This window comes from Cajanus cajan, chromosome 8, assembly GCF_000230855.2.
Source record: "Cajanus cajan strain Asha chromosome 8, NIPB_CcT2T_4, whole genome shotgun sequence".
In the NCBI taxonomy this organism is placed as follows: Eukaryota; Viridiplantae; Streptophyta; class Magnoliopsida; order Fabales; family Fabaceae; genus Cajanus; species Cajanus cajan.
This window is the reverse complement of record NC_138524.1, coordinates 10,001,938-10,074,026: the sequence shown is the minus strand read 5'-3', so window position 1 is coordinate 10,074,026 and position 72,089 is coordinate 10,001,938. Positions and strand designations below refer to the sequence as shown.

Genomic DNA, 72,089 nt, shown 5'->3' with positions numbered 1-72,089 from the left:
GAAATAGGAGGAAGGTGGACCCTGAAATTTCATTCTTTCTTTGGCACAAAAATGCATGTCCCATCCTCTAGAATCCTAGGGAGGGACCTGATTAAAAGTGAAAGCAAGAATTGTACTTGCTTCTATACTTACATTTAGTTAAATGCAGCAGCATATATAGGACCACTCACCTTGCCCTTGACTTGTACCTTGGTTAATGAAGCAGATTCTTGTGCCAGCTTTTTTATTTTTCTCTATGGTTATAATTCTTATCCGTCTACAACTTTCACTTATTATGCATGCTCGTGAAGATAGAATATCATGTATTTAGACCTAAATGATGCACTATCAAAATGCTGTGGCAGAAAATGATTGATTGTTGGCCATGCAGTTCATGTTTATCATGTGATACATGTTAAATGTATTTACCCTGCATTTGACTCGGCATATTATACAATTCCCAAACTTGATTTTAGATGACTTTGATTTTACAAAATTGATTTTGGTTAGCTTTAACAGCTTTTAAATTAAGTTTATATATATAGTAAAACTTATAAACACACGAAAGTTATGTTTTTCACTTTTATTATACTAAAGTACTTTATGAGTAAAAGCAATTTACTTTGAAACAACCAAACACCAGTTTTATTTTTTCCTAGTTTGGTTGCCTCAAACTCGTGATTAAGACTTTTGAACGTCTATCAAACACATAGGCTAAAGTATTTAGGAAACATATATATAGTTCTCACTTTCTTAGCCTTGTAAATCTTATCATGAATGCATGAAATGCGTGTATCTATATATTCAATGTTATAAATTAGTGCCATTCCACTCAAACTATTGTATATATTCTATGTTGATCTCTGATTAATTTCTATAGGATGCATGGTAGATTTGGCCATATAGGAACTCTAACTGCATAGCATATACCAGGCTAATCCACTACGAAAAACATTAAAGAATGTGTTAGAATCTGATTCAGTTTTAATTAAAACCAGCCATTCCTCAGGCAATGCATGTGTAACTGCATGCAAATCTGCAATAATTAAATGGAAATACCAAATATGTAATTGTACAATAAGAATAAGTAGCGAAGTAGAAGTGAGATTAAATTAGAAATTAAACATTTCATAGATTAAAGCTAATGTGGAATATATTTTATATATACGTCATCAAAGACCGATCGGAGTCATGCACTAAACCACTTGTGATGAGACACACAAATAGAAGTAGAGGATTATTATTTATATATAATCCGTATCTGATATGGTGATACCCATTGATCATGCAAAATTAGACAAACATTTTCATGGACAAGCATAAAAATAAATAGACCAAAGATTCCTTGAACAGTATCTTCACATCACTTCTCCTTGTTCTTGTTCTCGATTCTGATTTTGGAGAATATTTAATGCAGGCAGGAGAATCTGTGAGCGACTTTGTATAAAGTAAAAGGTGAGTTCCTAAGTGGTTTGAAGCATGTGGATTGGAATAATATTGGCATGAGGACTGATACCGAATCTTCTCCCTTAGATGGACTTAATATTACCACTTGGCAAATTCTCCAAATCATGCATATATATCATCACAAACTTATCATTGCATTTACAGCTAAAAGAGAATTCATTTTCTGACCTTAGTTTATTGCTCGTATTAAAATAAACCTTGGATCCAATTCTTGCTGCATGATTATCATCAAGTTTTCAAATTAAAACTTGGAGTTTTAATATGTGGATTTTCTTTTTTAGAACTCTGCAATATATTTTTAATATATAGAGGTTAATTTGAGAATAATATTGTTCCGGCCAAAGGGTGGACTATGATTTTTTCCTAGATCGTGCCTTAGAGCCAGAGCATTCAAAAGTGTAATCTGTCTTCTCAACTCTAGGTTTTTTTTTATAGTTTCTTGTTTACGGGCTTTATGGGCCCCGAGAATGTAGGAATTTCCTTAACCGTTTTGATCTGGTTAATATTTGGTGAGGGACAGTGGGACCTTGCCCTTGCTATCGGGTAGTCCCTGTATGCGAGAGTTGTGTCGGCCCCCGACCGACCATACCCGTACTGAGGGTACAGTCGGGTATTAACCGAGTTGGTTCTTGTAAGCGGAAGGAATCGGAAATATACCGACCAGGTTAAGTAGAGAAACCAAGTCGAATAATAACCGAACCACTCTTAGAGGGGTGATCGGCGAGAGCTACAGTCGGCCTGACATATCGGCGAGAGCTACAGTCGGCCTGACATATCGGTGAGAGCTACAGTCGGCCTGACATATCGGCGAGAGCTACAGTCGGCCTGACATATCGGCCAGAGCTACAGTCGGCCTGACATATCGACGAGAGCTACAGTCGACCTGACATATCGGTGAGAGCTACAGTCAGCATGACATATCGGTGAGAGCTACAGTCGGCCTGACATATCGGCGAGAGCTACAGTCGGCCTGACATACATAGTAAGCAGGTCGGAATCCGACCTGGACCGTACAAATATAAAACTCGATTTATATTCTGTCATTAAAAAAATTTCTAGTTTGGGAATTGGCAATAGTTATCCAAATATGTAAGTATTTTGAATTTGATCGATGGTGTCATCCATCTAATATAATTAAGTGATATATAAAACTCGATTTATATTCTATCATTAAAATTTGAGAATAATATAAAACTCGATTTATATTCTGTCATTAAAAAAATTTCTAGTTTGGGAATTGGCAATAGTTATCCAAATATGTAAGTATTTTGAATTTGATCGATGGTGTCATCCATCTAATATAATTAAGTGATATATAAAACTCGATTTATATTCTGTCATTAAAAAAATTTCTAGTTTGGGAATTGGCAATAGTTATCCAAATATGTAAGTATTTTGAATTTGATCGATGGTGTCATCCATCTAATATAATTAAGTGATATATAAAACTCGATTTATATTCTATCATTAAAATTTGAGAATAATATAAAACTCGATTTATATTCTGTCATTAAAAAAATTTCTAGTTTGGGAATTGGCAATAGTTATCCAAATATGTAAGTATTTTGAATTTGATCGATGGTGTCATCCATCTAATATAATTAAGTGATATATAAAACTCGATTTATATTCTGTCATTAAAAAAATTTCTAGTTTGGGAATTGGCAATAGTTATCCAAATATGTAAGTATTTTGAATTTGATCGATGGTGTCATCCATCTAATATAATTAAGTGATATATAAAACTCGATTTATATTCTATCATTAAAATTTGAGAATAATATAAAACTCGATTTATATTCTGTCATTAAAAAAATTTCTAGTTTGGGAATTGGCAATAGTTATCCAAATATGTAAGTATTTTGAATTTGATCGATGGTGTCATCCATCTAATATAATTAAGTGATATATAAAACTCGATTTATATTCTGTCATTAAAAAAATTTCTAGTTTGGGAATTGGCAATAGTTATCCAAATATGTGAGTATTTTGAATTTGATCGATGGTATCATCCATCTAATATAATTAAGTGATATATATATATATATATATATATATATATATATATATATATATATGTGTGTGTGTGTGTGTGTGTGTGTGTGTTAATATAATTAAGTGATATATGTGTGTATGTGTGTATGTGTGTGTGTGTGTGTGATCAGATAACATGCTATATATGTCTACACCAAAATAAATTAATTATTGAGATAAAATGATCAGATGCATATTATATTTTATTAGTAGAGAAAAAAACACTATGAAAATAATAAAATAAATAGTATTTTCATAAAAAAAGTAGGTAGTTATTATTATTTAAAGTAAATATTTTTGTATATATGTTTTTCTATTTTATTCTTAAATATAAATTAGCAACAAAAAAAAATATAACAGTATAATTATCTTTAAAAAAAGTGACACTAAAAAGGGGTATATACTCTTTATATATTGTTATAAATTAAGTAATTAATAATATAAAACATTTTAAAAAAGTTATGAGAATCATAATTCAAAAATATTTTTTTTTTAATTTATTGGTATACACTCAAATTTAGTTATATTTATGTTAAATAATTAAAAACATATATGAGCTAGATTTAATATAATTACAACTTACTTCTCAATCAATTTTTTTAAGTATAAAAATTACAATAACAATAACATAATTCAAATTTAAAATTATGTGCATATTATTTCCTTCTACGAGATGATCCCTAGTTCATGGTTTATTAAATTCTAATATTGTTTGCAATATTACAACAATGTCACTAATGAAAACACCCTATTTTCCGTATTTTATTTGTTTTCGATAAAAAAAATGAAAAAAAAAATCTAAAATCAAACCAATATATTATATTTATATATATATATATATATATACCGGTACATAAAATCAAACATTTAAAAACAGTTTTTATAAAATTTATTACCAATTAAACAATTTTTTTTTCCAATTTTTTAATTTAGGAAAACTGAAAACTATTTTCAAAAAGAGTAATTAAAACAGATTAAAAAGAAAAACACTTATATGTCTGCATGTAAAATCAAGAGGACTGTTAATATATGTATATAATGTATAGATAAATATATTTAAGTATAAGTATAACTCATAGAAGAAACTAGAAAGAAAAAATGCAATAATTTTTTTTATAAACTAAAACTAATATATATATATATATATATATATATATAATTATAGTTTATGCATATGTTTAAAAATAAATTTTTGGAAAAACTAATATGATAGAGCGCCTTACAAAAAGTTTATCCAAAATGTTGATTGTATTTTGCTAAAATAATGTTATGACTTTCAAATTTTGCTACCAAGAGTGAGAATGGACAAGAATTTTATTTGCAAGTAGGAATGGCGAAAGGTTAAAAAAAAAATGACGTGAAAAAACAACGCATACTTTGCTAATGTTTATATACCGTATGGTGGTCGATCCGGCCAAACCCCCTAGTACTCGACGCGACCGACTTGACAGACTTAGCCGAGACCGCCGACCATCCTTTACTTGATCCGAACATGTCGGCGGGCTCGGCTAAGTTACGGATTTATGTCAGGATAATTATAGAAAGGTTAATTTACGTAATGCACCGGATTAGTCCCCTAATTTCCTGGGGTCCAGTCCCTAATCGCAGCCTAATAAAAATCACTATAAATAGGACTCTTGCGAGGTACGTAATTCGAACTTTTAACTACCGCATTAATTTATTACGCCGAGCACTTACTTGAGCGTTGGAGTGTCTTTGCAGGCATCTCCCTCACTTCGGACTACTCGGAGAGGAACGAGAAGACCTAGACCCCGGACCCGACCCGCATCAGCAAGGACAAGTAAAGTGTGTATCCTAATACAGGAACAATTTACACACTACAATAATTACAGAGGAATTTTACAATAGTTTTTACATGCAAGAGATAGATATAAAGAGAAAATAAGTGTAGAAAATGAATAATCTGGTAAATGAGAAATGAAGTAGATTAAAAAAAAATGAGTGTGAAAAATTATTGTGGAAATTATATATATATATATATATATATATATATAAGGAAGTATCTGTTTATTCTAGGAGTAAGTTTACCTAGACTTATTACATTCAACAACTCATGTTCTACATCAAATTTCAACGATCCAACCGTTAAATTTAAAATTCTTAATACATAGATCAAATTTACAAATTTTTAAAAAATTTGAAAATTATTTGATACTTCGTTTCATTAGTTTAAATTGACGGATAATCATAAAAACATTTTATACATTGATTTGAATTAATGAAACAAAATATCAAATGGTTTTCAAATTTTTTAAAAATTTGTATACTTGATCTATGCATTAAAAACTTTAAATTCAATGATTGAATCGTTAAAATTTGATGTAAAATATGAATTATTCATCTGAATAAGTCTAGATAGACCGTAAACGAATTCATCCTCTATATATATATTGTTGTATCATTTATATTCACAATAATTCACGACATCGAAAAGTTTAAAGCGCAGCCATTGATTGATGTGATGAGAAAAATGGGAAGTGATAAAAAAGAATAAGGGGCGAATGATAATGAAAATATTTCTGAGATATGGGTATCAAATTTGTCTATGTAATATCAGAACCCATTACCCATATTGCTGCATCTTAACTCTTAAGGCTAATATAATAATATACATAGCATGCTTTTACCTTTTAAGTTAAGATTTATAATTAGCAGCAATATTACAGTTTTGATGGTTGTCACAGTCTAACGAAAATCAGACGTATCTATCTCTATCTCTCTCTTTTTTTTTTCTTTTTTTTTTTTACTTAATTTGACCTAAATTCAATATAGAAGGGATTATTTGATTTAATTTCCCAAAATTTAACTAAAATTATACTTATTTTTATCAATATTTTTTTATAATTGATTTATTTCCAGTTTTTATGAACAATAAAATATTAAAATGAGACAAATTTGAAGCACTGAGGTTTTGTACGTAAAACAAGTTGCATGGAGCCCAAAATATCCATATCCCAAGTCTGACATGAGGACATGCATTCTTATTCCTCATTGTACTTACATTTCCTTTTTTAAAATATTTTTACAGATGATATATTAACATAGATAGAACGATAGAATCAACTTTTTAGTGCAGTAAGAAACTTTTAAATGAGAAGCAAGACAAGACATATGCGAATCAACCACAATAGACTAGTGGTCAATCCTAATATAAGAGAGAAAGAAAATAAAAAAATAAAAAAAGCATTTATATATTAAGATGATTATTGGTTAGTGATTTTGTTTGATTTGGTTGAAATGCAAAGCAGGAAATGACCACGGAATGCTATTCCTCACGGGGAAAAGAAAAAAAGAAAAAAAGTGGGGAAAAAAACAAAAGAAGAAAGTTTCAAAGATTCTTCATTGCCATGAGAATCTTAACTCAAACTAATGCCCATAAAAAATTAAATGATATTCTCAAGCAAAGAATTTGGTCGGAAAGCCACCAAAAATGGATTCCCATTCCCCACCTTTACTTAATCTAATAAGATGCTATTCATCATCTCCTTAATGGCATTGCTATCATTTTCACGAATGTGTTGCTATGTTTGGATCTTGTTCATGTTTTAATTAGATACAACCTCCCTTCAACTTTTATCTCATACATATCATTCTTAATTCCTCTTCAAGTACATGTTTGACATTAGCATTGCTTTCATAATTCAATGGTGTTTGGCTGTCCCTTCATTAATTTGGATAACTCCATTACCTTTTCCACTTTATTTTCTAGCTCGATTCATGAGTATGATACATTAGTTTATAGATTATATATGTTGGAGTGATATTTTTTAATTTTATTATTTGTGTAAAGTATTTATTAATGTTTTTGATAATTTATTATATTGAACTTAGGAGGATGTAATTTTCAATTTTCCTTTTGATGTATAAGATTCAAGGTCGACTTGTTGAAATAGTTTAGAACCAATTGATCTAGTGGAATCAAATATATGTTGGATTGATTGGATAATTAATTTAAGGAACAAATATTGAAAATGATATAGCGCATTGAGAAATGAGAAGAATATAATTCCATATTAAAAAAATGAATTATACTCCCAGCAAGTGGCACGGGAGCAGTTCAACGCAAAACTTTTATTTATTTATTTATTTATTTATTTACATGAGGAAATCATAAGAAAGAGAAGAAAAAAAATAAAAAAATTGCAGAACCACAGGTTGCCACTGCCCTTTCAATATTAAAAAAATAAAATAAAATTCATAACTAATAAGTATTCATAACATAAATAATTTTTAAATCTTAAATCCTAAACTCAAGTATCAAATTATTTGGATTTTTTATTTAAAAATTGAAATGATAATATGATAAAAAGAAGTGATCCTTTTTTAATTATTAATTTGTTATTAGACAAAAAATCAAGTGGGCATTTATTAGACAATTTAATATAGTATTATGTACAGACTAAATTGAATAAATAATTAAATATAATGGAATGAATTTATCTTTTTCTCTTTGTTTTTTTTTTTTTGTTTTAAAAAACTAAAACGTCTTGTTTATTAATTTTGTGATTTTTTTATTTATGTATGCTTATAATTAAGGAGTAATTATGTTTTTTTCCTAACATATTTATTAAGGTAATATTTGACAGGTGAATAAAATAGAATGAAATATATATCATTTTTAAAACCTTATATTAAATTTCGTTCTCTTTAAAATATAAAATAAAACTTAAATATTATGTTTTGTTTGTCATGCAAGGATAATATAATTGATTAAGTTTTTTATTTTCATTTTTATTAGTTAAGACTTGAGATTTTATTTTATATCATTTCATGCAAATTTATATTATGATACAAGGTTGATAATTCAAATTTTTACTGAAAATTTCGAAGAAATTGGTGATTGATTTTAGTCTTATTGAGATCATACTTTGTCTCAATTTAAATTTTTATGTACCAAAAAAATGTCTTGTCTTGTTCTAATGTCTATAAATGTTATTAAAATGTTGACATTCATTAATTAAGTAATTTTTTACTTTTAAAAATTATAATTTTTTTACATATCTCACTTTTTTTTCCCAAACAAATTATCTATAAAATATATTTCTATATCAAATGTTTCTTTCAACAATCTTCCATTTTTTTTAATTATATTTGATTCTTCTAAATACTATGAGGATTTAATTTAGTTTTTTATCTTAATAAAAAATTATGTCCAAGTCAAATTTAAAGATAAAAGTATTTTTTCATTTTTAGACGATTAAATAAAACTATACTCATAAGTGTATTATTCTAAATTAGAATAAGTTGATAAAAGTTCATTCTTTATTCCCATGTCTTAAAAGAGGACAATATGAAGATTAAAAAAGGAGAGAGAATTACACAAGTGGTGGAGCATTTAATTTAATTTGATGGAAAACAAATAACCTTATTAAGGCCTAACATGCCATCAATTTTTTTTAAAGAGAGAGGTGTCTTCAAGAACACAGGGTTCAAGAGGTGCATAGTTGTCATTAGCTTGTACTTTCCTGTGTTAAGTCTCGCAATGAACACATCCTCATGTTCAGTTGGTCAACATTGAGTTTAGAATCTTAAGGATGATATCGAATCATCATGCTACGTATGTACATGTTGTTTAAAAAGAAGAAATGAAAAAAGAAACTATATTTAACTGAGTTAATGAAAAAATCATAACAGTGATAGGAATTGAAAAGTAAATGAAAATTACATTTGAATAGAAAACAAATCGAAAAACTAGGGAACCGTTTAGTAAGAAGGGGGAAAAAAAAAAAAAAAAAGCTCATTTAAAAGAATTAAAAATAAGGGCCAGGATTGGACTAAATTAAAAATACGAATTTTGAAATAAAAATAACTTAATCAAACCTCACTTTTTCATATTATATTTATAAATTTAATAATTATTAAGCCTAATTTTATTTAGATTATTCTTTTTTTGGAAAATAACCATAGTTTTCCCTAACCTTAATTTCATGACACTTTCTTTTCAAATACTCCAATATTATAAGTTTAAAGTAAATTTTGGTCTTTATAATTGTTACTAATTTAAGTTTTTTATATACATGTCTTTTATTTTTTAGATTATAAATAATATTTAAGTACTAATTTCTACAAGAAATTTTAAAATTACAACGATTAAAGTTCGTGGGTAATCCAAAAAATCCGTAAGTAACACTTCATTTTTAACAAATTACATACAGACAATAATCTGTCGATAAATTGCTCGTTTGAAACATTTATCAATGAATTTTTTCCGCAGGTAATACCCACAGACAAAATTCGTGGGTATTGATGATAATATTTTTAAAAATTTATTTTAAAATTATATTAAATAACACATTTATTTAGTACAACATTCTTCATATATGATCTTTTAATAACTCCACTCCACGATATTTCACACAACACCCGTATTTAGTAAAACAAGTGCGTATCTGTATATCTAGGTAGTTATTGGGAAAAATTCAAGTCCCACATCGACTAGAGATTAGGCAATTGAATAGTATATAAGTGGAAAACAACCCTCACCTTACAAGCCAGTTTTATAGGGTTGAGTTAGACTTAATCCACTATTCTAACATGATTTCAGAGCCATTTAAATCTACTTTAAAAATGGGCCACCCACCATTGATGCATGTCTCATAGGCATGAGGGAGTATATTGGAAAAAACCCAAGTTCCACATCGACTAGAGATTAGACAATTGAATAGTATATAAATGGAAAGCAACCCTCATCTTACAAGCCGATTTTGTAGGATTGAGTTAGGCTTAATCCACTATTCTAACAGTTCACGCATGTCCTTATAATTTTCTATATAAAATTAAAGTTTTGGTTCATGAGGAATCAGTTTCTTAAGTTATTCAGATCAGTCATTCACGAAATTAAAATTTAAACTATTTATATTTTTATAAATTGTAGGAACCAAAATTTTAAGAAATCGAAAGTTCAAATTGGTACTCTACTTTAAATTCATCATATAAACTCAACTATTTTGATCTTCTCTACTATAAAACTCCATTTGAAAAGGCCAAATACTTTTCTTTTGTGCTCATCTAATCTTTATCAAACTTCTTGTTTGTGCATTGAAGGGAATAATTTTGTAAAAGATCTTGAAGCACATGTTCTACTTATGCTAAAGGTCCAAAAAGTTTTGGTAAGCAGCCTTTTAAAATGATAGTAACAGAGAATTGAAAGTGTAAAAAATAATCTTGCGGGGCATCGAGAAAATTCTGAACTGGTTGGATTAGAATTTCAATGTTGCAGACTTCAATTAGGAGAACATCAGTTCGATATACGAAGATGTCTTGTTATCATATCCATGATAATAAGACCACTGTTCACAAGTTTTGCTTGCTTTATAATATTTTTAATTGTTTTCTTTTCTTGGATTTTTTTTTTCTGTCCATGGAGTATCCATCGTCGATAGTGATGACTAATCTCCGTCAATAACAATGATTAATCTCCTCGCTACGTTGGAGACATCTCAAAAAATAGGATAGATGGCCCCGAGATTTAACGCGACTACATACACAAGGCAGGATTCAAACTCCTGACCTTGCTTAAGCGTGGATCAACCCCTACGGCTGAACCATACGCTTGGAATTTTAGATCTTAAATATCTACGTCTACATTTCTTACTAAATCAAATACTAATAAATTATTGGTGTAAGAATTAAATTTAGTCTCCTTTAAGTAATTTCTCAAACTTGAGTTTGTAGATAAAAGAAATGTAATAATTTAAAATGAGATATAACTAAAAGTAATTAATCATGTTTCTTATTTAAAATTAATTATCAATAAAATCAATAAATATTTCATATCAATAATATAATTTTAAAAAAAGCTTATTTCGTTAACAATCAAATATTATAAAACATACTACCTATTAACATGAATAAACTAAAATGGATAAATAATATTCTCTATATATAATAATTGTTGTGTTGTATTTCTATAGCTTTAGTTAAAAATTAATATAGCTAAATTCTTAAACATAAAAATTATCAATTTCTAAAAATTAGTCAAATAACCTATTTTACGAACTAACAATTAAATTTTGGGTGAATCAAAATAACAACCCTCTCTTTAATATGTTGTATAAGAAAATTTATCATTTAAACTAAAATTAGTAACTCTAAAACTTATGTCAATGATTTTAATAATAATAAAAGTAATAATAATAATAATAACAATAATAATAATAATAATAAAAATGATAATAATAATAATAATAATAATGATAATGATAATAATAATAATTATTATTATAATATCAATTATATTTATAATTTTAAATAAATATTTTATTTTATGCTATTTATTTTAATCTAAAACGTTTGTTATATGACAAATTTTTATTCTCACATAACAAATCATTCTCATTAAAATTTGTTTTTAAGATAAATATGTGATTTTAAATAAGCATTTTATTTCGTTTATATAATTTCTCATCAAAATGGGAAAATATAAGTGATAATTTTTGTTGAAAGTTGATTTTATTAGTTAAAATTCGGCAATTAAGATTAAAACAAATATGCACTTGTTTTGACAAGGATTACGAAAATTGAAAAAGAATTTTGGATAGGGTACCCCTAAGGCCTAATCCTATTTTAATATTGCAAAACTATAAACAATGATTAAGTGATTAACAAAGCCGGTTTCAATCTGAGAAAGCTACTATTAGTTTCTACAACGAAACCGAACCGTTGAGAAACATGGCTGACACAAACCTCAGCGACGGTTCCATTAAAAACATTCGATGCCATCACTGCGCAGGACCCCTTTCAAAGGACATGGTTTTTTCCGATTCCCAACTTCAACACTTTCCCTCGATTCATTTATTTTTTATTTTCAATTTCTTACATTTGTTCTTTCTGATTTTGTGCAGGAAACCAGTAACTGGACTGTTCCCCCCCTTGTCAGGGACAGTTTTTCTATGGTCAGTTCTTCCCACCCCACTTCCTTTTTATTCTCAAAATTCAAACTTTTTTCGTATTTTGATATTTACTGTAAAGTGTTGGATCTAATATTGTGATGGGCAGTGGAATTTGTTTTTTATCTTTTGTAAGGGTTTTTGAGCTCTTGATCGTTAATCGAGGGATATTAATTTTATGCAGATCGGTTCTGCCGTTGGTGGCACTACAAGTGCATTTTATGGATTCAACCATGGTTTGTGTTTTCTTTTTTTTTTAATTTGGTTTATGCATTTATATTTGAATATATTTTAGCTCAACGTGGTAGCTTGTTATTCTGCTCTACAGGGTAATTGATGTCTGGAAAATGTAAAAATAGGCATGTATGAAGCTCACAACTTTTTTGTGATCATTTTTTTAATGCTCCACTCTCATGAGTCAACTAATATTAGTCAGTACGATGTTAATTTAGCTCTCTTTTTATTTTATGTTAAAAGCATAAAATACTGTCATTAAAACAAATTATATGTTGCAATTCGTTCAAACTTAAGTTGGGGGATCTAGGGCATTTAGTAATAAGATGAACGAGACTCTCTAAGTTTTATTGATTTGGTCATTGTAATTGCGGAGATAGTTCATGTTCTAAACTGAAGGAATGAAGTTTTAATGCTTAGTATTAACAACCAAGACTATTTATTCAACGGGTTTCTTTTTTTTTTTTCTTTTCTTTTTTTCATTTACAATGCAGTTATGCCAGTTGTTCGGAGATGCATAAAAGGACCGATGTGGTTACATTTCCTCGTTGGTGTAAGTTTCTTGCACCTTTTGAACCATTTCTTTTTATTCAGTTTTTTTTTTGCTTCTGCTGTTCTCCTGCTTGATTATTTTGTTTACTGCTGACATTTATATTTAAATTCTTACATCAAGTGTCATAAACCTCTTATAGTTTTCAATTGTAACATTTAACCATTTGTGATCTAGGAGATTTACTTCTTTAAATTAAATCTCATGGAGAATTTTTTTTTACTAAGAGTCTGAACTTCTTTCTTTTCTTTTCTCCAAATGAATGGTCAAAAATTGATGCAATCTTTCTTTGTTGGCAAATTAAGCGTAAAAATGAGTTTGCAACCCCGGAAGAAAACCATTTGTCCCAAATAATTCTTATCAGATAGTGAAATTATTTTTGCTTGTCTACTAGCTATGACATCCTTTGACTGTTAGAGGGAAACTACTGCAGTACTACCATTCCTATGATGTTAAGAGAACAGCCCCCATGACCTAGAGACCTTTGCTTCTTCCATTTATGAATAAAGTTAGTCACTTCTTCAACCCATGCATTGAAGTAACCTGACTTATATCTCGTTCTATAATCTGTTAGAGAATCATGATGCTATGATAGAACTTTAATACAAGTACTTCTTGTGCGTATCAGTTTGTTCCTTCATGATTACTCTGCAGATGCTTCCATGATTATTATAGTCTTAGATACTTTGATTTCCACTTGGCAAAAGGGGACATATCTTACTATATAAATGCTTCCATGATTGAGGCAGGGGATTGGCCTTTGTTACATTCCTGAAGCAGTTTTTCTATCAGCTACATATTACCACTTGCTTTGAAATTTTTTCCTTGAGGAAATTTTAGTTGCATCTTCTTAAACACTAAAATGCTGTTTACATCATCTTTAACCACCATATTTGTTTCATCTTGGATCAGTCCTGTTTTGATGTATAAATCATTGGTTGATCTCCCAGTAAAATATTCTTTGTTTCCACTATTGGTTTAATTGTGTAATACATGGAAGTTCCAGTCATATATTTTTTGGTCTAGTTTGGACTTTAGCATGTGTATGTAGTCTCTTCTATGCTTTTCTTTTTCTAATTTTTTTATATGACCTTGTTCATGTTGGCTTGTGTGGGACATACTTTGCATATTGGGTTATCTGAAATTAAGTTCATAGGTATTCAAACATTATAGAACTTTTTCTCATATTATGCCAGAAGAAACACTCCTAGTGCAGAACTTTCTGCCTTATTACTTAAATGAAAACTTGTTAATTGTTTACATCATACTGACCGAAATTTCTCTGGTTTCAGACACCACCTGTGATAGTATTTTCTTCAGCCTGTGCAGGAGTGGCAGGTGAATTTCTAACTGTATTATTACTTATTTTGCTTAGCCTATATACTACTATATGTCTAATTTATAGGGTTTTTAGTTTAAGCTTGAGCTATGCTAACTGACTAACTTCGTAGTGTAGTGTAACAAGTTCCACAAACTCACATTTCTAAAATTTCTCACGTTTACAAGATTGTTTCATGTTCAAAAGTGAAAACTTCATGGTCTAAAATTTCTGACGTTTTCTGTGCTAGATAAGTGGTAACATTTCCATTGTTTCTATCCTTGTGATGTATAATTACTGTGTATCTGAGTTGATAACAATGTGATTGTAATAACTGCAGGTGGGGCTGTTCCAGCTCTTGCACAACTTGTTTCCTCATCTTACAATGCAGCACTATCAACTCCTCCTTCTGAGGATGATAAGATTCAGAAGTCAAGAACTTCCTCCGCTCTCTAAAATTTACTCATACTTAATATAATGTTTTACTTGCACTATAATCCTGCATTCATACTATATATTTGCTGAGAGTTTTGTTTTTCTCATGTAAATGATGCTTTTCAGCTTTAGTCATCCACTTTGTAAATTCAGCTCCCTCAACTGGTTCTATAGTGATTACCTCAACTTTGATTTTATCGTTTCGTTTATTATGTTATGATTTGTTAATCAATGGGATTTGTTTTTCTAGTTAGGTTCCCTGCGCCATCTCATGAATTTTACATTTGTTATTTTTATTGGTTTAATAGAAGTTACTACTAAAATCTAGACAGTACTTAGATATATTAGTATTTTTTCGTTAAATGATTTTTTTATATTACACTTAAATATATTAGTTACGTAAATGTTTTTCAATTAAAATAACATTTCATCTAATGCATTTTTAATTAGAAGCATGTATGAAGTGGTCTTCAAATTGGGTTTTTAGAGCACTCCTTAGAATAAACAAACTTCCTCAAGCTTCTGGAATACAACACTAAGACTACTTCCTAATAGTTAATTCTAAATATAGGTCTAACTAATTCACTCAGTTCTTATTGTTCTCTTCATTTTATGTTTTAGTTCTTTTCGTACTCTATTTTAAGTTTTAGTTCTTACATGGTTTTTTGTAGGATGTATCACCATCTGCTTTTTGGCAGCGCTTTATACTATGAATATTTTTTTATTTATTAATGGGGATCAAAACTTTTATGCATTTTGTCAGAAACAAAACATAATTTTCTTGTATAGGGACTAAAACTTAAAATGAAGACACTAATAAGAACCAAATGAATAATGTAACTAACTTTATTTTGATAACTAAAGCATCATACTTAATTTTAGTATGTACATTACAAATTACTTTTAGTGGTTTTAACCATTTACAGTTTGATAAGTTGTACAGTTCATAAGCCTATTAGTTTGTTAGTCACGGACGTGTTAATCGATAAAAACTATGGCCTTTATAGTGATAAACTAATTATTTCATAAGCCTATAGACTCATTAATGATATATACAATTAGGAATTAGGGTGTTCACGACTTGATTTTTGTTTCAAAAGTCTTTCAAACGAAATAATAAAATTAAGTTTTATTTAATTTGAATGAATTATAAAATGTGATTCAAACTAAATTAATTGTTTGCAATATGATTTGGTTTAATTTTTATGATTTTTAAAATTAACTAAAATATATAATATGTCATTTATTTAAGATTGGATGTAAAAAATAATAGTAGTACTAAAATTATACAAACCAATTCTTATCTTTTATTATTTTAGTAAAAAAAAATTATTAATACAATTTTAATTATCATATTAAATATTTTTTCATGTATATAGTTTGTCACTTAAAAAAATTACTTTTGGGTGTTAAAAATAATTCATAATTTTTCATTCAAAAATTCAATTTAGTAACTTACAATTTTATAAAATACCTCTAAATTATTGTAACATATCTCTTGAAAAGAAAAAAGTAAAAATTCTTTTAGTAGCTTACAATTTTATGAAATATCATTTATATTATATGTTAATTTTGTATACACGTACTATGCATTTGAAGAAAAAAAACATTTGCAAATAATTGTTGTTTGGTTTGATTTGAAGTAATTTTACATTTTAATTCGAAAATCAAACCGTTAATTTACAATTTACAATTTTCTATCGATTCTCGGTCTTTTAGATTGACTTGTAATTTTTTGTTTGAATTAGTTTGATTTTGAATACCTAGACACAACACTCTATTGAAAGCTTTAATATGAAACATACATTTAATGGAAAATTAAGGACTCTCGATCATTAACGAAAAAGAAAATCAACCGTTAATATCAATGTCAATTCCTGGTTGACAAAGTTCAGTACAATAGTAACACCCGAAAAGAAAGTTACTCACAAGAACCCGGGGACTTGGGACCTGTTTGTGTTGTATTAGAAATCAATTCTTCACATTTTACACACATTTTAATGTAAAATTGGTAGTTGGAATTAATTTTGACACACTTTAGTTATACTTGATGATTTAAAATCAATTCCTCTTTCAAGATGTGCAGTGATGCAGTTGAGAAAAGTAAAATAAAGGATACATTGTCTGCACAAATGTGCTTGTAAGATACCCTTCCAACATACTGTGTAAACTTCACTTTCTGAAGGGTAGTCCATCAATTCTTTGTGCTTTGAGATACCCTTGAATCATACCTTACATTACAACCAATACTGCTTTGTGCTTTGAGATAGATGACTCACTCTCTTTTAACATCATCATAAATATGGCGAACGAATAGAAATGAAACTCGGAAACTAATGGCACCAAATATTAGGAAGAAAGCGTAGCATAGGCATGCATTATAGCCAATAAAGAAGGATAGCTGCAAGAATCCACTCATATTTGATCTCACGTAGAAGTAGATACAATATCCAAACATGAAAATGGCTGTTGAGCCACCACACAGCACTGATCTGCACCCACCAGAAAAACACATTAGTGTGACAATTGACAAAGCCTCATACTAAAGGGTGCCTAATGTTTATAGATTTTTTTTCCTCCCAAATTTCTAATGAAAACATCATAAAATGAGAATATTATAATTTGTTTTACTCTTTGTTAACATAAATTTAATACCGTGAAATTATGAACCAAACCATTTGAGTTTTTTTCAATGAAAGAAAATAGGTGTTATTAAAAGAGTTAAGAAAGTACAAAAGGGGTGAGAAGTACCCTTAAGACTTCAAAGGAAAAACAAAATAAAAACACCAGTAAAGAAGGAAAATGGAATGCAACAAGCCAGCCAACCTCATTCCTTGTCTTTTAAAGTCATTGAAACAATTAAGTATTTGAATTGATCATAACATAACCATATCCTGATGGTCTTTTCCCCAGTAGAGATAGCTGTCTAAGTCTAATATGACCATTGACCACTTCATCTAATCATTTCAACTCCTGTACAAGCTTTGATATTGAAAAAAAAAATGCTATATATAATATGTCTCTATCTTTCATTTTGTAAGATGGATAATAGTTGTGATATCAGAGTGAATCTTAAACAATGAGGATCAATTAAATGCATTATTTATATTTTCCGAGAGGTACTACAAATTAATTACGTCCATACTCAATCATCACCACATTAATTTCACTTAGGATGTCATTGTCATGGATATCAAGGATCAAATATTACTCCAGCCACACAAACAAAAGAGGAAGGAGGGTAGGGGAGAAAAAAAAAAGCATTAGATACGTGCAGGCTGCAAGCATTGATGTCAGATAAGTAACACAACATACCTCCACCACCACTCATGGTCTTCAACGGATAGTTGAATGTATGTCAAACCAATACTAACAAGTGCAATGATCACAATGACTGGTATGAATGTGGCAAACAAAATGCTAGGAAGAGTGTATATTTTGTAGCCCCACATACTAGCATACACCTGGTGTAGTTGCAGTACAATTGCACTGAATGGCACAAGTCCCCCAAGAAACATTAGAAACGGCGTTCTCCTGTACCAAGCAAGCAGTTGAGTATCTCTCGAATGTCTCTTTGTACCAGAGGGGATTTGAAATTTAGATCTAAAACGATATCCAATCACACCACCAAATGCAAGCAATGGGATGGCAAGAAATGTGAATAAAACAAGAACGACAACAATGGAGCCAAATGGGAATCCAGTTGTAGCCCTGTAAGATATTGCAACAATGTTGAGGATAGAAGCTGCAACAAACACTGGTCCAGTGTAAAGAATCCCTGCTAGACTAACAGTCTTTTCCTGGAAGCATAGCCAAATCACATAATTGTTATAGCCTTATAGGTAGTTATAAATAACACTAAAAGTGAAACATTATTTTTTTCTTTCTAGTGAAATTACATATAGAATTACCCATCCATTCTCGGCAAACTGGCCATAGAAGGATGCTGCAGTGTACCCAGCAAAAACAGATGAGAGAGCATATAGCAAGACAAGCCAATTTAACAGTCCTCCTCTGTTGTAGGGATAGAGGGTGCCAATAAGTGCTAGAAACAGCAAGACACAAAGCCTAAAGGAAAAGGGAACATTATTTTATATCAAAAGAGGAATAAAGTTAAAAGTCAACTGATTTTAATTATTATCTTTTCTAACATTACACAAACAAACAGTAATAATGATCAATGACATGGCTGTATGACAAGCTAGATATCTAAGTCACACTAACTGCTATTTCAGGAAGCCAAGAACTAATTTTGACATGCATTCTATTGTGTATATGGGGAGAGATGTAGAGTGAAATAAAACAGATACAGCCTTTGGCAAGACAATTACGGCTCAAGGTAGAAAAACGAATTTTGATTGAATCATGATGCACAACTATTAATAAGAAACCAAGTGAGTTGCTAATATGCATTTAGTTAGTACATAGGTTGCAAGAATAAGGATAGAAAACTAGCTATGAAAGATTGCAAAACCTAGCCTCAGCTTAGTTTAAAGATTTTTATACAGAGAATCAAAAGGAAGTGAGATCCACATCATATACCTAACCATACATCAGACCAAATCAGGAAAAGCAGAAAGCAAGTGGAAGGAAAATGTTTTTGGCCTTTGCTATCACTTGATAGTCTAGGTTCAGATTGCCAAAGGATTTGATTAAAAACCTAGGTTGGTTGATGCATAGATGAAACTATACATCACACGCCTTCATATATGATAGTCATGATATTGCCATATAAAGACTAGAGGCTGAAATCTGAATACATGGCTTTTGGGGAGAGGATTGGGAATATGTATTTTGACCACAAAAGCAGCTTACAAGATTAGCAATTGGGTACCAGTTCCCACAACAGCAAAAAGTAAGGCCGAGTTTGAAGGAGGTCTGAATACATCGCCATGGAGGGACTTCCAACCAACCTCCTTATCTTCCTCATTTGCATTAGAATACCTAAACGTAAACGAAAAACCATTAGGCTAACAAATGATGACATCCTGATTATACTCTGCTCTTATAGAATTAAGAATAAGGAAGAAAGTTACTTTTTCAAATCACTTCCCAGATGCCGCATATAAAGCAGGGCAAGCAAACCAATCAAAAGAAGAATGATGGCAATTGAGTTAACAAATGAAAACCAATGAATTTGCTGATGAACCGGCATCAACGAAGCTCTAGAGTATCTATCCATCCTGTTCTCAAAACGTACTTTAGTGGCATTCCAGATAACAGAATAGGTGAACTTAACATCAACACCAACATCACTAGTAATGTCTACAGCACGATTCGGATCGCCAAATGCATTTACTTGTATGATTTGATTCCCATTGTAAAGAATATCAAATTGAACATGAGTAAAAAGGTAATAGTTCGGTCCTCCTCCACCAGGAGTCCATCCATCCTCTTCAAGTTTCCCAATGAACCCCCAGAATGGAAGATCATCCAGGTAAAACTGGAAGTAAAAATCGCGGCTTATAGCTTGCCTCAAGATTGCAACTTGGTCAATTGTAAGCTTCTTAGGGCACAATGTCTCATCAATCTTCTCCTCCCTGAACTTGAACTCATACTTTGCATTGCTCAAACGGTCACCATTAAGAACCTCCCCAAGGGACTCTTTCTTTCTGACAATTGGGTCTGTGAAAAACACAACCTTTTTACAAAATTACAATCCAAGTGGTTCCAAATTCCAATGCAATGATATTCATTTGATCCCATTTTTCAACACCATGAGATTAAACCTTAAACCTAAGACCAAGGGCAACTAACCTGGGGTGCAGAATGGCAAATCATAGAACTCGTATGTCTCACTGCCACAGGCAAATTGTGTAAACAAAAATTCAATTAACATAAACATGGGGAAAAACAATGAGGAAAGGGATAGAACCTGGGGTTGTTGAAGGGTCCTACTTTGTTGACAAAGAATGGGACAACATCTCCAACATCGTAGAGGTGATCGGAGGATGAAGCTGAAGAAGATTGTAGAGTGGCACAGAGAAGAAGAAGAAGAAAAAAAAGGAAAATGAGGTGGCGGGGTTTAGCCATAGATGCAGGTGGTGAAGCTGAAGACTGAAGCCAGATTCAGCGCTTTTCAAACTCACCGAGTCAAATGCTTACAGACACAACACAACACATGACACAAGTTGTGAAAACAAACAGGTACTACATAAGATCAAACAAAATTAATCAAAATAAATGAAAATGGTTCTGCTCACTATAATTTAATTCCCATATACTGTCGAAAAGAATATATATTCAATAGTACTTTTAACAAGTATATAACCTTAAATATATTTTCGGTGCTTCAAATATTAATTAAAAAAAATTAAATTGAAAAATTAATATTCAATTTTATAATTAAAAAACTTATTTTAGGCTAAATATATGTAATATAGAAATAAATTTGAGTTTTTATAATAAAAATAAATTTATCTGATCCGTTCAGCCTTGCAACAAAAGAGATATTCTTCGTTGGTTTTTTTTTTTCCGCTTTCAAAACATTGTTATTGTTTGATTAATTTTCAATACAAACATTTTACCTGTTTAAATTAAAATAATAATTTTATGATATAAATGGCTTAAAATTTAATATTTTTACCGGTTGAGAAAAATGTTGAAATATTTTTTTAGATATTCATTTAAAAAATACATAACTATTGTAATTGTAAATATAATTTTAGCTTAATATTTGAAAATTAAAATAATTTGTTTACAATATGATTTATGCATTTAAAAAATATTTTATCTTTTGCCTCAATATTTTTAATTTTTAATCCTATTATTTTTCTTAAATGAGAATTGTACTCATTTTGTAGTATAAAATAAATAAAATATAATAAATGATTTGGTCAAATAAATGATTTAATATAAAAAAAATATTAGGTGAGAACAAAGATAATCTCGTCTCTTGTTCACTTCTTAGTAAACTTACAATTATAGTTCAAAGTAATGTTTTTAATTTAAAAAAAAAATCAATGAGTAGCAAGGTGAAAAGTTTAAAAGCTATTCATAATAACAACAAAAACTTTAATTATAATTTGCGCCTATATATAATTATAATTTAAGATTATCGATGTATATGTATCAAAGTTTCTTATTTTAGATAACTTAAATCTAGTTAATCTAATTTATAACTATATTGAGTATTTATCTCAATATTTTACTTCAAATTAAACATGTGATTAATATTCGATCAACTATCTTGACCTTAATTATTAATGTTATTATCTCTACAATTATTATCAATATTATTTTTAGCACAATTCTTATTATTATTGTTCTCATTAATTAAGATAACAATAATTCATTATAATTACTAATATTAAAAATGACTTTGTAATAAATTTAACATTATTTTATTTGTATTGTTTATTATTTACCAAACAACTTTAGTACAAAAAGTTGTCAAGTACTTTAAGCATTTATTTTATATTATTCTCCTTTTCTTATATTATTCTCTTTGTTTTGTACATTAATGCATATCAAATGCACCCAAAGTTACTGTCCTATCAATAAAATTTTGTTTAATCAAAACTTATTTAAATAAAAACATTTTTCTCATAATTAAACTTGTTTAATGTTAGCAAATATAAAAGAGGTAAGAAAAAGAGAAAAACAACAAAATAGTTTATATTAATTTGTCTCACAAATTGAGACTATGTTTAATTCTTAATGACAATTAAGATTTCTACGAACACAATTTATATGAATCCTGGTAAATGGAGCAAAAGTGTCAAAGTAATCTAATATTTAGTTTATAAGTAAACCATTTAGCCACCAATCTAGCTTTATACTTGTCTATAGATCCACTAGGGTTATATTTTTTTCTCTTAAAGATCTACTTACACCCAACAGGTGTTGATCCTTTTAGGTAAATCCACTAATGTCCAAGTATTGTTCTTTTTGATATAATTAATTTCAATCTTAATAGCTTGTTTTCAAAGATTTGCATCTAAAGAACTAATAACCTAAAAGTAACTCAAAGGACCACCATTAACAAGATAAGTATAAAAATCATTTCCAAAAGATTTTTCTTTCCTTTATCTCTTACTCCTCCTAATACCTTCACACATCTCTTCACTACATGTTTCACTAGGTTGTTCATAACTATCATCAAGATCTTCTTTGGTACTAGCATTGATTCTAACCTTTAAAAGAAATATGTCCTCAAAGAATTTAACACTCTTAGTTTCTAAGATAGTATTGCACTTGATAACATTACTTTTGAGGACAAGAAACCTATAGGCAACACTATGTTATGCACAACCAATAAGCATGCAATCAGAAGTCTTAGGTCTTATTTTCTTTTATTAGGATCAGGTAACAACACTTTTGCTAAGCATCCCCGCACTCTCGAGTACTTCAAGTTTGGAAGATACCCTTTCCACAACTCATAATGTGTCTTACCAATTTTCCTATGTGGCATTCTATTTTATAAGAAACAAGTAATTAAGACTTATATTTTTTCCTTTTAGCTATTCCATTAGACTCTGACGAATAAGGTGGAGTTACTTCATGAATAATACATTCTTTTTCACATAAATCATTAAACAAAGTGTACTCACCTCCCTTATCTGATTTTATCTCATTTAATCTTTTTATTAAGTTAATTTTCTAGTTCAATTTATAAGATAAAAAAAATATTAAAAACTTCATCTGTATGTTTAAGAAGATAAACTTTAGTATATCTTAAGTAATCATCTATAAAGGTTATAAAGTAATTTTTACCACCTTTAGACATAGTTTGTTTTAAATTAACAAGATCAAAATGAATTAAATCAAGCAATTTATAATCACGTTGAATAAGAAGCCAAGGCGTCTTAGTTAACTTTGATTCAACACATATATCACACTTTTGAAATATTTTTATCATACAAATTAATTAAGCCCAAACTTTGTAATTTAATAATATAAAAAGATTTTGTATGTCCTAATATAGCATGCCGCATGCCATACAAATCAATCATATACATAGAAATAGATTCATTTGTAGCTCTTGAAAGGTTCAAGACAAATAGTCCATGATCACAATATCCCTTTCCCATAAACACATTATTCTTAGTCATAACAATTTTGTCAAACTCAAAAAAGACTTTAACCCTAACACTACTTAACAATGCTACAAAAATTAGATTAACTCTAATAGTGGGCACATGCAACACATCACTTAAAGCAAGTGTATTTCTAGATGTGAGCTTCAAAAGAACCTTTCTATTGTCTAGAACTGGAGTAGTACTAGAGTCAATAAGGTACACATGTTCTTCTCCATTATCCATAGAAGTGTAGGAGGTAAACACATTTTTGTTTGCATAGATATGTTTGGTAGCTCCATAATCAATTACTCACTTGCTCATATTGGTCACAACACTTGCTTGAGAAACGATCGTAGCAATAATATCATCTAATTCACCTAGGTTGGCCTTAGGCTAAATAGGATTTTTGCTTCTCCCATTCTATATTTGCACTGAGATGCATGATGTCCTCACTTTCCACAAATATCACAATGTCTTTTTTTTTCCTTAAAGGAGGGGATAGATGTAGAATTTCATAAGGAATTATTATGATATTTCTTTCTTCTATTATGATCATATTTGTTATCGTACATTTTTTTTAGCTAGTTTATCTTCCACCACATTTGCTTTTACAAATAATGCCTTCAATCTTGTAGCAACACACTTCTTCCTGTTGGTATTTTCTATGATGATATGAGTGATGAGGTATGTTAATGACTTTTACTTGTGTATGTCTTTTAGTTGTTATTTATAGTCCATCCATGATTCTAGTAGCTTTTTAATTAGTAGTTTGGATATAAACTCATCAGACAATGTGATATTTTTAGCCTTCAAATCTTCAAGTAGTTTATGGTACTCATTGATTTGAACTTTCATGTCTTTGTCTTTGATCATCGTCCAATAGTAGTAGTTGCCAATGGTAAATTGTTTAATAGTATATTTGAGGATGAGGGATTCCTAAATATCCTTGTTTTCCTTGTAGGAATGCACTTAGTAAAGTGTGACAACTTACCTTATTGGCTTGGTTCCAATCTTCAATCTGTTTCGTTATTGCCTTAGAATCTGGTTTTGGAGTGGTAAGGGCAAACACAACTCTGTACATGTCGAGTAAGGTATAAACATGTTCTTGCTAGCAACGGAAGTTTTGTCTAGCAAAAACTTTAATTTTGGAGACATTGGGCAACAACTTCACACATGTCGGGGATACAACAACAATAACAGTTTGTGGGTCGAGAATCATGTTGTTAGCCATTTTAAGTCCTTTAGATTGTAGTATAAACAATTGATAGATGAATTTCTTAAGGCGTGCACTCTTCTAAATGACTTTATTTGTAGTATCTATGCAAGTTTTCCTAAGATACAACATGAATGTCTTAGTTTTGGAATCTGAGGGTTGTAGAACTAGTAAGAAGAAAAACTCAAAACCCAAAGCAAAGAAAAAGAAGAGATATGTGAGAAAGAAAATAATTTTTTTGTGTGTGTGTGTTCCCCCTTTAGAAGAGACGCCTATTTATAGGGAGTGGGGAGACATCAGATGAAATAAAAACATAATTAAAGAGAATAAAGAGCAATAATGTAGCAATGGCTAGAAAATAAAAATCCATTAAAAATGAGATTTTATAAGTAAATCAATTTCTAAAGATGCTAAAATCATTACTCTCCCGAATTTTTTAAAATATTTTAAAACAATATTAAAAAGACATAAAATTGCAAGAAACTCACTTGTATCTCACATGTAGGGAGGAGGAGAGAGGCAAATCGGTTCTACAATAAACTCACTTGGACCATGTATACACACATAAGTCTTTCTACTCTTGTTAGCCTCTTTATATGTCTATATCACAACTTGATGTATAAACCATTCTCCAAAGATAATATTAGTCAATATAAGACTTCTACCTTTTTGTAATACCTTATAATAATTGTTACTATGCTACTTTCTCACTTAAATACTAAAATCTTTTTAAGTAATCACCACTATTATTATTCATCACGACACTTAGAAGGAAAAAACAATCATAGCAATTCAATATTAGACTAGTCTATATAAATTACAAACGAAAAACACTTCTCAAATAATATGTATAGAGATTACATCATGATCACATGAAATTATTAAAATAATTAATTGTTAATTCTTAATGACATCTTAAAAAAATTAATTTATCAACAATATAAGTAATTATTCTCTGGCTATTATCACTACTAGCGATATTATTATCATCTTTATACATTTATAATTATTATTATTATTATCACTGTTTTGCTTTCATAATTATTTATTAGTTTTTTTTATCGGCCAAATGAAATTCATTAGAAAAGGCAGCATGATATCAACCTAATTACAACTGAAATTTGAGACAAATTTTAACAAATTTGCACTGCATGTCTGCACCAATCTAATTTACGCAAAACAAGTGCTACATGACCAAAAGTCACTACCTAACCATTACATAAGCATACATGTATGCTTTCAACTACTGATGTCAAAAAACAAAAAAGAAGTTTATACATGTGAAAATCGGATAAAATTCGTCATGAATAAAAAATAAATATTCATGGATATTTTCAAATATTCTTAAATATTAAAAAAATATATGAGTACTGATTTAATAAATATCTACACGAATATAAAATAACGTCAGGGACTAATTTTTAAAAAATTGTATTTTTGTAAGAACTAAAATATACTATTTTTAATGATAAAGATTAAAAGAGAAAATTCGTGCAAATATAAAAACTAAAAAAATAATTAAATCTTATTTAATTTTAAAAATTTAAAATGGTAATAAAGGATAAGAGGGTACCAATAAAATAAAAATATTTGTAATTAATATTGCGTGAATATAACATTAGTGCACTTACATGATTGGATAGTCCAATATGCGAGGCTCATCCATTAATTAGAGTGATCTTAAAAAATGCATGAGACCTCAAAAAGTAAAAAAGACAGCAACAAAATCGTACTTGTCAGGGACTGGAACCAAAGTTGTCGTATTCAACACTAATGGCATTGGATTGGATACCAAAAACAAATGTTATAATCATATTTTTTTTATATAAAAAAATACATTTTAAAAAATGTATATTTTTGTCTTCCTACTTATTTGTAAGATTTAATTTAATATCATTTTTTAGATAATTTAATTAAGTTTTTAATTTAAAAAAAAATACTTAAGATTATCTTTTCATTTAAATTAACAATAATAATTAACAAATGATAAAAAGATGACAAAAACCAAAAAAATTCACACCAATATTAGTAGTGAAATTAATAAAAAGAGTAATGTTTAAGAGTTTTTTAGAAATTAAAAGATTAAATTAAATTATTTAAAAATAGTAAGATTAAATTAAATATTTTAAAAATAAAGATTAAATTAAATAAAAATTAATAAAATATTTTAAATGTTTAATTTAATTTTATTATTTTTAAATTATTTAATTTTGTTCTCTAATTTTTATAAGACATTCATTATTATTTTTTTATCCGATTTCATTATCGTTGTTAATTTAATTTAGATAGAAAGACAATATCAAACATTTTTAAAAAATTAAAAAATTAAATTAAATCTTATAAAATTATTGAAATTAAATTGAATCCTAAAAGAATAAATAAATAATTAAAAATACAACATAAACCCATTTTTTATTACAAGGCAAATCACATGTAATTTACTTGACAATAAAACATTAATCAATTGGTCAGAATGACTAGATCTTCTTAAACAATCTTTCCATGAAATCAGTGAATGTTTCGCATAAATAATAATTACATTAATAAAAAGAAAAACATTAATTGCATTTAATATTTTTACGACATTAAATTTTTTTATAGCATTAAATGTAACAATTTTAAAATGAGGATATATATGCATATTAATATTAATAATGGCATTTAATTTTTTGTATAACATTAATGGTAATTAATTTAAATACTTAAAAATGACTAAATATGCATATTAATATTAACAATTAATAAGTATAAGCTTATATTTTATGGACTCAGAATGAGAATGATGCAATTGCCGGAAGAGAAGTGTAGTAATTGAAACAATGAAATGATGGCATCAAACTCAAAGGAACGAACTTTGGTATGGTTTCACTCTTGAGATTTCACAAACTCATTCTTTTTTCTTCTTCTCAAAATCTTGGTATCCGATCTCTCTCTCTCTCTATATATATATGATCTTTCTCTAACCCATTAACATTCAACAATTGATCCTCATTTGTTATTTTTTATTTTCTAGGTAACCAACAAAATCTTTATCTCATTTATCATTTTATGTTCTTTTCCAATCAATTATTGTTGTTGTTTTTGTTAATGGTGGTGGTGATGTTTTTTTTTTTATTAATTTAATTTCAATTCTGATCCTAAATTTCTTACTTAATTTCTTGATTTTGGTTGCAAATTGATCCAGTGAGAAGGGAAATTGATGGGAGATGTTGGGCATTTGAATCTGGTGAAATTGAATTGAAGGGTTGTTCAGGCGTGATTTTTGAGGTTACTTCCGAAATCGATCTTGAATTGAATTGGGGGATTTAAAAGAAGTGTTCTTTAGTTTGTTATGCTTTTCATTTGTTGTTGGTTGCTTGATAGATATAGCGTTGTGAGGGGTTTTGGAAGTTGCAAAAGTGCAGCATGATGGACCGTCTTCCTGTTGAAGTGATTGGGAACATTCTTTCTCGTTTGAGGGCTGCAAGAGATGTGGTGATAGCCTCTGCAACGTGCAGGAAATGGCGACAAGCGTGCTGCAAGCACATTCAGACACTCTCCTTCAGCTCCAAAGATTGGCCAATGTACCGAGATTTGACAACTACCCGGCTCGAGATTTTGATCACACAAACCATTTTTCAGACCTCAGGGTTGCAGGCCCTCTCCATTTTGATGGAAGATGTGGATGAATTCTCGGCCTCCACCGTTACCGCTTGGCTCCTGTACACCAGGGAGACTCTGAGGCAATTGCATTATAATGTCAAGACTATGCCTAATGTTAACATTCTTGAAATATGTGGCAGGCACAAGCTGGAGATACTAGATCTGGCTCATAATTCCATTGTGGGGGTTGAGCCTAATTATCAGCGATTCCCTTGTTTGAAATCTCTTTCCCTGAGTTATGTTAGTATATCCGCGTTGGATCTGAATCTTTTGGTGTCTGCGTGTCCGAAGATTGAAGCCTTGGAGCTTGTCAATCCTGAGATTGCAATGTCTGATGCTCAGGTGACTGTTGAGTTGAGTAGTTCAACGCTGAAGAGTGTGTATGTGGAAGCAATCAGTTTGGACAAGTTTATATTGGAGGCTGATGGGCTTGAGTCCTTGCACTTGAAAGATTGTGCCCTCGAGTTTTTTGAACTCATTGGGAAGGGGACCTTGAAGCATTTTAAGATTGATGATGTTAGTGTTATACATCTTGATATTGGTGAGACAGTTGAGGATCTTGAGACTGTGGATATCAGCAACTTCACAATTATATGGCCAAAGTTTTACCAGATGATTTCAAGATCTTCAAATTTAAAGAGGCTTCGGCTTTGGGATGTGATGTTTGATGATGAGGATGAGGTTGTGGATTTGGAAACAATTGCGACTTGCTTTCCCACCTTGAGCCATTTATCTCTGAGTTATGATGTGAGAGATGGAGTGCTTCACTATGGTTTACAAGGCTCTGCCTATCTGGAGAATGTTGCTGTCTTGGAGCTTGGCTGGACTGTGATAAATGATCTTTTCTCCCACTGGGTTGAGGGGCTGCTTAAGCGATGTCCCAATCTCAAGAAGTTGGTGATTCATGGGATTGTTTCTGAGGCTAAGTCTCATGAAGAATGCCAGATGTTAGCCAATTTCACCACATCCATGGTTGAGCTGATGAGGAGATACACACATGTAGATCCATATTTCAAGTATGAATAGGATTTCGTCAAACACCTTGTTATAGCTCCAGCCTTCTTTCAAATCTAATTGTGTAGGCTCATTTTTTAAATACCTTGTTATAGCTCAAGCTTTCTTTTAAATCTAATTGTGTAGGCTCATTTTCAGGTAACTTATTGAACTCGGTTTATGCACAACTTTTAACTCATTGTTTGGAATCTTCATCTAGAAATTGTGTGACTAACCAACAATGATAGTTCATGGCAGACATTCAGAATTTTGATTCCTTCTTAGCAAATAGAATGGTCATTAACTAATATAGAAATTTTGCACCTCATATGTTCTGGGAATTTTAATCATATAATTAAGACTATAAAATGAAAATATGAAGCCATTATGGATTCAATTTTGAGGGAAGAGAGTTGTTATGATGAGTGACAGCGTTCCAGTGGCCTTCAAAGGTATGCCATTAAAAACATTTTGCTCAGGAGTTTCATAGTTATTTATCTTCTATTTAAATATATTTAAAGACGTGAACTGATCAAACTATGCATATTTGGACAAACCATAATGGCACAAACTTGCTTTTGGCTTCTCAAAATATGTAGTAGCTTACTAATGTGAGGTTTCCAATCATGCTCAAGGTTCTTGACTCTTAGATGGTCCTGTTCATCTCACAATTTACTATTATTTATTTCCCTCTAGGTGAGGGAGGCAATGGATTTAGGTTCTTGACTCTTGAGAGTGCAACTTTACCCTCTTATTTGCTGGGCATGTTATGGCTGTCTTTCCTTCTCTTGCATGCCTTTTGCTTTTCTCTGCAGCCTCATGGGCAAATATGCGGTGGGGTCATTATTTCAGCTTAAAAGTTTGTAGAGAAGGACATGGTAGCGAAGCCCTTGATATGGTGATAAACTTTTGTGATGCCACTGAACTTCAGATTTCTTGTCATTTGTTAAAAGAATAGACTATTGATTCTGAAGCTGATACTTAAGCCAATTTTCCAGTAGTGTAATCCATTTCGCATATGAATTGCAATTTTTCTTTCCCAGCTACATACGCTGCAATTGGGAACAGACTGTGACATATTCTTAGTGTCTGTCTATGCTCTCGCTCTTCCATTTTTATGTCTGTTGGTTACTTGTTTGTTTATGCATGCACTTGTCTGCACTTCCTGAGACATCGACTATAATCATTCATACCTTGAAAGGATTTACACTGAGTGGAGAGATGGATAACTCTTTACTGAGATGAATAATTGTTGGCTAAGTAATATGGTGAAGTGGTGATAACATGAAACTATAAAAATTTGTTTCAGTACTCTACTCTGCTACTATGTAGAGGTACGAAAAACATGTTTTGGTGTAGATTTTTAGAGTAAGAAGCGTTACTCCTTTTCAAAAAGTAGAAAAACCATTGGATTGAAGAATTGCTCAATTACATAAATATCAATACGAATAATTTTATCAAATCACCCTTTTATTGGAACATTTTTTTAAGGCACTTTATTACTGGTTCCCCCATCTCACTCTTGTTTCAGAAATTCTATTATTTTATTTATTGATGTGGAAGGTAATTTAGTGAAAAGATATAATATTTTAAAAAGTGTTTATGCGAGAAACATTTTATTTTATCATTATTCATATCACAAAAATCATTTTTAATGACAGGAAGTATTTCCTTTGCAATTATATGATACCCTCCGCAAATTGCAGGTTAAATCATCTTATGGTTCAAAACTCAAAAGCTCTTTTTGGTTTAATGGAGGGAAACAGAGAGGTTTTAAATTTAATCTCCTTATTTCTTACTCCCATTTTTATAAAACTCTTCTCAACATTAACTAAACGTATTTTCTTAAAATACTTATAAAATGTCATTTTTGTTATTATATTCTCATAAATTTTATTCACAAGAATAAAAGTTGATAGCTTGAAACAAATGTTAGAGAGAGAATGAGATGCATAGTGAAATTTTTTTTTTACAAATAAAGGTATAGTGAAGGGAAAAAATGGTTGCAAATTGAGCCAGCCTTGCAAATATATATATGTAGTGAATTTGGGTAAGTGCTAAGTAGCTGGTTTGCAGGCCCATGAATTCCCATAATTACAAAGCAAAATGAAATTATATGATATGACATAGGTTCTTCTTTATAAATATTTGTTCTTGGAGCTTTCCTCTCGTACATTAATGGATGATTAAAATATTGATAACCTAAGAACCAACATGATAATAATTATAACAGGGTCCCGCCATCTCTGCTATGCATATATAACTCCATTTATGAGTTATTTATTATAAAAAGCAATCTAGGTTCATCTTGAATTTGATCAGGTTAAAAAGAATTGGGTAGAAAGCAATTATTTTAATAGAAAAACTAACAAGTTTTATATGTGTTGCATGGGTAATTTTAAATTTAATTAAAATTTATAAATAAAAGTAAATTAAAAATGGTAAATGTTTTCATTATTAGTAATAAATATTTTATAATAAATAAAAGTGAACTAAAAGGATAATAATTTTAACACATCATCTTTATTGATGTAGTTTATCAAAATTTATAACTAAACCCTAAAATTAAAATTTAATTGATAATATTTACAAGAAATAGAAATAATTAAATACTTAATGAAAAAAATTGTCAAAAATATTTTTGTTTTTATGAAGACTTATAATTATTATAATATAAGGATGAAAGGGTACTTTCATTTGCATTAAAAACATATCATCATAAACTGAATTCACTTTCACTTAACTATAAACATACTTTTTTCCCTTATATTTTCTGAATTTAAAGATTGATGTTGGGGTCAGTTCAAGATTTTCTTTGCCTTTCAGAGGGGTCCATTTTAAGACTACCAACTTGATCCTCCAAATGGTCTCACAAATTGTTCAATTAATGTCAGTATCAATGCAAATGGTCTAGCAAAGGCAAAAAAAAAAAGTTATAAAGAAATAATGTTCTTTTAGTTGCTTGCTTAGACGACAAGTAAATGACTTAACATATTAGTTGAACATAATCAACAAATAAATAGTTAATTCTAGAATTAATTTGATCCAGACCAATTACCTCTCTGGAGACAAGAAACTGTGGAGCTCAAAGAATTACGGCTCAAGGTAATGCCATATTCGTGGAACAATCTTGGGTCTAGAACATCTCCATGTGAACAACATAGGTTGTAAGGTATATTGGAAACAAAGGTACATACACCCTTAAAATACATATTGACCTAATCCTTTAGACAATTTATATTTTGAGCCAAACCACCTTTTTAATGACCAATCATTGACATCATAAGGGAATAATTGGTAGGAAGCTATAAAAAGATTTAATATTCGATTTTACCTCTTTATAGGATAGATAGGGTACAATGCCTAAATGTCTCCCTCATCCCTCTTTTTCTCTGTCTGTTCTTAATCAACACGTTTTTTTTCATAATATGTTGAGTTTAATTTGTATCTATAAAATTTTCCATAATATCAATTTATCAGAATTCATGATAGTTATATGTTAAAAGACAATAAAATTATCATAATAAAAAAATATTAATTGTTTATTGTCATATTTTTTTATAATTATGTTATTAATAATTATCATTTGTCCATAAATTTAACCGATCACTTTTGTAGTTAATATATTTTTCCTTTTCACAAATTTTAATTCAAAATTTTATTTAAAAAATTGAATTTAATTCTATTTATTAAATTTTCTTGACTAATTTGACTTTTTTTTGTTTATGGATATAATTATGCAATGTATCAAAATTGATAATTAAAGATTGAGACTAATCAAAAGTTACACAATATTTCAAAATTGACAATCTAAAATTAATTAGGCGTGTTTATTCCTTAATAATATTGATCTTAGAATTATATTTTATAAAACCAAAATTGTTGAAATGTAATGATAATGACACTGGTTGAGAGCTAGAAGCCAAAAACATAAACTTCATCTAGTGATGGATTTATGGTACTAATTTACAACAAAAATGAAGAAAAATAAGTTGCAAGAATTTCATTATTGCCGTGTGTACCATATTGCTCGCATACATATATGTCTATGAGTGGAAAAGAATCTTAACATGGCATGGTTTTAGGTGATGACAGGGAATGGATGTTGACCTATCAACGAAGAGGAAAATACCAAACAAATCCATCTCAGAGAAGGGATTAAATACACAAAGTGGGTGTGCTTGTGGAATATTATTCTAATGTTTTGGTTGAAATGGCATGAGCACAAGAAGTGTAGGATATGATGTGTAAAAGAACTCACTTTCATGGTTGTAAAAAAAGTGAAATCCATCACCCCAAGGATGAAGAAAAATCACCTTTAGAGCTTTCTCTTTTCGTCCTCTTTTGCCACCTTTAACGAGAAAGGAAAAGGTAAAAAACTAAAAAGAAAGAAAAACTTGTCTCATCTTGATCTTGTAGTTCTGAATTTTTTGTGTTTCCTACATAAATGAATGCATGACTTTTTCATATTAAGTACATGCAGCCCTGTAGAAGCCCCCCACGAGAGAACCAATAAGAAAACACAGGCGGTTAGAGGAGAGAGAGTGATAGAGTGGAGTAGGAGTCAGTGATTGCAGTGATTTTTCTGCATAGGACCCCACCCCTCTAATTTTAATTAAGTTGAATAAAAAAAAATAATCAACCAATACATAATTATTATAACTTAATCAATGATCTCAAGTTTAAATTTTATGTATGTATGAAATATTTAAAGAAATAATTTTCTTGTTTAAAATTTTCTTATTTGACTTAAACATAATTCATGATAAATTAGTATGTATTTGGTAACACATAATGCCATTTGATGTAGATTTACATTAATTACTTTTCAATTAAAATTGATATGATTATAACTTCGATATAAATTTAGAACTTGCACATGAACATATCCTTAAACTTATCATGATTCATGTATGATTTTAAAGACTTCTACTTTAGTGACTAATATTAATCTTTAGTACAACTCTAATTTAATTGGATAACAATACCAAAAATCCCTAAGAAACTGAACAAGTTTTATAGGTTTTTTTATACTCTTTCAAACCCAAGATTATGGAGACTGCACAAGATTGGTAATTTGGTAGGACAAGATTTGGGGTACCACACTTACACTACCACATAATTAGTAACTGAATCTGAAATATTTACAACTAGGGACAGTGATAAAGCAAGCCAAACACACTTATCAATAAGGTTTCTTCCTAGAGAAGGAGAAAAGAAATTAAGATGGGGACACCCCATGAAAAAAAATGTTGCAAAGAGAAGCATACATGAAAAAAGACTGGACCCTCTTCTTGTGGCAACTTATATATTACTTTGACAAGAAAGTTTTGATCTTTCGTTACTGTGTGAACTTGTCCATATAGGATTTTTTTGTCCATAAAATTCCAAAGAAAACAGGGGTAATTAAAAGTCATATCACTTCCTGGTTTTCATACACAAAGAATTCTCTATATATGTGTATAATTATAATATATATTCATGGACACATACATGCACACACTTCAATTTTTATATTCTCAAGCTTTGGTTATCAAGTTTTGTTTATTGTGAATTGAGTTTCAACTGAATGAGAACTTCTCAGTTTCAGCTTCAGAGAAGGTGAGAATGGTCTAAGTAGCCTTGCATGGCGAGCCAAAGAATAGGAGAAACTGGTTTGTCAGAGTCAGGACCTTCAACTCACCATGTCCCTTATGGAGTTCTTCATGGAATTAATACCCCACCATCAGGCCTAATGTATTTTCCATCTCAGTGTTATCAATACTTGGAAATTTTTCTGTCATACATATAATAACTGAATTCCTTACAGGGAACTGATATTATATGGTGTTTCTTCAATTTTTATAAATTTGCCTTGTTTTAATTTCCATGTTTGTTACCCTTTGTTTCTTAGGAATCAAGGGTCTGCTTTTGATTTTGGAGAGCTGGAAGAGGCTATTGTTCTGCATGGAATTAAGATTAGAAATGATGAAGCCAAAGCATGTATGTTTGTTTCCCTTTCCATGGTTCTCCTTTAGATGATGTTCGATAAGCAAAATAAGCAACTCTTCCCAAAAGTATAGAGAAGAAGGTTTGAATATGCCTAAAGTGTTGAGTGGGGGAAGTTATCATTTCCCATACCATAATGATAAAAAAAAAAATGGATGGCATGGGGATACAATCTTAGAAAAACTTGCATGATTTTCTGACTCCATGATTGTTGAAAAGGAGGATTATGTTCCTCCACCTTTTAATTTGATCATATATAAAAGCCTTTATTTTTGGTGATCCTCTGAGATTTTCCTTTTGTGATTGTAGCAGCTTTATTCACAGGAAGGCCTTCAGCCACACTGGAAATGTTCCCTTCATGGCCTATGAGATTCCACCAAACCTCAAGAGTAATAGTCTCTCTCTCACTTCTCCATCTTTGACCAATCCATACCTAAAGATGCTTGCAATTACAACTAGAACAAATTCAGTAACATCCCAAATTTTTTTCTGTGTACTTTCAATTTGAGAAGGATGTATTCAAATCTTCATTTTCAAAAGTCTAATATTCTTTCACAATTCGCTTTATTATGTACTAAGTACTAACCATTGAAACAGAAATGAAATACTGTTGTTGGTATTGGACATTTAAATCAATCTTTTTGGTGGATTTACAAACATAGGGAGGTTCAAAGTCAGGAGGGGAAAGCACTGATTCAGGATCAGGAGTGAACACTCTTTCAAGCAAAACTGAGCTTCAGTTTGAAACAGAATCTCCAATTAGCATAAAAGCATCTTCTTCAGATCATCATCAGGCTTTTGATCAGCAGCAACAACAACAGGAGACAGCAACTGATGCCTCAAGAAAAGGCACATCACAGAATCAATCAGCAGCAAAATTATCTCAGGAAAAGGTTCTTCAAAACTATTGTTTCCACTGTTAATCTCTCAATTTCTCTCTTTACATGTCCCCAAAACACTGGGAAAGTTGACCTCTTTTATGCAATTATTATTACTGTGTTGCTTGCTTGGTCTTTCTCTTTCTCTCTCTCTCCCTCTTTGTACACTTCTTCAAGCACAGATCCCAACATCCCTCAGAAAATCACACCAACACAGAGTTTCCCTGATTCCTGAACGATTTTCTGATCAATGTCTGACATGAAACATGAGAGAGAGAGAGAGGAGGGGAAAGATGAACATAGAACGTGACAAACAAAAACACAAAATGAGAATCTTTTCAGTACTTATCAATGTTTCTCTTTTTAACAGTGACCCACTCCCACTTCACTGAATCCTCCTCCTTGGACAAATCTTGTGCTTTCTTCTCCCAAGTTAATTGTGGAGTTAGAAATCTAAACCAAACCACAGTATTCACCAAAACAATGGCAAATAAAGATGCTTTTTTCTACTCGCACCATGTTGGTGATTGCACACCACCTCAAGAGAAATGGCCCACAAAAGGGCCTTTGCATTCAGAAATGCTTCCCAAAAATTCTGTGAGCAAATCACATTCGTTTAATCTTGCATTCTTGGTTAAAAGCATGCTTTGCTTTTGCCAAAATGTTGAACAATTTCTTCATTTCCCTCATTGATTTATTCAGCCTCTAGAAAGCTACAAATTTTGGTTTTCAAGTCCCTTTAAGCTGAGTGATTTAACACTTGAGTTTACCTCTCTATTTTCTCACCTTTCTAATCCATTAATTCTTTCTTTTTTGGGTTCTTTTTGTTCAGAAGAAAGGAGCAGGTTCCACATCAGAGAAGCAACTTGATGCAAAGGTTTTGAATATGACACTCATCATACCCTTTATTTATAATTTATGATATTAACATATATCATATTCCAAGGTATGTTAATTTTTTTTTTTACCTAAGTCAAGATTTTCTTGTTTGGTTTGGATTCAGGCACTGAGACGTTTAGCTCAAAACAGAGAAGCTGCAAGGAAAAGCCGTCTTAGGAAAAAGGTGTGTCCCATCACATATTCTACTGTACTACACATACACCATCAATTGATTAGAATAGAAATAAAATATATTATAATGAAAAATGTAACCTCAAATAGATTGTAATTAAATGTGGTGCTGCATGGCAATAGGCTTATGTGCAGCAACTAGAGTCGAGTAGATTAAAGCTCACACACCTTGAACAAGACCTTCAGAGAGCTCGTTCTCAGGTTTATTTTCTCTCTCATTACACAAACACGTGCATAGTGTTTTTTTTAAATTATTTATTTGACTTCTTCTAATGATTATTATTTGTGTTGTTTAACTTATTAGGGACTGTTTATGGGTTGTGGTGGTGCTGGTGGCAATATAAGTTCAGGTGAGTTTATCTGTTCCTTTTGATGTTTTTTCTAAATGCAATTTAATTCTCAAATAATCAAATGATTATGAAGATAAGATAAAAATAAAATAAAAATTATGGAGCATGGAAAAACATGGGTTGATATTTTTATTCTTTTTAACACTTTGGAAAGGGGAACATGAGACAAAGAATCAGCAATATTGCTATCATTTACACGTAACTTCTTTTTCATGCCCTTTGAATCTTTTAGAGCCAAAAATTTAAAAAGTCAAATTTCTATTTTGAAATGGACTTTCAAAATCTAGAATCTGCTGCAGAAGTCTCGGAATTTGACCAAAATATGTGGCCAAATTCTCGTTTGAATCCACTTTTTAAAATAGGCTAATTAATTATAGAGATTAAAAAAAAAAAAAAAACAGTGGACCATTATTCGAAGAAGATCGTACATGATAACATATTAAAATGCAATGAATATAGAAAGCTGGGTGCTACCCTTTCTAAACATGTATATAAAGGCTAGTTTAACTTTTCAGCGAATTATTGATCCATGATAACTGCTTTGTCCACTTTTAGTAAAGAACACGATGTTACGATTAAAGGTAAAAAAGTTTTGAACATAGAATATTAATTAATATTAATATATCCCGACATATTAATGTAAACACAAAAACACATCGATTTTCTCATAAAATGAATTAATAAAATGTGCTAGGTTTCCACTGGTCACCAAACAACCTACATTTAAATTTTAATACAAAAAAATAATATTATTTCTTGATTCAACCACCATATATAATATTATGTCATATAATGCCAATATCATATGAAAGAATTTGTTAAAAAAAAAAATAATTACACACCATACCAATAAAAAGGTCATATAACAATAATACAAACGACTATAAACAATTATGAGCATGTTTGCATATATAAACTTATAAGGATTTTTAAGAGGTTTTCAACCGAAAATAAAAATTATTTTTCAATAGAAAAATCATCAAAATTTCTTTTATACTTCATTGTTACCAACAAGTGGAACTAGCATTAATCAACTTGTGGTGTGTAGGAGCTGCTATGTTTGACATGGAATATGCAAGATGGTTAGAAGATGACCAGCGGCACATGGCGGAGCTCCGGACGGGGCTGCAGGCGCCGCTGTCGGACGGCGAACTGAGAGTGGTTGTGGATGGATATCTGTCTCATTATGATGAGGTTTTCAGGCTCAAAGGGGTGGCTGCTAAATCAGATGTGTTTCACCTTATTAATGGCATGTGGACTTCTCCAGCTGAGAGATGCTTCCTATGGATTGGTGGTTTTAAACCATCAGAACTCATCACAGTATGTGTTATCTATGCACTTTTTTTCTCCCTTAATTAAGATCACACTTCATCTTAATTGCATAATCAATGTTATAATAATATAATTAACTAATAATAAGGGTGTAACTATACTTGGTTTGATTTTAAAAAAATTCTAGTCTTAACATACTGAACATAAAGAGAGGAGATACATCTTGTTCATTTTAAATATGAACTCAGTTGAGAGAATTTGTTAAACATTTATAAATTTGTATAATTAAGAACTTTTTAAACAAATTAAAGTTTCTTTAATGATAAAAAAATAAAGCTTGTTTTTTTCTCAAAGGCCCTTTCAGAATAAATGTGAACTGTTGATGCGAGGGAAAAAAGACAGAAAATAATGGAGAGAAGTTAATGCTTGTGATAAAATCTTAATAGTTTGTAAGTAACATTTTCTGTATAAAGCGTAACTCTTCTATATTGAGACTAATGCATGTGTTTCTTAATATATATATGCATAGGCAAAACAAATTCGCACCCAAAAATATAAAAACATTTAAGGCAAATAAACCCTAAAATGAAAACAGGAGTCATTGATAGAGGTGAGAATATCCAATTTTCTTGGTAAGCATTTTAATTTTTTTCTCAAGTGTATAATTTACTATTTGTAATTTTTTTTGTACATTAAAAATTAAATAATCATACGTTTTTATGATTGAGCAAAGGAAAACGATTTAATTCTACGGAAAATCCTGGCAGTAATTAACGGTAAGACTAATATTTTCAACTACTTAGGTTAAAAAAATAAAAAACAGGAAATTTTTTTGTCAAAAATATTTATTATAACTTAAAGTAATTAAAAACATTTTAAAAATATATTTAACATCCCTTAACTTATTATTTGCATAATACATGCATATGAGTGATAAAAAAAAATAGATATTTATGAATTTATATATTTTGGTCAGATGTTGATACAACAGTTGGACCTCCTAGCAGAGCAGCAAATTATGGGCATATATGGGCTCCGGCAATCGTCAGTGCAAGCAGAAGAGGCTCTCACTCAAGGTCTTGAACAGCTTCAACACTCTTTAGTTGACACCATCGCCGGCGGCTCTATCGGCGGCGATGGTGTGCAACAGATGATGGCAGCCATGGGAAAGCTTGCCAACCTTGAAGGATTTGTTGGTCAGGTAAAGTCTAGTTATAAATTCTATGCACAAATTAATAATAATTATATTTTTTTATAAATGAAATAATATTTAATTATGTGTCATGCTCATGCATATAATGTAACAGATTTTAATTTCGGTATAGAAATAAACAGAAAAAGGGGGAGAGGGATAACTTATTAAGCAAAAATGTCATATAATTATTGAATTGATTGATCACATTATCTAATAACTATAGGGCAATATTTTTCTTATGTCTTAGTGCTAAAGTAATACTTTTTTGTGTACTTAATTTGGTGGGGAGGTTGACATAAAGCCTCAGGTGACATCTGTCAAAGTTCTTAATTCGTAGCACAATTTATATTTGACTGATGATAGGAGAGATGAAGAGAGAGTTTATACGTTTTCATGTCAAAGTTAAATTTGAATTCTTACATGACTTATTAATCCATGGATTTCTAGCTTTCAAATAATAATTGGTTTAAGAAACTTGGCGTGTTTGAAATTGCATTAGAAGAAACCATTCAATTGTCGCAGGTTAAGTGCTAGGGTTTATTGTTTTTGACTTGAAACATTTTTAAAAATCACATCTCATTAATCAATGACACGTATATGTATGAAGTGCTATAATAGCTGAAATGTTACTTTCTAGTTCATTAATTCAGTTTCTTTTGCTCATTAATTGATCCTCTCTTTGCATGTTTTGCGCCGCAATTCTGCTTTGTCTTGTACAAGAAAATTGAGTATCCTTTAACTTAGCCTTCTTATATCACTTCAGATTGATTTAACATGTCCATAATTTACTTCTTGCTACTTTTTTATATGTGGTTAAAATCAAATACACAAAAGCCAAAACTTGAAATTTAAATATACTTTTTTGTTTTCAATCCTTGCACACTTGTCAACTGATAAACATTACCTTACGTTCTTTGATAAGCATCATGGCCTCATAGACTCTATTGTCTCAAGCTTAAGCCTACTACAACTTCTTTCAATGTGATTATATAACTTAATAATTTCTTCTAAATAATTGGGTTGACTTAGATCACCTACTACATGTTCGGCACGTCTTTATTAGTATATATCATTATATTGTTTTTGGATACTTTAGTTTATTACTTGGCGATTTTGCTATAATATTTAAGGTGCATGTGTATGCTCGATCATCAAAATGTTGATGTATTTTTTTCATCTCAAAATGTTTCAATCAGAAGTTGGTTTTGGACAGTGACGGGGGGGATGTTTATGAATAAACCCTAGGTAGACTAATTATATACTCATAAATATTTTAAAAGCCAAATGGACAAGTGATTCCTAATTGATTAAATTAATTCTAGTGTCATAAAAAAAATAGCATTTTTATATATTAGAGTTAATCTAATTTAAGTTCATAGATAAGACAAACTGATCAGTATCAACCCCTTTGATAGCATAGTGCTCTTGTCGGTATGTGCCCCCCCCTTGGATTAGCTAGGGGCCCATCTCATACGGTAGTTAGGGTTTGATTCTACTTTATATTTTATACTTTATATACTTTATAGTTTATATACTTTATATACATGATTAATGAATTAATTAATTAAATATCATAATTTTTTTTTAAGTTTTCAGTCTATTTAAATATATATAAATTATAAATATTTTTAAAAATTTCTCTACTAAAAATAAAAAATATTTTTCAATAAGGAAATTTTAAAAAAAAATACTTCTAAATTTGTATTCAAATATGATTATTATTGTTTAGTTAACTTGGCTTCTAGCTTGGAATATATACCTATTATTAATTATTTCATTCTCATGTATGCACCCAATATTGATAATGAATTGTTGTTTCTGAATTAATTGAAGGCTGATAATTTGAGGCAACAAACCCTTCACCAATTATGTCGATTACTGACAGTTCGTCAAGCAGCAAGGTGTTTTCTTGTGATTGGAGAGTATTATAGCCGTCTTAGAGCACTTAGTTCTCTTTGGGCATCAAGACCACGAGAGTAAGAATATTTAACACCATACCTTAATTGCTTTATTTTTTTAGATTCATTGTCTAAATTCCCTTTAATCACTTTTTATATTTTTTTTTCCCTTAATTTTTAATTATTTATGCTTTCAAATTAGTTTTTTCTATTCAACTTTTTAGAAAATTGTTATTGTTTTCTTAAATTTAAATTACTTATGTTTTTCGACTTATTTAAATTCTTTATGTATATTTTTCTTATAATTTTTATTTTTTATTCACATATTTTTAAAGTTTTCTTAACTTAAGTTTTTGAATGATGTACAAGATGATTTCTAACTTATATATTTTATAAGGAAATAAATTAGGTTTAATTGTAGTTTGGTTCTCCTATATATTTTATCAACAAAAAAAATCCATGAATTTGATTCTTTACAATATTTTAATCATGTAATATTGCAATTTCGATCATCTATTCACATTTAATGGAAATGTTGACGTGATGTACTACTAGGGTGACCACATTCCTACTATTGTGACACTTTATTGTACTATCACAAACGTCAATATTTTGATTATATTGAGTATTAAATTAATGAATGAATCAAAAATTAAACAATTAAAATAGTGGAGTGATCAAATTCACGGCAGAAAAAAAAACTAAATTTGCAAAATTAAGAAAATAAGAAATTAAAAGTAGAAAGCTAATAAATTAATTTATTTAAAATATCCTTAAAATTTGCAACACTTGAGCTAGTTAAAATGAATTTAATTTTTGGTCTTGATTTCATTTCCTTTCAAGGTTTCAACCACCACTTACATCTCTACAACTTCTAAATCTGCTCCATTGAAAAAATTGATTAAAACTCAGATACCCCTCAAAAAAAAAAAAAAAAAAGTAACACCCTTTTTCCATTGGTTTCAACAGGACCTTGATCAGCGATGATAACTCATGCCAAACAACCACGGAACTGCAAATGGTTCATCCTTCTCAGAATCATTTCTCCACTTTCTAAAATATATGTAATTGAAATGCAAGTGATCGATTTCTTTGGCCTACTTTAGAAGGAAAGGAAAGGTTACTATATATATTATTATTTTTTTTCTTTTCAAATCTTCTGGTCTTGTGTCTCTTATGATTTGTTGTAATTAAATGGAATTCGAGTTTTATGTGAATGACGAGGAAGCTTCTACTTTAGCTAAAAGGAGTAGAGAAATTTAATGATATATAAAGGAACGTATATGAAATGCTAGCTAGATGTTGATAAGCATGCATAAATTAATTCATCATGCTATATCTCCTATACATAGCTAGCTACTAATATTTCTTCTTTTAATTTTCTTTTACACACGTACCATATTTTAAATTAATTGATTAATAGCTTTAGAAAGGTGTGGCACAAATTAGAGGGAAGAGAGTTGCATTTATAGTAGTGGCTTTGGTTGCAAGTGGTGTATTCTATATATATATATATATATATATATATATATATATATATATATATATATATATATATATATATATATATATATATATATATATATATATATATATATAACACAAAAGAAGATTTATATATGAATAGCACTTTAGCTGAAAAGAAGAGGTCGTGTCTCTTCATTTATTTGAAGTGTTTTTTTGTTTTGGTGACATAAAAGGAGGTATTAAAAAAAGGAGTTAATCACCTGTACATTGTCAGTGTAAAATTTTTTTACACGGACAACCAATTAGATTTGTTAATAGTGTCATGTCATTTGCTCATTTAATTAAATTAAAATAATAAAAAAAGTACTATTAACAAATCTGATTGGTTGTTAGTATAAAAAATTTTATACTGACAGTGTATAGGTGATTAATTAATAAAAAAGTATTTGAAGTGGTTTGGTTACATATAAAAGGGTTTGATTAATTTATTCAGGAAAAAACGAATGAGGGAATTGGGCGTTTGTGTCTTTGCGTGCATGTGGCTACGTTTGTGTGCGTTGAAAATGAGAATGCACCATTTTTGTTTGCATTTGAAATTGACAACTGCAAGTGCATATATATCTATGTTTCAGCCTCAGAAAATTGCATGCAATACATTATGAGTTCCACCTCCAGTTTTATATTTTCTTTATGAATATGCATATTGTTGTGCCCCGATCTTTTTACATTAAAGATATTATCCCCTTTAAATTTTGTATAATTTTATTTTTTATCATATCATTCAAAAAGATCTTTTACTAATTTATATATATATATATATATATATATATATATATATATATATATAATTTAAATTCATTTCATCCTCTCAGTTTGTAGATATGAAATTTTGATTGTATTTTAAGACATACATATATTGCTTTTAAATATTATTAAGTGTGTGGATCAATGTGGAGCTTCAATTTTATATAACTATATCACATATTCAAAATGAGAAAATTGTCATTTGTGAACAGATCCATAAAATTTATATTTAATTAAAAATCATTAAAAGATATAATCGATAAAATTTACATCTATATAGAGATGTGAAAACGCAAGCAGTTTACTTAAATCTTTACATTATTATTTATCACATGGCAGAATGAATCTATATACATGGAATGATAAGGATAACGTGTGTGATGGGACACTTTATTTCTTGTATAAGAGTTAGATAAATTAAAAAGAAAGGTACGAGTGTGTTAATTATCTCATAGTTATAGTACTGCATGGTGACAGAAATGGCACGTACCTCCATCGTTCTATGCTATAAAGTTGCATCCTAGACAATGAACATAGCCTGTTAACCTGTCCCTCTTGCCTCTTGTTCCCACCCTCTGTCCCTAAATTAATTACCAGCTCCAAGTAAATGCTCTCTGCTATTTGCCTCTTGCACGTTTCACTGTTGAGAAAATATATACATTATTTGATTTAATATATAATATATGAATAAAAATATAACAAGCCTCTTTTGAAAAATTAATCTTTCTCTGAAGAGGAAAAAAGGATCCACACGCATGCATGCATTTTAATAAGACAAAGTTTTCAAAGGTCGAGTGTTGTTGTACGTGAGTATGTGGAAAGGGACTATACGTAAAACATTTATTACATGCATGATAAGTCCTTGATGCACTACTGTGGAGGCACATGCATGTGATAGAGAACTAATTAAGTTCCAACTGAAATTCATGTGCATAAATTATAAACATATATAGTGTAGTCGTCAAATCGTATAACACAGTAAATTTTAACACAAGACATCATCAACTAAATGTAAAGGTTCAAGGTACAAGAATGCATTTAATTTGTATAGTTAACAAATTGAGTTTAGTATAGTAGTCTCTGTTGACCTATAACTAAAAATAATTAATTTCACATTAATTTAAAAAACTTATTAAATATATTTAATTTTTATAATTTTACATAAAATATATACTATATTTCATAAAAATATCTTTAACTACATTCATAAAATAGTGTTATTTTTGAATTAATATTATTTAATAAGATTGATTTAATTAAAATTTGTTTATATTTTAGCTTAAAAATTTAAAGTATCTTTTACGTATACATAGATTCAAAGTAAAAATTATTAGATAAGTCAGAATCACCATGATTCTAATTAATCACTATATAACATACATTGAAATCTTTTAATTTATAAAAAAAAAATTAATAACACTTAATTACATATTATAAAAATATTAATTAAAGACTATGTAATCTAAAAATACATAATAATCTCTCGTCCAGAGTAGGTTGGAAAACGAAATTATCTACAGCGTTGCAAACATTTAAAACTACTTTAATTGAAAGGGGTTTATCTATTATGTGGATGGATATATGTAAAAATATTAAATACTCTTGTTATCTATCGTAAGACCTAAATTAAAAGTGTTGTTTGTATCTTCCTTACAAGAATTAATCTAAAATAATTTTTGCGTTAGTTATTTTTTTACAAGAAATAATTCTTCATTTTTCCTAGTGTACTCATTAATATTAAAAGTAGTTTAAAAATATAAATTTAGGACATGATTTTAATATTATCTATTAAATTAACCAACTATCGATTAAAAAAAATTAACTAATTTCCTTAATTCTAATGAATTAAGTAAAGTCTTGTAAAAAAAATTGGAGAGAATACATCATAATTGTTTTAAAGTACATAATTGAATAATGTTTGTGCTTTTTATATAAAGAATATTTTTTGTAAGGCATATCTTATTGAATTAGCATTTAGCAGCCTGTGATATTCATTTGTTAAGAATTTGGAGCAACCTCCAATTGGATGTAGGAATGGAAATTAGTTGACATGGTCTAGAAGAAGATCGGTTAGTCAATTATTTTATTTTTATAGTTCTATTAGTTTGAGCCTCAAGATTTGTCTACTACTTTTGAATCAATTATGAGCAATAGGGATTAAATTATTAGCAATATGGGTCATTATCGGCGTGCTTATATATTAACCGTCCAATCTTGATCAGATTTTAGAGGACAATTTCAATTTAATTATATTAGTTTAATGCATACGTCTCTTTAGATTAGGTATCATTTTATAACAAAGTAATATTGCTGCCTTTGTCATTACTTGTAGTAATGTATGAGATTGAGAGTAGGACTAGGACCTGCAATATTAAAGTATTGAAACCAAAGAAAATAGTTAACTATATATAAAATATCAAACAATTTTATTTTTTTTGTGTTGAGTCATAAAATGGCCATACTTTATGTTACCAGACTATCCTATATGCTTGATGTTTTGAAAGGTACTAATTACATATAGTATGTTTAAGAATCAATTAAGTTGAAATTAATAAAAATTTAAAAAATATACTCATAATTTTCTACTTTTTTTAATCAAAATACGTATTTTTTTCATTAAACATAATTTTATGTACTAAATTATTTGTGAATCACGCTTCTGCCAACTTTGATATGTAGATCAAAACTTTGGTTACAATTTTAATTACAGGAGATAAAGTTTAGTCTCATCTATATTAGTATATAAAAAAATATTTCTTTTTAATAATTACTTTGATCTTTATATTTAATAGATTATTATGTTCTTTTATTATTAAAAAAATTAATATTTTTATCAAATTCAAAACTTGAACCTAAAACCTTGAAATATAAGAACAAATTATAATATCAATTGAACTAAAATACTTTTATTATTATTTTTTTAATAAAAATATAATATGTCTCGACCTCATTAATATTCTTTAAAAATAAAAAAGCTTTAACTTGTGGTAACGTTAAAAAAATAAGTAAATAAAAATAATGACCACACTTTGATAACACACACTGACACGGTTATATCTTCTCTTTTTTAACATTCAAAATAAGAAATTATATCAATGTATTAACTTTGTTTTTAAGGGATGTATTAACATTGATATATCACGTTATATATGAATATATATATATATATATATATATATATATATATATATATAATTATTAATTATATTTAAATTGAATAAATATTATTTATATTTTAATAATAAATATTTACATAATGTTTGATTAGAAAAAAAAATGAAAAAGAGAGATTTAAAAAAAGAAGATAAAAGAATGAAGCCGAACAAAATTGCTTCCCATCTAATTTTAACTCTCTCCAATATCGGTGATTTAGAGGGAAGAGAATTTAAAAACAGTTTTAGTATAATGTCCAAAATATCATTACTTATATTATTAAATTTAAAAGTATAAAGATATAAAAATAATTTATTAAAATAATAAAATAAAATAAAATTTAGAAAATAATATATATATATATATATATATATATATATATATATGTGTGTGTTTATATATATTTTAGCATTATATTTATTAAATATAATAAATAATACTTTATCATAAAACACTAATTTATTTATATATTTATTAAAATATTTTATTAATAATATCAATTAAATAATATCTTAATCTCATGATGTTGTTAACATTTAAATATATTTTTTTCCTAAAAAATATCTGCCTAAACTAAGGTTAATTTAGTAAATTTAAGTCTGTTAAAAATAATGATAAAATGACATTATACTTTACGAGTGGGACACTTCATGTCTCTAATAGTTACACAGAAAATTTTTAGAAGTTGCTGATAGTTATTCAAAAAGGAATATTTTTTTTTTTTATATCTAAAGAGTATAATAGTCCACTAAAAAATAGAAACCAAAATGATAGTTACCATTACCAAAATGTATCATCTTTATAAGTATAGATAGATAGATATAGATTACATTTTATAGGATCAAATTAGTTTTTTTTAATTCTATTTTATATTTTAAATTTCAAATTTTATTATATGTTATATAATGTAGATATCATTTCTTATTTGTAGTTAGTATTTTATCTTATGATATAAATTTGTTAATATTTGAATAGTTTTTTCTCTTAAAAAAGTTTACTTAAATTAAAGTTAATTTAGTAAATTTAAGTCTGCTCAAAATATCAAAATATTAATAAAATGACATTATACTATATTAAATTTAATCTTGTGATATAAATTATTAACATTGAAATAGATTCTTCTTTTAATAAAATTGCATCCAGATTAAGATTAATTTAGTAAATTTAAGTCCGTTCAAAATATGAATAAAATGGCATTATATTTATTACATTTAATAGGATCAAATTTGTTTTTCTTAATTCTATTTCATATTTCAAATTTCAAAATTTATTGCATGTTATACACCGAAAGTATCATTTCTTATCTATAATTAGTATTTTGTTTTATCAAATATTACCGTATTTTTCTTCGATTGTATTTTTCAATTACTTATCCAAAAAAATTAAGAGTTTTAGGTTCAGCTATTTGTTTTGGGTATCGGTCAGCCTAGTAGTAGAGATTAACTCAATATGCGTAGAGTTTTATGTTTAAGATTTAGGGTTTAAGTTTGAATTTTATTGTTCATTATTATAATTTTTGTGAAAAAAAAATCATAATTAATACTATATAATAAGTATTATGATCCAGTGATTATAAGGTCTGTCATAAAATACAAGACATTAACATGATATTCTCATATCCAATTCTTGTTTGTTTAAATAATATTTTGTCAGTAAAAACACAAAAATTAATCATTAGTTGTCAGCTTTGAAATATTGTGTGAATTATGTCTATGAATAATGTAAAATATAATAAAATACTATTTTATTTAAACATTTTTAAAACTATTACATTAACTACTTTGATTTGATTAAATATTATCTTAGTACTTTATATTTAAACATTATTTGCATTTTAATAACTTTAAAAAATATTTTGTGAGCATAATAATTAAAATATTTTCAAAAATATATATAATTAATTTTAGCAATATTCATGATATTTTTTAAAATAATAATAAATAAATATGTAAATTAAGCGACAAATTTTTTAAGTGTAACATATTTATATTTGTTAACATAAAAAAGATGATTATCTTAGCATAAAAATGAAAGGTGGTGTAATACTTGCATCTTTTAGATCATGTTAATGTGAATGATATTTTGGTAATAATTTTTTTATAACAAAAGTTAATAAAAAAAAACTCAAAAAATAGATAAAGTGTTGTATATTGAAATTTATCAAAGGAGAAAACCGTAATTTTTAACATAAGAAGACAATATGATATTGTGTTTTTTCTTTTTATATGTACGGGAAAATAAATATTTGTATTTTTTAAGAAAAAGTATAATTTACTCTTAAAATAATAATATGAGAGAACACTTTTGGTATAAAAGCATATTAATACGTTTAAATAAATTTATAAACCTTTTTATGTAAAATAAATTTATTTATTTTAATATTCTCGTTATTTAAATTTAGTATAATATAATGATCATGTTAAAAGTTATGCTTTATTAGGTTACATTAGGAAAATGATGCATCCTCCGAAAGAAGACGTCGAAATTTCTTCTGAATTATTAAAAAATTGATTTAAATAATAAAATATTAAATTAAATAATTATTTTATAATATATTTATTAAAAGATAATAATATTTTAATAATTCGGCCTATGATTAGGAATATTATTCGGCCTGCATAGCAGTGCTCGTTGCATTACCATTGCTACTGTTATGAGTCAGATTTTTTTCAATCAGTACTGTTATGATTCATGAGTCACATGGATCATTATAAATAGTTCCCTAACGTAATTATTTAAAACAATTTAATTTAACTTGAAAATCATGCAGCGATCAATGTTAAAACTAATTTATCACAAATTTAATAGATATCAACTAATTAAATAGGCCTAATTTGTATGCAAATATTTATCGGTGAAAAATATTGAAGAAAATGCTAATTTGAGTGCTTTATTATATAAATTATATGATATATTAAAATTGATAATAGTTAAAACCATACTTTTAACTTTTAATTTTTTTTCACAATTCGTAAGTATATTTTTATATTTTCATCTCATATTTTTTTTATATTTTGATTTTAAATTTAATTAATTATTTTTTACTACACCAAATTTGTATAATGTTTTATAATTAATTACCCTTTTTGATCTTTTATATAAGAAATAAATAGGTAATTTATTAAAATAAATAAAAGTATATCTAGTGATGGGAGTTTGAGTAAAATGAGCAGGGTCTTAAGTTCAAACTTTGGTATCAGTATTATAAATTTTATAGATAAAAAAGGTTAAAGTACTTTAATTTTTAGTCTCTATGTTTTACTTATTTTACTTTTTGTCTCTATAGTTTGAAATAATTTTTTTTATACTTATCTTTTTCAATCATTTTTAGTCTTTATAGTTTAAGATAAAGATCTTTTTAGTCATTATACTTGTAATTTTTTTAATCTTTTTAGTCTCTATCCTTATTTTTTTGTGACATTTTTTTTTGTTGACATAGTATATGTCTTCAATTTTATAAGTGTAAAAAAAATGCATTTTAATAATGGGCGTTATATAAGTAAAGACACAAAACTTTGAAAGACCTAAATTAGAGTAATTTTAACAAAATAAATTTACCATTAGATACACAAAGTTGAATTAATATCTTTGACACATCAGTACAAATGAGATAACATTATAAAAAAAGTTTAAATATGTTTTTAGTCTCTCAAATTTAAGATAAATTTATTTTTAGTTTCTCAACTTTAAAACTAATCTTTTTAGTCCTTGAAATTTCAAAAAATCTTGTTTAAGTCCTTATACTCAAATTTTGCTAGGAAATTTATCAAATAGTGTTGCATCAAATTTATCTACTATGTCCCTGTTAATGAAAACATCACATTAAACTCAACTCATAATGCATAACTATTTCAATCTATCACTTTCAGATATGTTATTAGTGATTTGAAGAACAAAAACAAGATTTTTGAAAATTACAAAACTAAAAATAATAATTTTAAATTTGAGGAGTTAAAAATAAATTTACCTTAAACTTGAGAGACTAAAAACATATTTAAACAAAAAATATAACGATAAAAACTAAAATGATTAAAAAAAACTACAAGTATAAAGACTAAAAAATTTATCTAAAATTATAAGAACTAAAAATGATTGAAAAAGATAAGTATAAAAACTAAAAAAATTAATTTTAAACTATAAGGACTAAAAGGTAAAAGTAATTAAAACTATAAAGATTAAAAAAATATTTTAACCATTAAAAAAATTAAAGTATTTAAGATGGTTACTTTTCATTATTGATGTTATAGAATTAAATTTCATTCTAAAAACACCATTTAAATGGATTGATTTAAATAATGATAACATTAAATAACACTACACTATACGTAATTCAAGAAATAAATTTTTCTACTAATTAATGTCACTTGTATTATTAATACATTAATAAATTTATCTGCTTGCGTGAAGATATAAAAGAAAATCAATAATTAATACATCTTAAAGTAACTACTTATTTTTTATAATTAGAATAAAAAAACAATATACTCATTTGTTTCTATCATAAAGGATCGTACTAAGTATTTTAATATATTAAATTTTAATTTTATCAAATATTTATTATTAAAATATTAAATAATATATTATTTAACTAAAATATAAGTAATAATTTTTGAATACGTATACTCATAAATAACGAGGTATATCAAAGTTAATAAATACACCCCTACAAAAAATCAAAGTTAATTCATTAGTATAATTTTTATTTTGAATGTTGAAAAAAAATAAAAGATATTATGTCAGGTAAACTTTTGGGAGTGTGGTCACTGTTTTAATTTATTTTTTTGAATTGCAAGTGAAGACTTCTCTCTTATGTGTTATCACTACACGTGATTTTTCTTTTGAAAAATGTGAAGGTAAGCTATATTTCCGTGGGGTCGGTGCTATTAAAATCATAACTAGTAGACTTTTGATCTACACATCGAGGAGATGGTAAAGAAGGAAATACTCGCACTTTAGTATTTCACTGAAAACCCACATATATAAATTATGCAAGAATATATCAACAACTAAATAAGTAATTAAGAGAATGTATTGTGCTTCCAACAATAAGCCTAATTGTTATGACTTGTATTCTGAAGCAGATTGGGCAACGAAACCCAATCTATGATGGTACAATTCTTGAGTGGCTATTCATTATCTGTTTAATAACTCGGTTGATAAATAAGTAACAGTCAAAATAGATCTAAATCATGGCATTTTGTCATGAAGACTTCATGACGTGTATTATATATGAAATAATGTCATGCTTGTTTTTTACGATCAAGCTATTTCTTTATTACTACATGGAAACAACACAATGGGAAAAACAAGTTGAATGCTTAAAATGAACACAATCAGCAAAAGGGAAGACAAATCTGTACAAATAAAATCAGAATGACCACGAGACAAAGGACTAAAATAGATCAAAAGAATCATTCTTGCGGCGTTAGTTGTTTGTGTCATTATCGAAATTGTAAAACACAGTTTACTTGTTTGAACAGTGAAGGCAAATGCTGAGAATCAACAGAAAATAGAGACCCGAAACTAGAGGCAAGACATGGGTCGTTTTTCTGCTCAGCTATATTATGCAACCGTAAGAGAATCAGTTGTCAATGATGAGTCCTAGGACACTACATATGGGATTAATTAGCGAGTTTAATCCCAGAAAAATTAATTAACATATCATCAACCAACATTATGCCAGTTACAGGCTATAAGAACAAAAACATTTTACATTGCATGGTAGCTGAAGCTTAAGTCACAGCTTGAGAAATGAAACCACCCAGTCTCCTCTGATTAAATGAATGGCATAGCGCTTTAATCTAATCTCCAATTGGAAGTCATTTCAGAGACCATGCCTCTAACCCGGAAAAACCAGTTAGATTCATAAGAGAAGGAATCTAAAAGCAATTTCATGAAATCCATGATTGTAGCTTCCTCTATACAACTTCCCAGGCAAAAAATATATATATCGAATTGCAATTTTAAGTCTCCACCACTCTGTTTACCCTATAAAATGTGTCAAAATTCGTAACAATCCATCCCAATCACAAAAACTCCCTCCAGATCTTGATGCCCGCAAGGTTCACTGAATACATACAAATTCTCCTTCAGATATCATACGTGTAACCAGTAGAGTCTAAGTCACATCCCTTCACATAAGCATATTTAAATCTGATAGGTCATCCATTGGTATTTCAAGGCCAATAGAATCATGGTCTTGCAAACCATCCTCATCAAAGTTCAACCAAGAACTAAGATCATGCGCCCCACCAAATTCTTCAATTGAACTTAAATCAGGTAGTGGCAAATTCCCGAAGTCATTGGACTCATTTATTTGAGAATTGTCCTGGTTACCAGATAATGTTGCCCCATTTTTGCTACTATTATTGATTGTATCAGCCACAGCAGATTCTTCCTTTGTTTCCTTATACCTATCATGTCCACTAGCACTAGTCTTTTGCTTCTTGGCTTTTGGTTTGTTCTCATTTGGGCTACTGTCCAGGGACATGCGTCCAGCTCTACCAATAGAATTTTGTCTGCTCTGATTCCTCTCTCTCTCACTTCTCTTTCCCTTCACTCCACCATGAACAGCACCTTCTAGATTTGATGCTCTAGAGGAAGAACCGTTGACCAGCATTTCCCTCTTCTTTTCTTTGATAAACACGGACCCATTCTTGGATGATGCTTGCTCTGATGACTGAATTGAACCTTGAAAAGAATCAACCAATCCCCTGTCTGCATAATCTCTATGGCAATCGTATTTCTCCGAAGCACTAGAAACTGCACCTGTAGCAGTAGACAACAGAAAAATAAAAGGGGGGAGAAATCAACCAACTGACTCGGACAAATCTGAATTCGCTTCAAGTTAGCAGGGGATTCTAAGACCTAATATGTTAAAAGAGTAACGACACATCCACTGATATCATAAAAGTAAACAAAAGCATAATTTTGAATACCTGATTTTCTGGCCTCAATTTGATGGGGAGCTTTGTTACATGTATTACTGGCTGTCCCAGAGACCATGCATTCAGCAGGTTGTGCATCATTCTCACGTGAAGGTGGAGCAAACATTATATTTTGCAGGGTAGGGTCACTAAAGCAGTTAATGCCAGCTTCTTCATATCTTTTACATCTTCCAAGAGTCCGTTTGAGAAAGGCCAAAGCAACTTGTTTAGACACCCTGTGAACTGCACCTTTTGAATGTTTGCTTCCTCGGCATGCCTGCAAATATTTTAAATTCATAAAAAAAAAAATATTATGGCTAATGAATGGCTAGATTTGTTCATTAAAACAATATTACCAATAGTCAGTGAGCAAAGAATTGTAACCTACATTACCCAAAATTCAATATTTCAACTAAACCAGTTATGCAGAAAAGGCAACATTAAATGTAGAGATTCGTCTATCTGTGAGTATTTGTCCAGTTGTCACACAAAAGATAGCAGGTCATAACCAAAATCATAGAAACTACTAAGAATTTATGGGGAAACAAGGCACCAATGCAACAGAAAAGTTAAGTTACGACTTGGGTAGTCCTTAAATTTCCAGTTTTGTGGGATCAAGGATCGTGTTAGGTCCCAAGCCCTAATTCTAAGACTAAGAAAAAAAAGTGTATATGACTAAGCCAGTAGGAATTCATTCTCTACACCGAAACCAAGTCCAAGAAGGACCAATTTGGTGTTTAAGCACGTAGGCTTTTTGAAGCCGACCTTAGATTCCTATGGGTAGAATATGGAACTCAATAGTATCTGTAATGCAACTAAATATGTTGCTCTGCAGTGCACCAGAGACTATTTACAAGGTCCAAACTCTAAACTAATCAAGTATAAAAAGCAGGAGATTTTATAACTAGAAAAGTGGTAAGGAAATTTGTAAATCCTACTAAAATACAATAAAAGATTGACACAGTAATGTTTATTACCAATCTCTTTCTGTAAGCCATTTCAATAAGATGGTCAAACGCAGCTTGTTCAATCTTCCTGCAAAATAAACATGCCAATCTTAATAAGAATCAACAATATCTTAAGCACAAACTCAAATTGGAAAGTTGTGTCATGAATGCTGCCAAGTAAAAAAGGAAATTAGGACATAAGCTATAACAAAAATGAAATTGAAGATAGAGAGGGATCAGAAGCAAAACATGACACATAATTAGCACTTACTGCCTTTCCATGTCCCTCCCTTCTTGAACAGCACTATCAATTTTGTCCAAGTTATTCTTCTTCCTCCCATTCTATTAATAAGAGATAGCAAATAAGAATGGACCCAACGTGAGATCAAGCAGATATATGTGATCAAAACTTCAAAGAAAATTCTTTCATTACACACCTGTTCGTACAATGCTTTCTCAAGTTTCACAATGTCTTGATTTATAGCTTCATCTTCCTCAGCCAAGTCAGGCTGCACCAAACAAAGTAAGTTTAACATGTATAGCTATGAATATAGTAAGAGCTTCAAGTAACAGAAATTTTTAATTCCCTGTATGAAATAAAAGCCTACCAATATTTCAGGATATAACCCAATGCTTTGCAACTCCAGCAGCAGTCTGTCATCCAGTGACATCAGCTGATACTGGCCATCAGGAGAAGGAAAGCTAAGAACACTTAATTCAGCAGGCTGCAGTTGATCAACATCATTTGAACATATTTCACTGGTGTGTGTGATATCCGAAAGGCAAAATTCTTCGTCGTCCTGCCAAACTCCAGTGCTTTGTAAAGAACTGGATGTGTTTGGGTACCTAAATGTGTTGGATGTGGTGCTCTTTTCACAAGACAGTCTATCCAACATGCAATTCTTCTGAATTGGAAGATCTACCTCTGATTCAACTTCAGAATCCATTCTATCACGATCTTTGGGTTCAAAATCAATTTGATTACAAGAACCACAGTGAGAATCATCACTAGCACATTGTCGAGATATATTCTTTGCATCACTTTGGTGATATGATTCTTCACTTTCATCCTCTTCAATTAGAGCACAAAGAAGTCTTTGGAATAGTGGGGTAACCTTGTCCAGTCTTTCTGTGTCCTTCTTTCCACCTAAAGCATCAAACTTAGTTGATTCTTCATCACAGTGACTTCTCTTGCCTTCCTCTGAGCCAGTGGTCTTGTTATTTATAACAACACTCTGAGGAAAAAATAATCATGTGTTACCACATCCCTCTAAAGGTTTAGCTTGGGGTTTAAGTGGCTTTATTTCCATTTTACAATTTTTTTTCCAGATGAAAATTGTGGTGCAATTGTGAAGATCTTAAATTTACAGATGGATATATATGCAGAAGTTCTTCATTATTGATAAGGAAGATGAAAGATATAGGATAGTTAATGTATGATGCCAAACACTTACCAACAGATCATGATCAATGCCAAACATATGAGAAAAACTTTTCTCAAACTCCTCAGAAATATTGAGCTGATTCAGCAACCAAAAAACAAAAGAACAGTAAGTCAGAATCTATTCAACATGTTAAGAGTCAAATGGTAAATTCACATTTCCAGAAAAACATGACATGTTAAAAACCAGTTGTTACCTGTTGCTTCAAGTAAGATGCATCATCCAAGCTGATAGAAGCAAAAATAGACTCCATTTTATTCCAAAATGGACCCGAACAAGCAAGCTCTACAAAAAAATAAATAAATAAATACTAGTGAAATATAAAACTGAGTATAAAAAAGAATAACATTTTGGAGGAGGTAAAATGGTTCAAGAAGCATACTGCTAGCATTACGAGCAGCATTTGCAGCTTTATATAATTCTTCACGATCCTCATCAGATTCACCTAGACAGTCATTTGAATATGGTGTGTGAAACTTGATGAAAAACAAATATAGATAAAAATATTTGACAAACTATGTATTGAAAATCATTTGATATGGTAGACTCGACAAGGCTGGACAGTGCAAAGTGCTATGACATAAAAACTAGTAAAAATATCCCAGTTGGTAAACCTAACACGCTAATATCACTACTATAAGCAAAGCAAACAGATTTAGCCACCATTACCATAAAACTAAAATTCCAAAATAAACAAAGCTTAGCTTTTAAATATCAACCCTACCTCCAAATTCAGAAGAACCAATGTTCAGTTGTTTCCCTACACGAGTCAAAATTTTACGCTCTTTTTGCTTTTTTGAAGGAGGGCGTCCATATTTGCTGCATTCAACAAAAGAGTATGAGGACAGTTTTGGCAAAATGGAGGGGAAAGGATAACTAGATCTAAAAATAAAATCAACGTACGCTTTACTCTTATCATTCGGCTTCATGTCCTGTACTGGCTTCATTATTGGTACATTCTCTGGCTTCTCCCTCCCAGAAGGGAGTCCTGGCCTTGTTAATGAAAAATTCCTACCACTTCTTCCTTGTTTCTGCACCATATCTCCAGATTCATCTGTTGATATCTTATTCTTCCTCATTTGAAACATAGAAGTCCCAGCCTTATCTGCAGCTATAGAAAAGTCACTGCCATTCACTCCTTTCTCTTTTATTTTGTTTTCCCCAGCTCCAGATTCTTCACTTTCAGATAATCCAAAGGGAGATGAAATATCATCATGTGGCCTTTTATATTTTGGAGTGCTGTTGTCTACACTGCTTGCTGGTTGAAATCCATTGTTGCCAGCAGAAGAAGCTTTAAGACTGAAATCAGAAGTTAGACAGCCTTCGGATGAGACCTGTACTTCGAGATTCCGTGAGGCAGGAGAAACTACTTTAACTCTTCGTGAGCGTGAATTTTTTGGTGGCCTCTGACCACACCACTGGGTCATTGAATTCATAGAACCTATGTGTAAAAAGCGTTTGATTATTTTCCATACCAACCACTGAAATTTTATATTAGAATATGAAGGCATTACCTACCTTGAAAAGTTGTAGAAGAAGGTTGAATGTTGGATGATTCTAGTGCACTAACTGAACCTGTTCTTGGTGCCCGAGATGCTTTGTTTCTTATTACCGTGTTAGGGCTGCTTGCTGGGTCCTCCTGACTGTTTGCCCTGTTTATAGAAACAAAAAATAAATAAATTTGTAAATAGCTATCAACACATAAATGTAAACAAGGACCAGTTAAAACTAAGCATTAAATCTTAGTTTAGAATCTTGCAAAATTGACTGATAGAACAACTAAGATGTAGAAATATATTAAGACCATGGCAATGACAAGATATGCTAAACCTGTTGTTTCCTTTTGTCATAACTCTCTGCTCAGCTATGTGTTCCCTGTGAAGAGAAGCACCTTGCTCACTTGCAAGCATCATGCGTGTATTAGTAAGCTCTGAAGAGCCCTCAGACTTGTTCCCACCAGATCCAGAAAGTGGCTTCAATCTGCACCACAAAAACATTATTAATACAAAGATTTAGTTTTTCTTTTCTGTTCTCCAATGACAAGTTGCATCAAACCATTTGACAATAACGTGACTACCTATGATTTGAAGAGTTACCCAAGTAAACAAAATTCCAAAGAGGAAAATTACAAGAGGAACAGATTAGCAGGAGAAAAAGATCAAACAATATAATGCAGATTAGCTTCTTTATAATGCAGGTTGTGATAGGTTAGTCAATTGAAGAATATAAACAAACAATAAACACTTAAAAATTTAATTTCATACTAAAAGTATGGAATTTTCAAACTGAACTGAGTCTACCCTATAGCAATGAAGCTAATTCAACATAATTAACTTCGATGCAAATATATATATATATATATATATATATGATATGACTAAGAAGCCCCCACTTAAGAATGACTTCTATACAGGTAATTATTCAGAGTATCTGTTTTATAATCACCAAACAGGAAAAAAAAAGTGTATAGAAACAAAGGTTGTGCATCAGAGCTTTATCTTCAAGACCCCCAATATGAAAGCTCTACCTATACCAAACAAAACAAAAAATGCCCACCCAGACTCCACTTCTGTTTAATAGCCAATGAAGAGAATGCAAGTTAGAAAGTCTTTTTTCCCCCTTCTAAATAGTAAATAACAAGAATGCTTTGCAAAAGGAACAAGAGCAACAGATTACTCAATGAACCAGATAAGTACATTGATCACTGATGATATTATCAGAGAGTATCGATAATGGGACACATAATGGGTTCCTTTGGAATGACATAAATGAAGATAAATGATCATCACATATAAGATGTACAGAAATATCTAAAAAGCCTTCAACACATCCTCCACCCAAAATTAATGTTATATTTGAAAAATATATATTGCAATTCAAAAGAGAAAAATAAAATAAAAACAAATAACTACCTGAAACCTTGAGCATCATAAAGTCGTGTCTTCAGATCAGCATTTGCCTTTGGAAGAGCAGTTCGTTTTACATCCCTTTCACCAGTTATAAGTCTGTTACCTACAGTTCCAACAGACCTCTTCTTCTTTATTTTGTTATCCAAACCTTCACCACCAGCACCAGCAAGTAATCTGCGTGTTTTCTCTTCATTTCGAACAGAGCTCCCACCAAGTGTCTGAATCAGATTTCCATCCTTTTCTGTGACCATCCGTGGCCTTCCAATAGCAGGAGACCTACTTTCGTCCTGTGAGCAGAGCAGAGTGAGCAAAATCATGAGGAAAGAATGAAAATGAAGACAAATAGATTATTATCAGAAATTAATAAATCTACAACTTTGTGTTTTGCACTTGAAGAAGAAAACAGAGCATTAAAATTATGTCCATTTTTACAATCTGACATCAGTATTATCATACATCAATGTTTTACTTGGAGATTGAGATGATAGATGATTCAAATTATTCCATCCTAAAATGTTTAAACTAGGATTGAAGCAATTTGAATCCTTCTTTTGGGATTCAAAAGTAGCTTGAAAATTTAAATGTGATTTAATAAAGTATATATTTTATTCCTGTTAAGCACTCACAAATATTAAAATTTAAAAGTCATTGTTGTTAAAAAGGATGCAATAATGTATATGACAGGTCTGAAATAAAGTATTTTAATAATTGCATCTTGCACTACACAGATAAATAATAAATACACAGAAAAAACAGTAGTGCAACACATACACACCCGCACATCTACCACTGATGTACGAATTCGCTTGTTCAGCATTGAATTTGAGGCCTTTGCTTCTGATCTCTGAGTTAGATTATCATTAGGAGTTTTGTGAATCTGGTTACCCATCTTCGTCAAGTTTACTCCACCTCCCCTATCACTTGATAAATCCGCCCTTTGCCGCTTCTTTATGTTTAATGCCTCGTACTTCTCCAGTTTAGACAAAGATTCCCCAAGCATTTTTGATCTATCCCTGATCAACATTTTACACTTCTCTTAGAACATCAATATGAATATACTATCATAAAATAAAAGGGGCATACAATTTACATTTGAAACTAATGCTTCAACATATAGACAAAACATAAACACAAGTTTTCTACAGGTTTTATGGTTGTCAGGAAAAAAAAAAGTCAAAAACATACTAATATTGTCACCAGTCACCAATTACACCCTGTAAGGAGACCATTCATTTCAAAGTTGACCTAGCCATACTAAATTTTGTAAATCACTCAACCTTACAAATAGAACTTTTCAGATCTGAAGAATATGTTAAAGGAAATTGTGTAGAATAACAATTATATACCTCGCCTTTCTGGAAGCATCTTGTACACTTTCTTTGAAGTGCTTTAATTCACCTGAGGCTCCTGGAGCCATGGGTTTAGGATGTGAACCACCAAAAGAATGGTCTTCAGATGTGTTTCCAGCAGTGACACCAAGAACCCTCCTTAGCTCTCCTGTATATTTTCTATTGCCTACTGTAATTGAATCTAGTGGCAAACACTGGGGCAAGGGTGGCATATCCGAAGAAGTTATCCCGCTGCTGCTGCTACTGTTCAAGTTACTCCCAGAACTCAACATTAAGCTGCCAGCCTTACTAAAGCTTAGAAGGCATGTCAAAAGAAAGTCTCTTTCTTTCGCACCCCAAGATCAAACTGAGTCTCTGAATTCCTGCCCGTAACCTAATAATGCAGAGCAGAAGTATTCATAAAGATTTAATAACAGCAGTAACAACTAGATAAAGACCCTGTTTGGATAAGCTTTTCCATAAACACTTATAGGAGAAGAGAATACGAAGATAAAATGAATTAAGCTACTCCCATAGGTTAAAATCAACTTATACATTTAACTTAAATAGAAATTCCCTCATCTAACTTCTTCAAAAGTTGAGGCGCATAAATAGATTTTGACTAACCCCAGACATTCAATTCATTTTACCTTCTTATTTACTCCTCCGTAAGTGTTTATCGAAAAGTTGATCCAATCAGCGCATAATATTACAACGAAATTAATAACCATTGCATACAAAACTCAGCATAGATTACTCGCTAACATACCACACGATCAGAAAAGGAAAAGGAAAAGGAAAGCTGAAACTGACTACTTCACTAAACAATGCTCAATAGACAAATGCACATTCCCAATAAAGTTGACGAAGCCATGTTTCTCCAGCTAAGAATCAACAGTAACCGACTTAAACTCAGAATCCTACGTTAACGTAATCAAAGAACGACACTCCCTAACGCACACATTACCAATTCCACGAAACCTAAACACCAAATTCCACACAACGAATAAAACAAAATGCAGAACACGGCATACTCAGACACGACAAGCAGAAGCGAAAACGATTTTCCCCCCTTCCCGATTAAAAAAATTAAAAATAAAACGAAATTGAAGCGAAATTCGGCAGTAAAACCGGAAAGGCAAGACCGTTACAGAAAATTAGGGTTCAGACAAGTTTCGGAAAGATCGGAATTGAGGTTGAAAAAACCCTAGGTTGAATTGGGGAAAAGAGGGTTTGGAGATGGAAAAGGGAAAAACGATGCGAAGAAGAGAAGATTAAGGTTACCTGGAAGTGGAATTGACGAAAGTCAAGAACAGATCAAAGTCGCAGAGTTCGAGTCCCCAAAAGGCGAAGGTATACGTTTATTATATAGCCATGGAAACCAAGTGTCACAGCAAGAACCAAATAAACGCGGGAGGGTAATACCGTAATACGCTACTGTACATTCTACTTCTACGCCGCCTCTACTCCGTTACTATACTCACGTGTAAAATTAACTGTATTTAAATTTAAATTAAATACGCTCACTTTTTCTTTCAAACTCACCCAATTTCCTTCACTAAATTCCATAAACTTAATATTTTATAAAAATAAATTAGATTGTGATATATATATATATATATAATATATTATTTTAACTTAAATGTACACATGTTATAATCTGATCTATTATTACAAATTTAATGATTTAAATGTATTAAGTTATAACTTTCTTTCCATAAAATTAGAAGATCTATTTCCTAATTTCATTTAGACCAATGTCTTGTTGTTTAAATACACTTTAATAAATCATAACTTGTTTATGTATAGTAAAATTATTAAATTTTTCAATAGCTATTTCGAAACATGATTTTTAATTGTTTAATAATGTAAAACAGTTGTATTTCTAGTGTATCGAAGTTATGCTCTCTTTTTTTAAGTTAGACAATTACATAAATAGTTGTGACTTTAATGTAACCAAGAAAAGAGTTATGTTTCTAATTTGTAAGAAATTTATTAGTTTTTCTAGTTACTTAAATTTTTTAATATAATTGTTTTTATTTTTCTTAAGATAAAATTTTAAGCATAGAGATATGTGTATATTTAGTTTAGATTTTTAAATAATAATAATCGTTTATTATTATTTTAATATTTTAAGAAGAATTCTACAAAATAAATAATTTTTTTTTGTGGGATGTTTTGTTACTACAAAATACGGATTAGACAAAATTCATTTTTTTTTCTAGAGTAAATTTACTTTTATTATAACCAATACTGTTAGGAAAAACTCGTTTAGTTGTGTATATATAAATAACATAGGAAAATACAATAAGAACTAGATACAGTAATTAGAAATTTAATTACATCTATTATTTTTTATGTCATAATTACATCTATTATTTTACACACAGCTAGTAATAAACCAAATAATTATAGGATCAAATATAAATATTTTTATACGAAAATTTATTATTTTATTAAAACATACAAAATTTGATAAATTATTCTATATGATAAATTTTGCGAGATTTTTTTATAGAATTTATACATATTATATTCATACAATAATCTTACCAAATCTTTCGAAATGTTATAGGATTTTTTTTTTCTCTTTCTTTTATCTTTCTTTTTCTACTCTTTTCTCATATTTGTTTTCTTCCTCCTTTCTCTCTCTTGATTCCTCTTTCTCCTCTCATGTGTCTCTTTTCTTTCTTGTCTCTCTCTTCTTTCTCTTATATTTATTTTCTCTATTAATATTGATATAAAATTATTGATATTTTTATTTTTATTTATTAAACATTTAAAACTATTGTTGAATTTTTAAATATTATCTCTATTAAAATTATTTTTAATTATCAACTATCTAAAATTTGATTAATGTCTATTTTTAGTAAAATTTAATTGTGAAATTTTAAATACATATATCTAAAAATAAAATCTTTATATGGTAGAAATTAAATTATCATGTCTAAATTAAATATATGAAAATTAATAAATTTAAATTAATTTATTTAATTAAAACATTTAAAAAATGAAGAAAAATTAAATTAAAGCAATTCAATTTTCAAACATTTCAAATTCCTTTGAATTTTTAAAATTTTTCATTTAAACACACCCTAAGAGAAATTTAGACAATTTATAAAATTAATATGTGAAATTAAAAATGTTTATTTGAATGAAGAGAGTTTTCATTCTCACCTAGAAACATGTTTTTTCAATGTTAGTTGTTTATCCTTTGTTGAAAGTGGAATTTTACTTGGTGAAACAAATAATACCTTTTGAAAGATTAAATAAAGGAGAATGAGTATCCAATAATATTTAAATGAATGAAAAAATATAAAGGATAAGAAGATGAGAAAAAATAAAATAGCATTCACAATTTGGCAAGTCAAAAAAGACATGGATGTAATTTGATCCTCTAAATTCACGTCCAAATCCCTTGGTTTTAATTTTTCAACCTGACCCATTTTTAATTTTTTTTCTAAATTCCAGAGTCAACAATTTTTGTAATAATTATTTTTATTAACATGTTTTTATTGTGATAAATGATTAAATATTATAAATAAGATGTTAGAAATGCAATTTCATTCAATTATTCGCTCAAAAGTCACTTAAATCAAATAAAGAGATTAAGTGTAATTTAATTTATTTCAATTTGAATGTATTACAAAATCTGAATTAAGCCAGTTTGATTTTTGCAGTTTTAAAAATTTATTATTTAAAAATTAGTTAAAAATATGTAATAATATGTTATTTGTTTAAGATTTCTGATCCAAATTCTAAACCAAATTAAATGTTAAAAATTTTCGGTAACTTAATGCATTTAATATCAATTTTTATCTTATTATTTTAGTAAAAAAATTTCTTTAATATATTTTTAATTTGTATTAAATATTTTTTATCATATATATATATATAATTTGTCAATTAAAATAAAATTATTTTTTAATGTTATAAATAATTCATAATTTTTCATTCTAAAATTCAGTTTAGTAACTTATAATTTTATAAAATACTTTTTAAATTAAATATATTGTAATGTACATTTTGGAGGGAAAAATATCTTTTAGTAGCTTACAATTTAGTATATAACAAACTTATAAAACATCTTTTATGTTATGTTTATGTGTCAATATTGTATACCTACACTAAGCATTTGGAACAAAAAACATATTTATACATAAGTGTGATTCAATTTGATTTTGATCGATTTTACATTTTAATTCAAGAACGAACTAAATTGCATGATTTAGAAAAATTAGAAAACTAAACAAAGTTGTTAGTTTGCAGTTTTCCATCGATTTTTGGTTTTTGAATGGATTTTCAATATCTTATTTGGATTGGTTCAATTTTAAACATCCCTAATTATAAAACAATCTCCTAAACAATTATATATATAGTCCTATAAACAATTTTATATATAGTCTTATAAACTAATCACTTAGAATCTAACTCCATCTTTTATTAAAATGCTAAAACTAAAATAAAATAAAATAAAAGAGCAACCCGTGGATTGATCAAACTAGCTAGTTTGAATCTCATTTATGACTTGAGCTTTATCATATCAAACTAAAAAGTCTCACATTTAATTTGGACTTGAAATCTATAGCTCAAACTTTATAATTTATCAAGAAAATTCGAGTTAGTTTGACAAGCTCAAACTCATTTTGATGGCTCAATTACTCTTTTTTGCCCATCATGAAACCCAAGGGTGAACATGACATATCCCAACCTATTAACTCAACTCAACTCGTGATTTATTTGAATGGGCTTGAACTTTTAAAATTGGACTTGATGCATTAGTATAATTTTTTTTTAATTGTTGTGCATTAATATTAAAATTTTAATAATACATTTCACAACATGATATTATATTTATAATGTAACTATTTATTTTAAAATATATATAGTAAATTATACCTAAATTTAAGTTTTGTGCATGTTTTATTTTATGATTTAACAATACATAATGATAAATTTAATATAGTATGACAAAGTTGAATTAACCAAACTTTATCCATAGGTTTTGATCAGCTTGAGTTTGGACTTTAAAAAATGATCCAAAGAAAAATCCAAGTTGAGTTTGGACAATGATAAACCCAACTCAACCCGACCAATGTTCACCCATTGAAATCTCATCAAATTATATCGAGTTGAAACTCATTGTAGTCATTGGTACCCAGTGATACCATCACCTTGGTCATGTAGTGCAAATATATTTAATATTTTTAAAATATCAAAATACACTAAATTATTTTCTGTTTAATAAGTAGATTTATATTTAAAAAAAATGTGATAAGAATATTTAGAATCGAGTAATAATTTTCTCATTTTTGACATTCTAATAATATAAAAACTTCATTGACATCCGCTATTTTTCTTTGAGGGTGTATTTGGTAAAATAAAAAGAGTTAATCACCTATACATTGTCAGTGTAAAAAAATTTTATACTGGCAACCAATCATATTTTTTAATAGTGTCATGTCAGTTACTTATTTAATAAAATAATAATAAAATAAACAACTTTAAAAGATATGATTGGTTGCCAGCATAAAAAACTTTACACTAGTAGTGTATGAATGATTAACTCAAATAAAAATAATATATTACTATCATTTCTCAAGACTACTATTCACACCTTTCATTTGTCTCTAATTACTATTACTATCACATTTATACTCTTACTTGAAAAAACTAAGAACTTTGTCCCCCCTCCTCCTCAATATCTGTCAAAGGGAAGTGAGGTCTTTACTCTCTAGTGTTTCGTCCGGTCGAGAATTATGATCTCACAATGAATAACTCACATTTCTGCTTTTGTCTCATAATAGCTCTACCTCAAGATGATATAAAGCTTAACATCTCTTCTTATTACTTTTCCAATATAAAAAAGTAAAAAGAATGATAAATGAAAAAAATAGTATTATTCATATTGAGATGCAAGCAAAGTCCCACATCGTTCAAATGAGAGGATGAATATGAGTTTATATACACACAGTTGTCTCCATTGGTAGAGTGGCCTTTTAGGTGATGTCCAAAAGCAAAACCATGAGGGTTGAGCTCAAAGCGGACAATATCTCACTAATTTGGAGACATATGTATATATGTGGTAACCTCCCGGTGCACAACACTTGGTATCCAAGTTTAGGATCTCTTGTGTCGAAAGTCTTCCTAACGGTGGGTCCATGTGGAATAGAAGCTTTTTGGGTGGTGTCCAAAAGCAAATCCGTGAGGACTTGGGCCCAAAGCGAACAATATCTCACCAATATGGAAGAGAGGCTTCCCAGTAACATGGAGGGGAGGATGAACATAAGTTTATATACACACAGTTGTCTAGGATGAATATGAGTTTATATACACACAGTTGTCTCCATTGGTAGAGAGGCCTTTTGGGTGATGGAAGAGAGGCTTCCCAGGCTTCCCAGTAACATGGAGGGGAGGATGAACATGAGTTTATATACACACAGTTGTCTTTATTGGTAGAGAGGCCTTTTGGGTGATGTCCAAAAGTAAAACCGTGAGGGTTGAGCCCAAAATAGATAATATCTCACTAATGTATAGACATGTATATATGTATATTAACCCCTTGGTGCACAATAATTCAAAACCTCAATTATGAAATATGAACTCTCACTTCACACCTCTGAACACCGTTCTTGTATCGAGATGCTTTCTTAAGCCGAAATGGCTTTTATCCCTTTCTCTCGTTTAGTGCCTACTATACATGAAACATTTTTCTTAGAATTATTAAATTGGTATAGTTTCACCTGTTACTGTCATGTATTTGCAAGACACATTAATTAGCTTTAGTTCTTGCCAAACTCCTATAGCTAATTTATGTGCAACTTCAATGACTTCGCTGTACAAAGGTCATAAACTATTTAAGACTCGAGTCATGAGATATACAAAAGCACACTTGAATCATTCTAAGTGCTTAATTATTATGTATGCTGCCTATAACTTTTTTTTTTTTTGTGTTGCAACGATATTAATGAGGTTTGTACAAACTACCCCCCTCAACCACTAAATGGACTCTAGTGAGTTAGCTGCTATATATAACTGCTGACTGTGTTATGCCTTCAATTTTCAACCAACAAAAATGCAGCCTAGAACCTCTTTTTTTATTATTATTATTAAGTGAAATTTCTAAGCTGGCCTCCTATTTATTAGTAGATCAGTGTTATATTTCACTTAATACTAAAGATAATGTTCAAAAGGATGTGTTGTAACTTGTAAGCATCTATAGAAGAAAAGAAAGAAGTAATTTACATATGTGACATTTTCCTCCTTTCAATCAACGAATGTGATTTACATATTTGACATTCTCCAAAGAAAAAAAGAACAATAAACATAATGTATTAAGAGATCATAGCAAATCAAGATACAAATACTTCTGGTCTAGGTCTATATGAAAGATTTTCTTCTCCAAGTAAAAGTGCTTTAAGAATGGCCTCACATAAGCCACTGTAGTGCACAATCAAATGGCCACCATCTGGAACTTCATGATACTGTATCCAGGGCAGCTTCCCTGTAACAAACCTCTGGATTTGAGAGGGCACTACCTTATCTTCATAGCCCTGCCAAATGTGAGCTGAAGTTCTATTTGGGGGGAATGGATTACTTAGCTTCAATGGGTCAAATTCCCAATTGCCAAATGCCACCATCCAATCACCCCTTAGAGTGTCAAAAACAACTTGTTCCCTTAATTTATCCTGTAAGTGGGAACATACCATCATCACAATTACCTCAGAAGTTTTAATATGACTCGGTTTGAATAATTTTTTCAATATAATTCATGCATAAGCTAAAATTTGTTTATATAAAAATTAATTTGTAGAAATTTTCTCATTTAACTTCTCCCAAAGCTGATTTTAATTTATGCGTAAACTAATTTTAACTTCCCATAGAAATTTGATACGTGATGTATCAAGGTACCTGCAGAAGAAACAGAGAAATGGCAGAGAAACAAAAGAAATATTGCTGAAATGAGAGTCAGGCTCCCCCAAGTCAGAGAAAGGTTCTCTTGACTCCAAATTCTTATTTCCAATTCTGACATAATCCCCCACAAATGATTCCCCAATGGCCCAATCCTATATAACAGAATCACATAACACTCCCTCTCTCTCTTCTAACCGACTCTTCAGCAAAAGACAATTAGGCTCCATATTGTTTGGTGCCTTCGGTGACAAGTCTTAAAAGGCTTGTCCCACTTAGAAGGTATATTCCTATCAAAATTTAATTTGTTTCATCTTCTGATTTTCTTCTCCAATAAGTACTTATTGAGAAATTTATCAAACAAGGACCATGTAAATTCACAAAACAGAACAAGTGAAAGAAATATGTAACTTGCCTTGGTAAGCATTGGGAAGCCAGGAATTGTCTCTAGAATATCTATATCTCTTTTGTTGAAAAATGCTGGGTTCTTTTCTATGACAGAATTTGAAGGGAGCCACTTCTGAGTCACCCACCAGTGCAACAGTTTAGGAAAATAGTTTGCAAGGGACATGGTCCACTTGATAAGTTTCCTCCTATAGTCCTCTTTTATCAATCTCTCAGGAAAGGAAGGCCATTGATAATTTATGACTGGGGCTATCATAGCTACACCTGCTAACCTGCACAAATGTTTACTTGAGGTGAAATTAACATTCCTTTTTCAACATCAAAAGGGAAAATATTTTTTATCAATTGAGAAAATCTTTTCTGTTTTGATTTTTTGTTATCACCTATAGTTACAAAAATGACACTTTTTTTTTTTTTTTACTTTTGTTTTGAAAACTGAAGATATTTTCTGAACCAAACATGTGCTTAGAAATGTGATGTCATTGTTGTAATTATTTGTGAAAATAAAAAATGAAAACAGAAAGCATTTTCTGAAACCAAACGTGTTTAAGAAATACATATTTTGAGGCTTGTTACTTGCCTGTTGGGGAGGTAGTTCAAACAACTCCAAGTAGCATATGATCCCATTGAGACTCCAATCACATAAAATTTTGACCCTATCTGTAATTGATCAGCAAGCTCTTCAATGTCAAGTGCTTCACTTTTCAGTGAGCGTTTGGGGTTTGGATCACTTTCTCCATAACCAGCACGATCATATTGCAGAATATATATACCCAGTTCATCTATTAGCTCCTGTAGAATCAGTGTCAATGTTATCTCTGGACATATTTGAATAGATACACTGCAACTTCTAGCTTATCCAAGTTTTAGAAAATGCTTCAAAACTTATAATCCATAACAATTTCCAACTTAGTGTAGGGGAAAAAAAGGCTCAATATAAAGATTAATAATCACCTATTTTGCATGACATTCCTTCGTTTCTGTTATGTTGAGGGGATTTGGTGCTCTTCTGCTAACAACTAATGGCGTCTTGACACGTGTGTTAGATGTGCAATCTCACTCATACTTTTAAAAATTGGCATGTAAAGTTAATCCATGTATCAACAAGTTATTGATTGTTAGCAGAAAGACCCCCTCAACATATCGAACACCTAAGGAACTTCCTTCTTTGTATCCAAGTATCTAATCAGAACCATTATGTCTAATGATTTGTGCATACTACATAGTATCTCTAGCATTTTGATTCTTTGAATCTATTCAACTTGTTTCCCTTACTGATTTTGAGATACTGTGCTAGTTAGATCTAAATCTATAAATCCAACATAACATGTCTACTATTCACAAATCAACACGAGCAAGATTTGTAAAGAGAGATTGAGGTTTGTGTAAAAAAATACTTGGGGTGCCAGAAAGTTCATGTCTTTGGAGCTTCCAAATCCATGTACAATGATGATGCTGTGTTTTGCTTGGTCCTTGGGGACACCCTTTTCTCTATAAGCCAGGTACCTTCCATCACTGAGTCTGACTCTTGGTGAGGCTGGAACACCATTTGGTGAGTCAGGGCGGTTTGGAGGGGGAAGTTGAGTGGCCTGGTAAAACATTCCCAGAAGACCTATGAGTAACACTATTGCTGCTCTTGAAACCATCCCTGAAGGAATAGAGGGTAGATCTAGGATGCATTTTTTTAGTACAATGATCACATAGATGTGCTGGAACAAGAAAAAGGTAAAAAGAAAAAAGGAAGTGAGAATATGCTTACCTGTCACAGACTTGTTAATCTGTGCAGAAGTTGAGGGATTTCAATCAATGGTTTGGAGATGTTTGTGTTGAATTTCCTCTGTTTTTTACTAGTAGATCTTGAGTAGTCTTATGCATCGTTGTTGGGAGGGCTAAATTTGACTGATTAAAGTGGGGTTTTGTTCATTTTGACTTTGTAAATTACAATTATACTACGAACTTTTGCAAAATTATAGATAACTCCCTGTTTTCTTCTATTATATTAATTCTCCATAATTGTTTAACATGCTAACAACATTTTTAAACATTTCATGGATTTATTAACACTCTAATTCTAATAATTGTAAAGTCTATCAATTTTGATACTTTAAATTTTGATTTTTGTATGAATTAAAAGAATATTTGACCGATAAAAATTACATTTCACAAACACAAATATTTAATTATCGTTATTTAAATAGTGTGTGAACTATATACGTATAAAAAGAATTATTAATTCTTTAATTATAAAAAAAAAAACATTAATTTGTATTGCTTATAAGATAAATTACCTTAAAAGATTTATGAATATGTTAAAAAAAGTAAAAAGTTATATGTAATCAGAACCTTAAAAT

General features: G+C 29.6%; 6 protein-coding genes across 16 annotated transcripts; 3 read left to right on the top strand and 3 right to left on the bottom strand.

The window, feature by feature from the left end:
- Window positions 1-12,092: 12,092 nt before the first annotated feature.
- LOC109798833 (uncharacterized) lies at window positions 12,093-15,179 on the top strand. Its single transcript, XM_020359233.3, has 6 exons — window positions 12,093-12,252; window positions 12,345-12,395; window positions 12,574-12,625; window positions 13,118-13,176; window positions 14,466-14,511; window positions 14,832-15,179. The coding sequence occupies exons 1-6, from the start codon at window positions 12,172-12,174 to the stop codon at window positions 14,945-14,947; spliced, it is 405 nt and encodes a 134-aa protein (XP_020214822.1). The 5' UTR covers window positions 12,093-12,171; the 3' UTR covers window positions 14,948-15,179.
- Window positions 15,180-16,761: 1,582 nt separating this feature from the next.
- LOC109799116 (transmembrane 9 superfamily member 5) lies at window positions 16,762-21,097 on the bottom strand. The gene is made up of 7 exons (XM_020359629.3): window positions 20,802-21,097; window positions 20,684-20,724; window positions 19,963-20,551; window positions 19,742-19,870; window positions 18,838-18,994; window positions 18,242-18,726; window positions 16,762-17,418 (listed from the first exon to the last, which is right to left on the bottom strand). Exons 1-7 carry the CDS (start codon window positions 20,957-20,959, stop codon window positions 17,202-17,204), a joined length of 1,776 nt encoding a protein of 591 aa, XP_020215218.2. The 5' UTR covers window positions 20,960-21,097; the 3' UTR covers window positions 16,762-17,201.
- Window positions 21,098-27,898: 6,801 nt separating this feature from the next.
- LOC109798743 (F-box/LRR-repeat protein At1g67190) lies at window positions 27,899-30,009 on the top strand. Of its 4 annotated transcripts, none has more exons than XM_020359123.3 (3): window positions 27,899-28,016; window positions 28,344-28,426; window positions 28,523-30,009. In XM_020359123.3, the coding sequence occupies exon 3, from the start codon at window positions 28,565-28,567 to the stop codon at window positions 29,825-29,827; it is 1,263 nt and encodes a 420-aa protein (XP_020214712.1). In that variant the 5' UTR covers window positions 27,899-28,016; window positions 28,344-28,426; window positions 28,523-28,564; the 3' UTR covers window positions 29,828-30,009. The 4 variants fall into 4 exon arrangements, with proteins under 4 accessions (XP_020214712.1, XP_020214713.1, XP_082918675.1 ...); XM_083062549.1 differs by having other exon boundaries at window positions 27,948-28,076; XM_020359125.3 differs by lacking the exon at window positions 27,899-28,016 and adding an exon at window positions 28,025-28,172.
- A 5,030-nt stretch (window positions 30,010-35,039) lies between these two features.
- On the top strand, window positions 35,040-43,692 carry LOC109798956 (transcription factor TGA9). Of its 5 annotated transcripts, XM_029271370.2 has the most exons (13): window positions 35,040-35,196; window positions 35,385-35,530; window positions 35,688-35,776; window positions 36,092-36,171; window positions 36,445-36,675; window positions 37,493-37,537; window positions 37,664-37,723; window positions 37,855-37,932; window positions 38,036-38,081; window positions 39,130-39,401; window positions 40,330-40,554; window positions 42,382-42,524; window positions 43,416-43,692. In XM_029271370.2, exons 2-13 carry the CDS (start codon window positions 35,421-35,423, stop codon window positions 43,501-43,503), a joined length of 1,467 nt encoding a protein of 488 aa, XP_029127203.2. In that variant the 5' UTR covers window positions 35,040-35,196; window positions 35,385-35,420; the 3' UTR covers window positions 43,504-43,692. The 5 variants fall into 5 exon arrangements, with proteins under 5 accessions (XP_029127203.2, XP_020215001.2, XP_020214998.2 ...); XM_020359412.3 differs by lacking the exon at window positions 35,040-35,196 and having other exon boundaries at window positions 35,235-35,530; window positions 36,095-36,171; window positions 37,496-37,537; XM_020359409.3 differs by lacking the exon at window positions 35,040-35,196 and having other exon boundaries at window positions 35,235-35,530; window positions 37,496-37,537.
- A 9,571-nt stretch (window positions 43,693-53,263) lies between these two features.
- On the bottom strand, window positions 53,264-62,845 carry LOC109798366 (spectrin beta chain, brain). The gene is made up of 17 exons (XM_020358600.3): window positions 62,707-62,845; window positions 61,441-61,816; window positions 60,870-61,107; window positions 60,098-60,381; window positions 59,016-59,165; window positions 58,704-58,837; window positions 58,089-58,626; window positions 57,910-58,004; window positions 57,568-57,630; window positions 57,382-57,470; window positions 57,198-57,263; window positions 56,352-56,978; window positions 56,181-56,252; window positions 56,015-56,085; window positions 55,774-55,831; window positions 54,809-55,073; window positions 53,264-54,638 (listed from the first exon to the last, which is right to left on the bottom strand). The coding sequence occupies exons 2-17, from the start codon at window positions 61,713-61,715 to the stop codon at window positions 54,004-54,006; spliced, it is 3,660 nt and encodes a 1,219-aa protein (XP_020214189.2). The 5' UTR covers window positions 61,716-61,816; window positions 62,707-62,845; the 3' UTR covers window positions 53,264-54,003.
- Window positions 62,846-68,641: 5,796 nt separating this feature from the next.
- On the bottom strand, window positions 68,642-71,656 carry LOC109798682 (uncharacterized). 4 transcript variants are annotated; one of them, XM_020359034.3, is made up of 5 exons: window positions 71,498-71,656; window positions 71,136-71,407; window positions 70,319-70,530; window positions 69,749-70,010; window positions 68,642-69,110 (listed from the first exon to the last, which is right to left on the bottom strand). In XM_020359034.3, the coding sequence occupies exons 2-5, from the start codon at window positions 71,382-71,384 to the stop codon at window positions 68,775-68,777; spliced, it is 1,059 nt and encodes a 352-aa protein (XP_020214623.1). In that variant the 5' UTR covers window positions 71,385-71,407; window positions 71,498-71,656; the 3' UTR covers window positions 68,642-68,774. The 4 variants fall into 4 exon arrangements, with proteins under 4 accessions (XP_020214623.1, XP_020214625.1, XP_020214624.1 ...); XM_020359036.3 differs by having other exon boundaries at window positions 71,136-71,327; window positions 71,498-71,650; XM_020359035.3 differs by having other exon boundaries at window positions 71,136-71,386; window positions 71,498-71,647.
- Window positions 71,657-72,089: the final 433 nt, after the last annotated feature.

Bases quoted from the DNA above. Each gene is read 5' to 3' on its own strand.
- LOC109798833 (XM_020359233.3), top strand. From the start codon at position 12,172: ATGGCTGACACAAACCTCAGCGACGGTTCCATTAAAAACATTCGATGC. The intron at 12,396-12,573 runs GTCAGTTCTTCC...AATTTTATGCAG, and splicing joins TCAGGGACAGTTTTTCTATG to ATCGGTTCTGCCGTTGGTGG. The intron at 12,626-13,117 runs GTTTGTGTTTTC...TTTACAATGCAG, and splicing joins ATTTTATGGATTCAACCATG to TTATGCCAGTTGTTCGGAGA.
- LOC109798743 (XM_020359123.3), top strand. From the start codon at position 28,565: ATGATGGACCGTCTTCCTGTTGAAGTGATTGGGAACATTCTTTCTCGT.
- LOC109798366 (XM_020358600.3), bottom strand. From the start codon at position 61,715: ATGTTGAGTTCTGGGAGTAACTTGAACAGTAGCAGCAGCAGCGGGATA. The intron at 59,166-60,097 runs GTAGTTATTTGT...TTTGTGGTGCAG, and splicing joins TATGATGCTCAAGGTTTCAG to ATTGAAGCCACTTTCTGGAT. The intron at 55,074-55,773 runs GTAATAAACATT...AAATATTTGCAG, and splicing joins TGGCTTACAGAAAGAGATTG to GCATGCCGAGGAAGCAAACA.
- LOC109798956 (XM_029271370.2), top strand. From the start codon at position 35,421: ATGGCGAGCCAAAGAATAGGAGAAACTGGTTTGTCAGAGTCAGGACCT. The intron at 35,777-36,091 runs GTATGTTTGTTT...TTGTGATTGTAG, and splicing joins AAATGATGAAGCCAAAGCAT to CAGCTTTATTCACAGGAAGG. The intron at 36,172-36,444 runs GTAATAGTCTCT...TTACAAACATAG, and splicing joins GATTCCACCAAACCTCAAGA to GGAGGTTCAAAGTCAGGAGG.
- LOC109799116 (XM_020359629.3), bottom strand. From the start codon at position 20,959: ATGGCTAAACCCCGCCACCTCATTTTCCTTTTTTTTCTTCTTCTTCTT. The intron at 20,725-20,801 runs GTTCTATCCCTT...TGCCTGTGGCAG, and splicing joins GGACCCTTCAACAACCCCAG to TGAGACATACGAGTTCTATG. The intron at 18,727-18,837 runs GTAATTCTATAT...CTATGCTTCCAG, and splicing joins AGTTTGCCGAGAATGGATGG to GAAAAGACTGTTAGTCTAGC.
- LOC109798682 (XM_020359034.3), bottom strand. From the start codon at position 71,384: ATGGTTTCAAGAGCAGCAATAGTGTTACTCATAGGTCTTCTGGGAATG. The intron at 70,531-71,135 runs GTATTTTTTTAC...CTGATTCTACAG, and splicing joins TGAACTTTCTGGCACCCCAA to GAGCTAATAGATGAACTGGG. The intron at 69,111-69,748 runs GCAAGTTACATA...TCCCACTTACAG, and splicing joins GCTTCCCAATGCTTACCAAG to GATAAATTAAGGGAACAAGT.